This window comes from Rutidosis leptorrhynchoides, chromosome 1 (genome assembly GCF_046630445.1).
Source record: "Rutidosis leptorrhynchoides isolate AG116_Rl617_1_P2 chromosome 1, CSIRO_AGI_Rlap_v1, whole genome shotgun sequence".
NCBI lineage: Eukaryota > Viridiplantae > Streptophyta > Magnoliopsida > Asterales > Asteraceae > Rutidosis > Rutidosis leptorrhynchoides.
Window position 1 is genome coordinate 244219482 of NC_092333.1, and position 72089 is coordinate 244291570.

The window sequence follows — 72089 nt, forward strand, 5'->3', positions numbered from 1 at the left end:
ATAATAACTACTAATTTATATTAAACACATACGAATTTAAATAATAATGAACCAAATTTTGTTCCACATCGTTTTCCCTCTTCTGTAGCTAATTGATTCATGTAGTACCAATCAGATTTTAAACACAGGGATCAAACCAAAAACAGTTAGGGGTCTGCATCACTTTTATCTTTTTATTCTTAACCTTATCTGAACGAATATTAAGTCTATCGACTGAATGATACTATAAACTAATCGAATTACCCAACATTATTCATCCAGATATCCAAACTATCCATACTCATTAGCAATTAAATTCATTACAACTGAGTTGATTAAAATTTAACAGAAAATACATCAAGAACCCATCTTCCTTTTGCTACTAGTCGACTTCCACACTCACAAGTAATTCATTTGAATCGACCACTTAATGATGCCGTTGTTTACTGTTGCTGCTTACTCTTGTTACTCAATCACCACTAGCAAAAAACCATCACCTTTGCTCATTTATTTCTGTTTGTAACCACGGCTATACACCACCTTCAAAATCTTGACAACCACTATCAACCACCTTATAATCATAGTGAGACCACTTCAAACCTATTTAAAATACCAACCACCTTTTCATCAAACCGGTAGCCACCACCTTTCTTGATCAACACCAAACCACGTTACTAATTCCTGTGCTGCTGCTATTATTCGCTACAAACACCACCATCGAACCCTATCACCATTTTGGTAAATTTCTTGCAACCACTATCGAAAAACATGTAGAGCAATCTTCTTCTTCAAACCACCTTTCATTATTTTTGTGTTCGATCCTAAACCATCGGTAACCAGCTGCTAACCAGGAACAATAACATCAACGAACACTCATTCGATCATCAACCCATGTAACCACCATGATCGATCGTTTCAATATTACCGGTCCTTATTCGATTGAACCTACGATCACCTTTTATCACCGGATTAAACCTCCCCACCATCATCAAACCACCACTACAATTACTTCTGCAGCTCATGACAAATGGCTGCTTTTGCGTGCTCTTTTTGTTTCTTTGTGGCTAACATTTACTAAACTAGAAAAGAGTGTAAATGTTGGTTGATTCGTGAAAACACACATCAAGGGGAGAAAGAGCTGTATCACACTCTTGTATAAGGTTTGTCAACTTGAGAACTTAAAATATTAAAAGCACTTTATCAAATTGCAATTTGGAACAAGGTGGGTGATTCATGGCCGACCACATATGGTCCACAAAATGATGTTACGATTTTTTTTTCTTCTTTAAAGTAAATATGATGACAATTAGAGTAACCATAATAATAAAATGATGATAAAGAAAAGAGATTAAAGATAGATGGAATAGATTAGATACATGCACTTGATGATCTGGCAAATCCTACTTGATGTTTAAATAAGGTTTAAATTAAAGTGGAGGGGTACAAGACACCGAATAAGTGGAACCATACATTTCTTTCTTTTTTTTAAAACTGTTTCTGTCGAGCTCCTTGTGGAAAAACCAAACAGCACCAATTTTTGTTACTGCCATGTTCTTTGTGTATGTTGAGAAATGTCCCGTTCATATTGATTATAAACGTTCCATATTAATTGATTTCGTCACGAGGTTTTGACCTCTATATGAGACGTTTTTTAAAGACTGCATTCATTTTTAAAACAACCATAACCTTTATTTTATCGATAAAGGTTTAAAAAACATTACATAGATTATCAAACAATGATAATCTAAAATATACCGTTTACACACGACCATTACATAATGGTTTACATTAAGAATATATTACATCAAAAATAAGTTTCTTGAATGCAGTTTTTACACAATATCATACAAGTATGGACTCCAAATCTTGTCCTTATTTTAGTATGCAATAGCGGAAGCTCTTAATAATCACCTGAGAATAAACATTCTTAAAACGTCAACAAAAATATTGGTGAGTTATAGGTTTAACCTATATATTATCAAATCATAATAATAGACCACAAGATTTCATATTTCAATACATCCCATACATAGAGATAAAAATCATTCATACGGTGAACACCTGGTAACCGACATTAACAAGATGCATATAGAATATCCCCATCATTCCGGGACACCCATCGGACATGATAATTTAGAAGTACTAAAGCATTCCAAATTCCAGAATGGGGCTTGTTGGGCCCGATAGATCTATCTTTAGGATTCGCGTCAATTTGGGGGTCTGTTCCCAAATTCTTAGGCTACCAAGCTAAAAAGGGGCATATTCGTATTCGATCATTCACCCATATAAAGTAGTTTCATTTACTTGTGTCTATTTCGTAAATCATTTATAAATTTGCATGTATTCTCATCCCAAAATATTAGATTTTAAAAGTGGGACTATAACTCACTTTCACATATTTTTACTTCGTCGGGAAGTAAGACTTGGCCACTGGTCGATTCACGAACCTATAACAAATATGTACATATATATCAAAGTATGTTCAAAATATATTTACAACATTTTTAATACGTTTTAATGTTTTAAGTTTATTAAGTCAGCTGTCCTCGTTAGTAACCTACAACTAGTTGTCCATAGTTAGATGTACAGAAATAAATTGATATATATATATTATCTTGACCCAATCCACGACCCAGTGTATACACGTCTCAGGCTAGATCACAACTCAAAGTATATATATTTTTGGAATCAACCTCAACCCTGTATAGCTAACTCCAACATTACTGCATATAGAGTGTCTATGGTTGTTCCAAATAATATATATAGATGGGTCGATATGATATGTCAAAATATTTGCATACGTTTCTATGGTATCCCAAGATTACATAATATATTAGAATATATGTATTAGACAATATAAGTTAGCTAGGATATGATTAATATAGATTTGTTACCAATTTTCACGTAGCTACAACAAGTAAAAATATCCAATCTTGTTTTACCCATAACTTCTTCGTTTTAAATCCGTTTTGAGTGTTTCAAGTTGCTATGGTTTCATATTGAACTTAAGTTTATGAATCTAAATAGAAAAAGTATAAGTTTATAGTTGGAAATATAGGTTACAAGTCGTTTTTGTAAAGGTAGTCATTTCAGTCGAAAGAACGACGTCTAGATGACCATTTTGGAAAACATACTTCCACTTTGAGTTTAACCATAATTTTTGGATATAGTTTCATGTTCATAAGAAAAATCATTTTCCCATAAGAACAACTTTTAAATCAAAGTTTATCATAGTTTTTAATTAACTAACCCAAAACAGCCCGTGGTGTTACTACGACGGCGTATATCCGGTTTTACGGTGTTTTTCATGTTTTCCAGTTTTAAACCATTAAGTTAGCATATCATATAGATATAGAACATGTGCCTAATTGATTTTAAAAGTCAAGTTAGAAGGATTAACTTTTGTTTGCGAACAAGTTTAGAATTAACTAAACTATGTTCTAGTGATTTCAAGTTTAAACCTTCAAATAAGGTAGTTTTATATATATGAATCGAATGATGTTATGAACATCATTACTACCTCAGGTTTTGTGGATAAACCTACTGGAAATAATAAAAATAGATCTAGCTTCAAAGGATCCTTGGATGGCTTGAAAGTTCTTGAAGCAAAATCATGACATGAAAACAAGTTCAAGTAAGATTTCCACTTGAAATAAGATTGTTAAAGTTATAGAAATTGAATCAAAGTTTGAATATGAGTATTACCTTATATTATAAAGATATCTTACTGTAAATAAGAAAGATTTCTTGAGGTTGGATGATCACTCAAAGTGGATTTGTAAGATTGGAAGTAAGCTAGCAAACTTGGAAGTATTCTTGATTTTATGAAACTAGAACTTATAGAATTTATGAAGAACACTTAGAACTTAAAGATAGAACTTGAGAGAGATCAATTAGATGAATAAAATTGAAGAATGAAAGTGTTTTTAGGTGTTTTTGGTCGTTGGTATATGGATTAGATATAAAGGATGTGTAATTTTGTTTACTTGTAAATAAGTCATGAATGATTACTAATATTTTTGTAATTTTATGAGATATTTCATGCTAGTTGTAAAATGATGGTTCCCACATATGTTAGGTGACTCAAAAGAGCTGCTAAGAGCTGATCATTGGAGTGTATATACCAATAGTAAATACATTTAGAAGCTGGGTATTGTGCGAGTACGAATACGAGTGCATACGAGTAGAATTGTTGATGAAAATGAATGAGGATGTAATTGTAAGCATTTTTTTTAAGTAGAAGTACTTTGATAAGTGTCTTGAAGTCTTTCAAAAGTGTATGAATACATATTAAAATACTACATGTATATACATTTTAACTGAGTCGTTAAGTCATCGTTAGACGTTACATGTAAGTGTTGTTTTGAAACCTTTAGGTTAACGATCTTGTTAAATGTTGTTAACTCATTGTTTATTATATCTAAAGAGATGTTAAATTATTACATTATCATGATATTATGATGTATTAATATATCTTAATATGGTATATATACAATTAAATGTCGTTACAACGATAATTGTTACATATATGCCTCGTTTCGAAATCCTTAAGTTAGTAGTCTTGTTTTTACATATGTAGTTCATTGTTAATATACTTAATGATATGTTTACTTATCATAATACCATGTTAACTATATATATATATATATATATATATATATATATATATATATATATATATATATATATATATATATATATATATATATATATATATGACATCATATAGTTTTTACAAATTTTAACATTCGTGAATCACCAGTCAACTTGGGTGGTTAATTGTCTATATGAAACCTATTTCAATTAATCAAGTCTTAACAAGTTTAATTGCTTAACATGTTGGAAACACTTAATCATGTAAATAACAATTTTATTAAATATATTTAAACATGGAAAAGTTCGGGTCACTACATGTTGGGCCGTTACTCTCTATCCTTGTTGGGCCAACATCCAATTCATACTCTTTATTGAATCCATTTGATTAAGGTTAACAAATGATGTGATGAGGTTGTCGATTAGGAAAAAGGATTATGATCATATGTAGGATCAAGGATGGTCATGATAATTAAGTTGAATGATAGACGAGAGGATTGTTAATGATGTATGTTTATGATCGAATGATAATGATATTCGAAGATCTAGATGATGACGTGATGATGTAGTTAGAAGATGGGGATCAAGTTTTGCTTCCTGTTTCCATTTACGTTCAAGAAGTACCAAACCAAATACTAAATTAAGCTATTAAGTGGGCTTAGGAAAGTTAAACAATTGGGCCAAGTTTCTTGTTATGTTAATTGGGTCGAGAAGTGTTATTGGGTCGAGAAATTTCTGTTGGGCCAAAACAAAATATGGGTTATATATTTTATAAAATGAGAATATATCAGAAAGGTACGTAACGGTTGAGTGGTGTAATGCGTTTGTGTTAACCGAGAGGTCTCAGGTTCGATCCCGGTCTAGGGCATTGTTTTTGGAAAAAGCTTTTAAGGTAGTTTTTAATATTATTGTTATTACTATTATTATCTTATTATTATTATTATTATTATTATTATTATTATTATTATTATTATTATTATTATTATTATTATTATTATTATTATTATTATTATTGTTAAGTATTAAGTATTATTATCAAAACCATTATTTTCATTATCATTATTATTAAACATATCATTTAATTAAAAACCACTATTATTATTAAAAGTATCATTTTTATTAAAATTATCATTTTATTATTATTATTATTATTATTATTATTATTATTATTATTATTATTATTATTATTATTATTATTATTATTATTTTGACTACATTATTATTATTATTAATATTAATATGAATGTTATTATTATTATTACAATAGAAATTAGTTATATAAAAATATATTTAACAAGAACTATATTAACGTTCTTATAATAAAAATTAATTACTTATTTAAAAGCAAATAAAATAAATATATTAATTAAGTTATTAAATATATAATTTATTGAGATAACATGTATATCACTAATAATATATAAATTTGTTTGATTACCATTAAATGTTTTAATATATATATACAAATGATACAGGTTCGTGAATCCGAGGTCAACCCTGCATTGTTGAGTTTCGTCGTATGAATATTTTTACTACAAAATATTGTAGAGTGAATTTTTTTTGCTCCCTTTTTAAATGCGTTTGCAATATATACTTTTGAAACTGAGAATACATGCGCTTTTATAACTGTTTTACGAAATAGACACAAGTAATTGAAACTACATTCTATGGCTGGATTATTAAACCTAATATGCCCCTTTTTAGTCTGGTAATCTAAGAATTAGGGAACAGACACCCTAATTGACGCGAATCCTAAAGATAGATCTATTGGGCCCAACAAGCCCCATCCAAAGTACTGGATGCTTTAGTACTTCGAATTTATCATGTCCGAAGGGAGTCCCGGAATGATGGGGATATTCTATATGCATCTTGTTAAGGTCGGTTATCAGGTGTTCACCATATGAATGATTATTTTTGTCTCTATGCATGGGACGTATATTTATGAAAAATGAAAATCTTGTGATCTATTAAAATGATGAAAATGATTGATTATGATAAACTAATGAACTCACCAACCTTTTGGTTGACACTTGAAAGCATGTTTATTCTCAGGTATGAAAGAAATCTTCCGCTGTGCATTTGCTCATTTTAGAGATATTACTTGGATTCGATCATGACATATTTCAAAAGATGTTGCATTCGAGTCGTTGAGTTCATCAAGATTATTATTAAGTCAATTATAGTTGGATATATTATGAAATGGTATGCATGCCGTCAACTTTCGATGAAATGAAAGTTTGTCTTTTAAAAACGAATGCAATGTTTGTAAAATTGTATCATATAGAGGTCAAGTACCTCGCAATGTAACCAAATGTAATGTATTCGTCCTGATGGATTAGGACGGGTCGTTAGAGTTGGTATCAGAGCAGTTGTCTTAGCAAACCAGGTCTTGCATTAGTGTGTCTAACTGATAGTTGTTTAGATACATTAGTGAGTCTGGACTTCGACCGTGTCTGCATGTCAAAAGTTTTGCTTATCATTTCGTGTCGAAAATTACCTGCTTATCATTCCTAGGGAATCACTTACTTATCATTCTTAATCTAGACATATCTTACTGCCTGGATTGCATGAATAGTGTACACACAAAACTTATATCTTAGCGTATCTGTTACTGTTACCTTTGCCTGACAGCTTTCGAAATTTTCTCCGTAATCTGCGAAATCTTTATGCTATATATAAGTATTGTATATAATTAGAATACCATCCGATAGCTGAAAAATCATTTCCTATCGAAAAATCCTTTACTCAATCGTACGAAATGGAACTCGTTACTAGTTCAAGTTCTTCAGAACCCGACAGCTATTTCGACATGAATGTTCACCTAAGCTCCGAAAGCAGCGTCACCAGAATGAATCAACCAATCAGCCCTCCCCAATTCATCTAATAGGTTCGTAGTCGACTTAATCAATGGAGACAAGAAGAAGGTGATCCTTTCCATCAACCGAAATCACCTCTTGGTGAAGAACCTGAAGCACTTACCGGCGAACCTATTCGTAATACCATTTTTCTCTCATTTCCAGAGTATCTCGCCACGACTATATCACAATCCAGATTCTAAACCTTATTCATTTGCGCGTTCCTACCGACAATCATTCCGGAGTAATAAAGTCAACGAGCTTCACGACCGAGTTGTAGCTTTGGAAAATATGGTGCAAAACATACGAGCTTCAGCAACATCACCAGCACCAACATCAATACCAGCACCACCAACAACCCAAGTTTAACATCACACACCTCAACATATCATTATGTACCTCGAGCATAATCATCAATCTGCGAATCGTTCTACATCATTTATCTTCGTTCGACATGACGATTATGTAATCTCTAATATTTTAGAGGTTATATATTCTTGTTCTAACGGTAAATCAAATGAGTATAATAACATATTGACTCATTAATATCCATGATTACATCTGAAGAAAATATATATGTATATATATTTTTTTCATAAAGATTGTAATTAAAAATTCTTTCGTACAAACTGTTAATGGTGAAAATATTTTAATGGGTAGGTAATACCCGAGGAATATTTAGATTTCACATTAATAAGTACACTGTACATTCTTTCAAATCTAATTCAACAGTCATTTACTATCCTATTTACAACCACCAATATACGTATCCGTTCACCGCAGAATAACCCTTTTTATTCAATTTCATTTTTGGATTTTGATCTATCAGAATCCAACAAGTGGCATAATGAAGAAAACATTGGACAAAAATAAAATTTGTTATAAACAAACAAGTTAACCATGAGAAAATTTTGTTAAGAATCCACGCTAACAAAATCCTAGCTAACTGTTCCTAGCTAACTGTTAATTCCTTATTACATTTTATTATTGCAAACTATTTATCGCAGTTTATTTATCGTAATTTATATTCTCGCAATTTTATTTATCGTCATTTAATTTCTGTTATTTATTTTACGCATTTTATTTATCGTCATTTAAATACTGTTATTTACGCATTTTAAATATCGGGACACGAATACAATGTTTTGACATATCATATCGATGCATCTATATATATTATTTGGAATAACCATAGACACTCTATATGCAGTAATGATCGATTTAGCTATACAGGGTTGAGGTTGATTCTAAAATAATATATATACTTTGAGTTGTGATCGAGTCTGAGACATGTGTACGGGTCACGATACTTATTAATTAATTCAAATCTCATATATTAAACTACATATGAATTATTAAATTACTAATTGTGGACTGCTAACTATGGACTGCCAACATTGTACAATTAAAATGAATTAAAATATTGATTATAACATATGAAACTAAATATTTCTTTAAGTTTGCCACTTGGTTTCATCTTAAACTTCATTTGTATCTTGACGATTACAATCTATGTTCAAACCTTTCATGATTCTTGAAAACACCTCAATCGATAGGATGAATCAACCGCACTTCATCTACGGAAGGAAAGATTTATGCATATAGTTATGCACCTGAGAAACTCTCGGCAACTGAGTAAACATTTAACACGTAGCTGTGCTAATTCTTTAGTGTTATTATTACCCAAAATAACTTGGTAATCCCTTTCAAAGTAGCAAATTTTATCACAGCTCCAACAGGTCAACTTCGACTTTTCATTCGAAACAACCTTATTATAACCTTGATATATATGCGTGCTCTTTTATTGTTACCAGGTAACCTTTTATATTCCACCATATTACCAGCAGACGTACCAGCAACCTCGTTGCTTCTTGGCTTAAATCTCTCTGATAAATCATTATATTTATTCATTGAAACCTTATCATACACTCATCCGCATCTTGTAACTAGAACTTCCATACCAATTACCGGGAATCAGCAATCGGTACTTTGAAAACTCACAACATATCTACATCAACAGTTATATGTATGACATTTATCTCTTAGAATTATGATCTTTCATTCTGAAATTCTGAAAAGCACTCAGTCTGCAAATCAATACTATGAATGTTGAAAAAGCTGAATGAAGCAACAGAAACCGTAGACAACCGTAAATGACCTTAATCATCGGAAGTTTGATGATAAAGAATAGTATGTTGGAAAAGCTCAAAAAAGTTGGAACTGGAAAACGGATTGAGCTAACCACGAAGGAGACCAAGGACAAATACAAGGACCATACCCTATATTCAAAGAATTCAGGTAATTCTGAATCCATTGAAATCTTTAGAGAATATCTTGCTCCGAAGTCATGTTAAAATCTTGCGAAAAATTTTTCTTCATCAATCTTCAAACTTGGAAATTCCAAAATATCATCATAATTATCTTCGATATTTCTGAGGATATTTTCATAAATATTCTCGTCCGAAATTATATACCTCTTCGTGCTTCCTGTGTTTCATTATATTGGAAACTTCTGTAAAATCTAAGTTTAATTTATGAATGAATTCTGGAGAAATGTAAAGAAATTGATGCATGAATTAGTATAATATAATGACATTTAATCAACGCCAATGGGGCTTTGCCTCATTGGTCACCATGTTAACATGGTGTTCGAGGAGACCAAGGGTTCGAGTCTCGGGGGGGGGGGGAATTTTCGTGAATTAACTCTAACCACTAACATTGCCTTTCAAAAAAAAAAAAAAAAAAAAAAAAAAAAAAAAAAAAAAAAAAAAAATGACATTTAATCAACGTGATTATATTACAGTAAGTCATGCTGAGTTTCTAATGGAACGTGATGATTCACAGATCATAACGTCATCATGTGTCATGTTACATAACTCTTTCATTCTGCTTAACTTCTGAACATATCAAGAAAGTATATTCTTGATAGTTTTACTCTCAGTGATTCAGGTAATTTGACAAATCAAATCGTACTATTACGTTCTTTCTTGTTTAGAACATTAAGTTCATTCGAAATTCCATACTTACGAATTCTGGACCATTACTCGCTGTACTATAGGTCGAGAAGGGAATAAAAAGGCAAAGAGCTACAAAATATAAGAGAAAATATAAAGCCCAATAACAACGCGGAGGTTATAAACAGTGGATATGAATACAAATAGCAATATTAAGACACGGTAGAATTAAGAATAGTGTCAAGGTAATAGTAGGAGTAAACAGATTTTTCTGGTGGAAGATTGAAAAGAAGGATAACAGAAATGATAATTAGGAAAATATCAAGGATTAGAACTGGATTAAGCATTTTCAAAATCTTTTGGATGTATGAACTAAGAAAGAAAGTATTGGAATGGTGAGAATAATGGAACGGAAGAGTTTAATTTATAATAGAAATGTCAGATGGAGTAATCAAGGCAGATCTCGGTATTTAATTATAGAGATCCTAATTTCCTTAATTACCGAAGAATCAAATCTTTTAGATTTCAAATATTTTCTCTAAATTCCTTGAATTCCGGAAATCCACCGTGACTACATCAAAAGTTAAATCTTTATCTCAATCTTTTGTGACAACTTCACTCGAACGCTCCACATAATCGAATCGTTTTATCTATATTTATCAATAATGATAAAACTCTAATTATCAACTTATATTCGTCATGAAAACATTTTTATTGTTAGCCATGACCACCTCACTCAAATTTCAGGACGAAATTTCTTTAACGGGTAGGTACTGTGACAACCCGAAAATTTCCGACTAAATTTAAACTTAATCTTTATATGATTTCGACACGATAAGCAAAGTCTATTTAATTGAATCTCAAAATTTTTGAACTATTTTATGAAATCATTTGACCTCGACCACTTCCGACGATTCACGAATCTTTAATCGTAAATGGAAATGTATATATATTTATATATATACATATATAGATGTAAATAAATATATTATAAAATAAATACATTAATGAATTATTATGTAAATTAGTTATTAAGTAAGAAAACTTAAACGTATTATTTAAAACTGTTTATTTGAATATAGAGAGTAGATTAAATATACCTAATTTGTCAATGCTAATAAAGTACTAAATGTTATACTCTGAGATTATTGTTTCAATATATATAATTAATATATTTAATTACTTGATATCTAAAACATAATTAATTATGTAGTAGTGGATATATATATATATATATATATATATATATATATATATATATATATATACATACATATACACATGATTGATATACATAACTATTGATTTTATGTACATTATATATATAACATGAATAAATATTAAATATTCAATATATGTTGTTATATATATCATATAATCATTAAATATAACATGATTAATAAATTGAAGTAATAATATATGAAATTACAAGTTAAAAAATAATTATATATTAATATTGTTATTATTACTTTTATCATTAAAATAAATATTAATAGTTATAATAATAATACCAGTATTATGAATGTTATTATTTTAGATATATAACATATAGATATAAAAATTTGATATATATAAATATTATTACTGATATAATTATTATTATTATACCCAGAATATTATTATCATTAATAATCTTATTATTATTATTATTATTATTATTATTATTATTATTATTATTATTATTATTATTATTATTATTATTATTATTATTATTATTATCAATATTTGTATTATTATTAATAATATTACCTATATTATTGTTATTAATAATAACTACTAATTTATATTAAACACATATGAATTTAAACAATAATGAACCAAATTTTGTTCCACATCGTTTTCCCTCTTCTGTAGCTAATTGATTCATGTAGTACCAATCAGATTTTAAACACAGGGATCAAACCAAAAACAGTTAGGGGTCTGCATCACTTTTATCTTTTTATTCTTAACCTTGTCTGATCGAATATTAAGTCTATAGACTGAATGATACTATAACCAATCGAATTACCTAACATTATTCATCCAGACATCCAAACTATCCATACTCATTAGCAATTAAATTTATTACAACTGAGTTGATTAAATTTAACAGAAAATACATCAAGAACCCATCTTCCTTTTGCTACTAGTCGACTTCCACACTCACAAGTAATTCATTTGAATCGACCACTTAATGATGCCATTGTTTACTGTTGCTGCTTACTCTTGTTACTCAATCACCACTCGTAAACAACCATCACCTTTGCTCATTTATTTCTGTTTGTAACCACAACTATACACCACCTTCAAAATCTAGACAACCACTATCAACCACCTTATAATCATAGTGAGACCACTTCAAACCCATTTAAAATACCAACCACCTTTTCATCAAACCGGTAGCCACCACCTTGCTCGATCAACACCAAACCACATTACTAATTCCTGTGCTGCTGCTATTATTCGCTACAAACACCACCATCGAACCCTATCACCATTTTGGTAAATTTCTTGCAACCACTATCGAAAAACATGTAGAGCAATCTTTTTCTTTAAACCACCTTTCATTATTTTTGTGTTCGATCCTAAACCATCGGTAACCAGCTGCTAACCAGGAAAAATAACATCAACGAACACTCATTCGATCATCAACCCATGTAACCACCATGATCGATCCTTTCACTATTACCGGTCATTATTCGATTGAACCCACGATCACCTTTTATCACCGGATTAAACCTCCCCACCATCATCAAACCACCACTACAATTACTTCTGCAGCTCATGACAAACGGCTGCTATTGCGTGCTCTTTTTGTTTCTTTGTGGCTAACATTTACTAAACTAGAAAAGAGTGTAAATGTTGGTTGATTCGTGAAAACACACACCAAGGGGAGAAAGAGCTGTATCACACTCTTGTATAAGGTTTGTCAACTTGAGAACTTAAAATATTAAAAGCACTTTATTAAATTGCAATTTGGAACAAGGTGGGTGATTCATAGCCGACCACATATGGGCTACAAAATGATGTTACGATTTTTTTTTCTTCTTTAAAGTAAATATGATGACAATTAGAGTAACCATAATAATAAAATGATGATAAAGAAAAGAGATTAAAGATAGATGGAATAGATTAGATACATGCACTTGATGATCTGGCAAATCTCACTTGATGTTTAAATAAGGTTTAAATTAAAGTGGAGGGGTACAAGACACCGAATAAGTGGAAGCATACGTTTCTTTCTTTTTTTTTTAAAAAACTGTTTCTGTCGAACTCCTTGTGGAAAAACCAAACAGCACCAATTTGTTTTTACTACCATGTTCTTTGTGTATGTTGGGTCGTTACTCTCTATCCTTGTTGGGCCAACATCCAATTCATACTCTTTATTGAATCCATTTGATTAAGGTTAACAAATGATGTGATGAGGTTGTCGATTAGGAAAAAGGATTATGATCATATATAGGATCAATGATGGTCATGATAATTAATTTGAATGATAGACGAGAGGATTGTTAATGATGTATGTTTATGAACGAATGATAATGATAATCGAAGATCTAGATGATGACGTGATGACGTAGTTAGAAGATGGGGATCAAGTTTTGCTTCCTGTTTCCATTTACGTTCAAGAAGTACCAAACTAAATACTAAATTAAGCTATTAAGTGGGCTTTGGAAAGTTAAACAATTGGGCCGAGTTTCTTGTTATGTTAATTGGGCCGAGAAGTGTTATTGGGTCGAGAAATTTCTGTTGGGCCAAAACAAAATATGGGTTATATATTTTATAAAATGAGAATATATCAGAAAGGTACGTAACAGTTGAGTGGTGTAATGTGTTTGTGTTAACCGGGTTCAATCCCGGTCTGGGGCATTGTTTTTGGAAAAAGCTTTTAAGGTAGTTTTTAATATTATTGTTATTACTATTATTATCTTATTATTTTTATCTTCATCATCATCATCATTATCATCATCATCATCATCATCATCATCATCATCATTATTATTATTATTATTATTATTATTATTATTATTATTATTATTATTATTATTATTATTATTATTATTATTATTATTATTATTATTATCATTATTATTATTATTATTATTATTATTATTATTGTTGTTGTTGTTGTTGTTGTTAAGTATTAAGTATTATTATCAAAACCATTATTTTCATTATCATTATTATTAAACATATCATTTAATTAAAAACCACTATTATTATTAAAAGTATTATTTTTATTAAAATTATCATTTTATTATTATTATTATAATTATCATTATTATTATCTTGACTACATTATTATTATTAATATTAATATGAATGTTATTATTATTATTATTACAATAGAAATTAGTTATATAAAAATATATTTAACAAGAACTATATTAACGTTCATATAATAAAAATTAATTACTTATTTAATAGCAAATAATATAAATATATTAATTAAGTTATTAAATATATAATTTATTGAGATAACATGTATATCACTAATAATATATTAATTTGTTTGATTACCATTATATGTTTTAATATATATATACAAATGATATAGGTTCGTGAATACGAGGTCAACCCTGCATTGTTGAGTTTCGTCGTATGAATATTTTTAATACAAAATATTGTAGAGTGAGTTTCATTTGCTCCCTTTTTAAATGCTTTTGCAATATATACTTTTGGGACTGAGAATACATGCGCTTTTATAACTGTTTTACGAAATAGACACAAGTAATCGAAACTACATTCTATGGTTGGATTATTAAACCGAATATGCCCCTTTTTAGTCTAGTAATCTAAGAATTAGGGAACAGACACCCTAATTGACGCGAATCCTAAAGATAGATCTATTGGGCCCAACAAGCCCCATCCAAAGTACCGGATGCTTTAGTACTTCGAATTTATCATGTCCGAAGGGAGTCCCGGAATGATGGGGATATTCTATATGCATCTTGTTTAGGTCGGTTACCAGTTGTTCACCATATGAATGATTATTTTTGTCTCTATGCATGGGACGTATATTTATGAGAAATGAAAATCTTGTGGTCTATTAAAATGATGAAAATGATTGATTATGATAAACTAATGAACTCACCAACCTTTTGGTTGACACTTGAAAGCATGTTTATTCTCAGGTATGAAAGAAATCTTCCGCTATGCATTTGCTCATTTTAGAGATATTACTTGGAGTCGATCATGACATATTTCAAAAGACGTTGCATTCGAATCGTTGAGTTTATCAAGATTATTATTAAGTCAATTATAGTTGGATATATTATGAAATGGTATGCATGCCATCAACTTTCGATGAAATGAAAGTTTGTCTTTTAAAAACAAATGCAATGTTTGTAAAATTGTATCATATAGAGGTCAAGTACCTCGCAATGTAACCAAATGTAATGTATTCATCCTGATGGATTAGGACGGGTCGTTAGAATTCTGCCGAGATTATGGAATGCTGGCTCATGAATAGGCAGAGGCCTTGTATTTATTACACTGGTCCTAAACGCCACTGTCATAAAACATGTCACTGGGTATTGCGTTAGGCTTGAAGATTCTGAATAGACAGCAACGTCCCTTACCCCCGACGCCCGTGCAGTCTGACTACAGGCATATACGTTCAGACGGCTCATCCAATTGAGCGACTCAGTTGGGTGACGTATTAACATTCCAAAATGGTCTAAACTTTCTTAAGCATAATAGAATACATGGTTTACCATATCCGAGAGACGTGATGTGTTTCAATTCTTTCGTTAATGATTGGTTTTGAAAGATAGTTAGGCCCTTAAAAAGAGTTCAACCATAAAGAACACCATGGCCAAGTCAAGCTGACTTCAATGAACACGTTCGGTTATCCTAACGGTCCAATCCTTTATGTGTCTAAACAAACAGTTCCTTAATTAACTAAGAATCCCTCAAGCGGGGTGCAATGCTTGAGACCGCGTTATGATGCAGTGTACTGGTCAACACTAACCGGGTTCTATGGCCTTACTTAGCAGAGGTACAGCTTACAACAACCGATGTGCTTCAGCGTGTACGTACAAAGTTTATATGCTTGGTGACTACACTAGCATGGTCTAGGACCGACAATGTACTAAGGGTCTAGTCAGATGTTTCACTACGAAAGAGTCCTCAGTCGGAATCCAGAGCTTGATAGACTTACTACAACCGGTGTGCCTCAGTCGATCTTACGTTGTATCTGATAGACTTCTTTTACCAAGGGGTGACACAGATAGTGTACTCTGAATCGGGGTTCGCGACTTCCCAATAACAGAGCCTATAACTACGTTCTATTAGTTGGAAAAGTGATTGAGTTTAAAGCATAATCGGAAAGCATTTCAACATCATGCACAGACTATAATATTATTTCAGCATTATAACTGCTTACATCATAGCATACACTAAAGATTACTACTCGCTAATCATGGCAACAATATCATAAAACATTATATAAGATAAAGGATAGAAGTACCAGTAGATTAAACAAGTTCTGAATACAAAAGTGACAACTTCAAGACTCCAGACCGCTCCTAATACAATCTTCAGCGTTCTTCTCCAGGTACTAGGTTTCCTGCACGGAGTTGAAGGCCTTGAGAGTATGACTAATATTGTACAAGAGAGAGAATGAATTGAATTGAAGTGTGTGTTGGAATGAATGACAAAGACCCTTTAAATAAGTAAAGTTTTTGCCTGCAAACGGCTGGCAAGCCGTATGGCAAGCCATTTGGCAGGTCGTATTTGGCAAGCCGTTTGCTTGGCAGCCCGTTTCTTGGGGCCATTTGCTGGACCGATTGGCAGGCCGTACCCCATACTGGCATGTTGTATGGCAGACCGTTTTTTTGGTGCTGGTCAGCCTTGATTCACTGGATCGTAACTTGATTTCTTGTCTTTCACTGTTTTTGCTCTAGAATCTTCGTTTTATCTCCGATTCTCTTGATTCTTTTTTTTACCGCCTTCGTAATTACTTGTTCTTCAATTCTAACCGACGAAGTGGGTATTTCGCCAACAAAGTTCGAATCTTTCTTGTTTTTGAGGCCTTAATAACGGGGTGAAAACGTGACTTTTTGGTCGATATCAACACTTTTAAGCATGTTTATTCCCAGGTTCCTAGAAGTCTACCGCTGTTTGCTTATACGTTATACAAGCTATGTGCATGGAGTCATACATGCTTTATTCGAGAAAACTTTGCATTCACAAAATCATCACCATGTATCTTATTTGACTGTATTGTCAACGAATGTATTGTTAAAAACTATTATATACTGTGATTGTCTATACGTAGAAATCATCAGACGTCGAAAACCTTGAATTTATATATTCATTTATGGTGTGCCTTTTCAAAAGAATACAATGTTTACAAAACGTATCATATAGAGGTCAAAACCTCACTATGAAATCGATGAATGATGTATTCGTCCAAGTGGATTTGGACGGGTCATCACAGTTGGTATAAGAGCTTGAGGCCATAGGGAACCAGAATTTGCATTAGTGTGTTTAACTGGTAATTGTTAGGATGCATTAGTGAGTCAGGACTATGACCGTATCTGTTTTTACCGAGTTTTGCTTATCATTTCTTGTCAGAAATTACTTGCTTATCATTCTTTAGTCTAGACACGTCTTACTGCAATTATTGCTTAAATGGAAGTATAGACAAATCATATCTTATCATATTTATCTCATCAGACTTTGTCTGACACTTTTCCTAAATTTCCTCCGTAAATTACGAAATCTTTTTGCTATATATACGTATTCAAGAAGTCGAAGATATCATTCAGTATTCAACACCTATCTCATATCGAAAACCCTTTATCCGATCATATAATATGGATTTCTCACTTGATTCCTCGAACTCCTCGAGCTCCGAAAGCAGTGTGATCGGAATGGAGCAACCGATTAGCCATCATCTATTCTAGATGAATTGGGGATGGGTTCGTAGCCTACTTAATCATTGGAGACAAGAAGAAGGTGATCCCTTCCATCCACCACATTCCCCTCTTGGCGAAGAACCTGAAGTACTTACCGGCGAACCTGTTTGTAATACTATTTTCTGTCTCATTTCCAGAGTATCTCATCATGATTATATACTATCTCAAATTCTAGATCTTATTCATTCGCTCGTCCGAACCGACAATCACCCCGGTGTAATAGAAGAAGTCAACGAGCTTCGCGCTCGAGTAGTGGCTTTAGAGAATATGGTGCAAAGGTTACAAGCACCAGCAGCATCACCGGCATCAACGGTACCATCATCATCAACACCAACAGTATCATTACCATCACCAACAATAACATCCGCATCCCACACCTCACAATCTGTACCTCAAACATCAACGTCATACGCACCATAGGTACCAAGGAGTACCAGCAACAATAACCGATGAAGTATTGATTCATAACTTCATTGGAGAAAAATTCTGCGGCGATTATGTAATCTCTAAAGTTTTAGAGATTATCTATTCCAGCCTTAACCATAAATCAAATGAGTGGACCGAAATGATAGAAGGAAGAGTAGAAACCTTGACAAGAATGGTGCGTGATTTACAAGTTACACTTGTTATACAAGCGCCACCTGTAGTACCACCAGCATCACCATTAGTATCACCAACACCAGCAACACCTGTAGCACCACAAGCTACACCAGCTCCATAACCATCAACGATATCGACACCACAATCATCAACTGATACATTATATCAACGAGTTATGAAGTATTAACTCATTTTCTCTGAAGAATTTATATGTATATCTTATATATATATATTTTAAAACCATAATATATCTTTTCATACTAAGCTATTATGTATGAATTGAAAATGGGTAGATACTACTCGGTTAAATTCATATTACTAATATGCTATAATCTTTCGATTAACGACTTAACCATCGTTAACCACAATCTCCGTTTCAACTCAAATTCCATTTCATAATAAACTAAGTATATTATTCAATTATATGTTTGATTTTACACTTTCATCTTCGATGTATTCGAAACTTTCTAGAAAACATCATTCGTACCTTGCGAAGTTCGCAAGAATTCCAAAAACATCAACATCATTCACCAAGGAATATCAATAAATAATGAAGTATTGATTACATTAGTGAAATACTCCGCGAAGATTATGTAATCTCTAATGGTTTAGAGATTATTCATTTCTAATTCCAGCCGAAAATCAAATAAGCTTCATATGATATTAACTCATTAAATCTGTATTACATCTGAAGAAAATATACATACATATATTTTCATAAAGACTGTGATGAAAATTCTTTTATACAAAATATTACTTGTGAAACTTTTAACGGGTAGGTAATACCCGGGAGATATATAAAGTCACAATTAATATGTTCGATTTTGATTCAGCAAATCATCAACTATACTCACTACTTTCACAACGATATACATTCTTTCATTGAAATCAAAACAATCATTCTCACCCAAATTTGATTACATATTCTGATTTTTACAAATCAGAATCCAAGTTAAGATTTAACAGAAGATATCACTCTTAGATTCCTACATCTTTCAAAGCTATACTTTGACTTCAGAATTGTGCTAGGACATCACTTCTATTCATAAAACCCAGAAAAATATTTGTATCATTCAAAATTCTAGAACATCATATGTATCTTGACAATTACAATCTTCATTCAAACCCTTCGAACTCTTGAAAACACCTCGGATTGATAACCGAAGATTCGGTTATGATAACTTTAAATGCTGATGAAGCAGCAAAACTGTAAATGGTCTTAATGGCCAAAAGTTTGATAATAAAGAGCGGTGTGTTGAAAAAGCTCAGATTTGGAACTGGAAAACAGATTGAGCAAACCATGAAGGAGGCTGTGGACAAATCACAAAGACTAAACATGCCTTCAAAGAATCCAAATGATTCAGTATCTGCTAAAGTCATTAACAAATACCTTGCTCCTGACTCTAAACCTTTACGAACAAATCTTCTTTATCATCTTTCGATATTAGAAATTCTAAGATATCATCGTATCTTTCATTATAAATATCCTCGATATTTTTGAAGATATTTTCATAACTATTCTTATCTGAAATCATTTATCTCTTCGCGATATCAGTGTTACATCAGAAAGGAAACTGTTTTAGTTTCTAAATTCTGAAAAGTTTGAACTTAAATTATGAATGTTATTGAAGTAGTGTTGGGAACTAAAGCATGAGTTAGTATAATATAATGACACTTGATCAACGTAATTATATTACAGTAAGTCATGCTGAGTTTCTAATGGAACATGATGATTCACAGATCATAACGTCATCATGTGCCATGTTACACGACTCTTACACTCTATCTAGAATATAAACATATCAAGAACATAATTTCTTGATAGTTCTATCTTTTCTCTTGAATTCTGGTAATTTAATCAATCAAGATCATGCTATTACAATTTCTCTCTTAAAACATTAGCCATGTTCATTCGAAACTCCATACCTACGAATTCTGGACCATTACTTACAAAGAGAAAACAAAAGCATGAAGCTTCGAAATAGAAATGGGAGTATAAATCGCAGCAAATAGGAGAGAGCATTAACTGTAGATGTCATTGATTATAGAAAGACATAAGCAGAGACATCGAAATATAAGGGAAAATATAAAACCCAACAACAACCCAGAAACTTACAAACCGTATATATCGATGCATATAGCAATATAAAGACAGGGGAGAATTAAAAAATAAAACCAAGAGTATAGTAGAAGTAAATAGATTCTTCCGGCGGGAGATGAAAAAGAAGAATGACATATATGAAAGTTAGGAGTATATCAAGAAGCAAGAACTGGATGGAGCATATTGACGAATGCTTTAAAATATGAATTGAGGGAGAAAGAATAGAAGGTATGAGCCGTGGAAAATAAGGAAATGAAGATGGTGGATTTATAGTGAAATATCCGACAGAGCAATCAAAACAGATTATTGCATTTAACCAAAGAAGATCCTATCTCCTTAACTACCGAAGAATAAAATCTTATTACGAAAATTTTCCTCAATAACCTTGAAATCCGGAAATCCACCGTGACTACGTCCAAAGTTAAATCTCTATCTCAACCTTTTATGACAGCTTCACTCGTACACTTCACATAATCGAATCATTTTATCTATATTAGTCAATAATGATAAAACTCTATTTATCTATGACGCCCCGTACAAAACCATCATGTACGGTTCATTAACAACAGGATCATTACAAGGTCAAACACTATATGCTGTTTGAAAACCAATTTTGCATTCATGAAAAGATAGCGTTTTAAAAAAGATGACTAGAAAACATTAACATGAGTACATGGTACAAAGGTCATTACAAAGATATTGTTTTGAAAATAACATAAGTTGCGAATGCAAAGTAAAAGTTCCATGCTTGAGACATCTCTAAGTAATGCAGAGGAAGTCTAACACAGCAAGTCTGTAACAGCAAGTCTATAACACCAAGACATCAAATCTAACAGCGGAAGCAACAACGTCTAAGCACCTGAGGAATACACGCTTAAAAAGTCAACACGAATGTTGGTGAGCTATAGTTTGTTTGTAATCAGTAATGTAATGTAGGCCACAAGATTTCAGTGCTTCAAACCAGCATTTCAAATCAGTATTTCAAATCAGTATGATAAAGTATATGCTTATCCATGGGCACCCGGTAACTAACTTAACGTAATATCACCCCCTAAAATTACACTTGGCGAGTGCGTAAGTTTACGAAGTATTAAACACCCGTTAAATGCTAGCGTGACTAGCCGAGTGGGGATGTCAAACCCTATGGATCTATATCTAAGATTCGCGTTCACCGGTTCAAAAACCAATGACTAAACGTTACCGAGCTAAGGGGAAAGTTTATGCCGTTGTATAACCCACACTGATGTGCGAAGGGTGTATACAAAATAGTTATAATTTTACAAGAAAATACTATTAAATACGATACAATTTTACACAAGATATTTATTTATTTATAGAATGGATATACCTAAACCTTGCTACAACACTTATAGGCAGTGTACCTAATCGTACAGTAGTGTAGTTTTTAGTAAGTCCGGTTCGTTCCACACGGAGACTTAGCCAAGTTTAACGCTATATTTTTAACTTATGATTGTAAAAATACAAAAATATATATAAGTTGTATTATTATTATAAAAGGGGGTTTTTACCGTTTAATGACCAGTTTGTCGATTTTAAAACTTTAGTCGCAGTTAAAACCTAATGTAAAATATTAAAAATAAATATAACTTAAATTTAAAGCGTAAAGTAAATAACGATAATGAAATTGTGATAAATAAAAATGCGATAAATAAAATAACGGTAATTAAAGAGTACGATAATTAAAAGTGCAATTAAATAAATGACAATAAATAAAAGTGCGATAATTAAAAGTGCAATTAAATATGAAATAAAACAAATTATGCTTATTTAAACTTCCGTAATCATGATGTTTAACGTGTTGATTTTAGTTTATTCCCATGGGTTAATTGTCCTTTGTCCTGAATTATTTGATATGTCCATATGGATTTGTCCATAATAGTCCATCAGTCATAATCATAAAATGCGAAAGTCTTCGTCAAATTATTCTTATTCCTGAAGTCAAATATTCCAACTAATTGGGGATTCGAATTGTAACAAGGTCTTAATACTTTGTTTAATTAATACACCAGGTTATCGACTGCGTGTAGTCCAAGGTTTTACTACTTTGTTAACAATTACACCAATTACCCTTGAATGTAATCCACCCCTATTTCAACAAGTCTATTAACTATTAATCTAGTTCCATGTCCGGTAAAATGAACAATTATTGGTATTTATAGATATCCCGCCCACCGTACCCAGTCAAGCGTATGTGATTATATATAAATATGTCAAATTATAAGTCTATATATTAAATTAACGAGGTATCATTTAGTTAATATAAAGCCCATTAATAGCCCATAGTCTAATTTCCACAAGTGTCGTTCTTTTGTCCAAACCCCAATTATGGTATAAAGCCCAATTACCCAATTTTAATATTTAGCCCAACATCATGATTACTTCGGCATTAAATAAGCATAATAATAACTTAGCTACGAGACATTAATTTAAAAAGGTTGAACATAACTTACAATGATTAAAAATAGCGTAGCGTTACACGGACAGAATTTCGACTTACACCCTTACAACATTCGCTAACATACCCTTATTATTAGAATTTAAAATTAAAATTTAAATTTAAATTATAATATATATATATATATATATATATATATATATATATATATATATATATATATATATATATATATATATATATATATATATATATATATATATATATTACGAGTGAGATAGAGAGATAGATGTAAAAGATATATATAAATCGACCAAAACACGCGAAATATATAGGGTGTCAGCTGCTACAGGGGCTCATGCGATCGCATGAGTTTTGCTCCTCCAGGCCATGCGATCGCATGGCCAGCTGGATCCAGCCACATTTGGTTGTTTGCATCTTGCCGACGGTTTTTAATAAATATATATAATATATAAATAATTTTAAGAATTATTTAAATATTATATTATATTTATGTGCATATTTGACTTATAATTTTTGCTCAGTTGCGTCGCGCGTTGAGAGTTGACTCTGGTCCCGGTTCCGAATTTTCGAACGTCCTTTCGTATAATTTAATATCTTGTATTTTGCGTTTTGCGTCTTGTACTCTTATAATTTTGAGACGTTTCTTATCAATAATTTGAACCACTTTGATTGTACTTTGTACTTTTGAGCTTTTTGGTCGTTTGCGTCTTCAGTTCGTCGAATCTGTCTTTTATCTTCACCTTTTATTATTTAAACGAATATCACTTGTAAATAGAACAATTGCAACTAAAAGCTTGTCTTTCTTGAGGGATAATGCTATGAAATATATGTTCGTTTTTAGCATTATCAAATATTCCCACACTTGAACATTGCTTGTCCTCAAGCAATATAGTCTTGAAATAAATATATACTAGAATCACTTCTTTATTCTTCACACTTTGTACATCAGTGATTTCTATACGGCGATATGAACAATGGTAGTAACGATGTGGTTTACAGTCCCATATGACTATGAAAATTTAGATCCTTAAGGAAATTGGATCTTTATGAAAATATTTGATCTTTTGAAAATACAATCTAGTTTTTACCCTAAATAAGTTTTCCGGAATAACCCTTCACCGGTGTTTGCAAATTGTTTTTGTGGGTTTGGCGGGTTTCAGATTTGAAAATTTTAGCTCAAAACTTGCGGTTTTGTGTCACCCACTTGCTAACCTTGTATTGGGAAAGAAACACATCCAGTATACTTGTTCTGTATATTACCTTTCGGTAAACTACCGTCCGGTTGTAAAGGAAAGCGGTGAACAAGCAACTGTTAAGGCAATGTCCCCTGACATGCTTTTAATTATGGTCTATATCATGTCGTATGCAATTACTATCCTTTGTAGGAGCAATAGTAAAGCTCACCCTATAGTTTTTTGGTCTGGCACAAGGTCCTGTCTTCGACCATGCTATGCAACCACCGTTCTTACGGTTGACACCCGATTTGGTTCAGGTGACCTAATGAATTCCAGGTGAATTCCTAGGATTTACGTTCAATGGTAATGAACGCATTAAAAATGGGTTTTCAGAAAACAAATCGGTTTGTAATTTTGATCAAAATATTTTCTCGTTCAAGCTCGAGTTTAGATATCATCGAATTCTATGAGTTTGTAATTCTCAATCTTTAAGGTCAATCTCAAGGATTGAGTAATATCAGTCTTAAAAGCTAATTTTTGATCTTTCAAGGAGATTATCCTTTCCGGGGATCTGATTCATTAGTCTTATCAAGCAAATTTGCACGGTGCCCTCCCCGTTTTACGAGACAGATCCTCTCATGGTTAGGATAAGTCTGACCACTTGGCAACCCTGTTTGATGCTGAGGTCCGTGGATTTCCAGCTGATTTTCGAGAAAACTTTTCATGGTTTTTCGTAGACTCTACAACTGGTCTGGACGACAACTTCCTGACCTAAATCAAGAAGCGCGTGTCTTTTTCGGAAGACTTTACTTCCTTTTAATGATGGAATTGATTCATCGTGTAGATCCATCTTTCTTTCAAATATATTACAATTTTCTGGGTAAAACAGTTAAATTTGTCCAAAACAAAAGTATCTTCAATTATTTGTACACAAATATGTGATATATGTTCAAAATAACTTGGTAAATTTTTCCCACACTTGGCTTTTATTTTCCTTTTTATTGTCCTCTATCCCATTTTAAATGAATTCTAACATTTTGGGTTGTTTCTCAATTTATGTCCTTTCCGAGGTAACAATAATTTCGGTATTAACACCTAGTTTTATCGTTCATAAATATGTATAAACATGATTTTGAGTTCATTTAATTGAAAATGTTGAAAAATTTTACTAGAATTGGGTAGTGAGTATATAAGACTAGGGCTGTTCTTTATTATCAGAGAGCACTAGATTCTAATACAACTACTGCGTTACTAGTATTTTTAATGGTAACCAAGTGTATAAGTTAAAATTTTAAAAATCCGAAAGAATTTAACCCCTTCCCACACTTAAGATCTTGCAATGCCCTCATTTGCAAGAAATCAGTAACAACTTAAATTATTGAGGGTGATTAGCGTAGAAAAATGATTAAATTTTATCAAAGTTTTCAAACATATTGGCGTTTTTTTGTTGAATGATAAATGGTGCACATCATTTGTTCATACTGTCTTGTTGTTACATCACATTTGTTTTTCGTTTTGTCGTCAAAATCAGTAGCTTTTGCTGAACTTAATGCCAGTCTTTGAAAATGAGCTGTTTTACCCTGTTGTGTACAATTGAAAATATACAAACATACAAATATAAACATGCATGGTAATTTGAAATGGGACTTAAAATCCCACTTTCAAATCAAATATGAAACATTAGTACAACATAATAAAAATATTAAACAAAAAGTATCAAAATATTATATGTTTAAACATAAATAAATAAAAATAATAAATAATAAAAATCATAGAAATCACCAACATGAACTATATCAATCTGGATAGGGGTTCCAGTTCATGTCGTCATCCGGGTTCCATGGTTGGTGATAGGTGTACTGATAGGCCTGGTTAGGGTCATAGAGAGTATATGGTGGTCTCATCTAAGGCTGGTGTGGAGGATAGTAAGCAGGTCGGGTCGGTACGTAGTGATCTTGAGGTGACAGCCGGCTCATGATCTGACGCTGATGATAGTCCCATCTATCATGCTATCGTTGCCTGGAATGCTCGTAATCGTTTCGGGCTTGTCACTGCTCCATCCGACCAAATCTATCCACGTTTGTCATTTCCACCTCATCTACACGCTGGTAGACGTCAGTCATAGCCTCCCTAATGACATCCCTAATGTCATTCGCTTCCTCCATTTCCTCATCTGAACCTCTCTCTACCTGAGGATGACTACCAACATAGGGTATTGCCTAATTGCGTCTGCTTTTTAATACCTTGGCAACCTGATAGACCCTCAATCCTAAAGGCTCAACCTGTTCCCTACATACCATAAGTGGACCACCTTGATCCCTATCTACCCCCAAATACTCTCCAATGAGAGTAACAAAAATACCTCCTCCTATTATGTCCCCTTCCTGTATTCCTTCCACCATCTTAGATAAATAAAAACCAACACAGTAAGGGATATTAACAAAGCCTCTTGGGTCTCGAATACACTTTAGGTAAAATAAATCATGTAAGGTCATTTTCTCCTTATTGTAACCTCTCTGTGTAATCGAGTTAGCCAAAAATCTATGAATTATACGAAGCTCGGCTTTGTTAATATGTAAGTAGGAGTGTTTTCCTCCCAGCGTAAAAACATTATAATCTGACATACGCCTCCAGACGGCGTTCGCGTCAAAATTCCTATCTACCCTTTCACCACGATAAATCAAATTCATACAATCGGGTAGTAGTAATTCACCAGGACTATATATTTGCAAAGCCCTGGCCATGTCCAGCATGGACATCCTGTACATCCTACGGCCAAGTATAAATCTAAGAAAACTTTTATCATCTAATCTATCTACATCTGCATTTAACGCTATAGTACTCATAAGCTCAATACACCATTCCTTATATACAGGTCTACGAATGGTGAATAAACGTTCCCAATCGAAAAAAGAAGAACTGCCATACCTTTGGATCAGATGCTCCCTAACTGAGTTAACTAGTTGGACCCTTTCTAAAGGCTCCCAATCGATTACCCTCAGCACTTCTACATTTTTCGGTATCAGTTTGAATTTGTTACTTTGATATGTCGGGTAATCTCTCCAGCTTCTATCGAATCTCAGATTAGGATGCAACGTGTGTTCAGGAATCATTGGGTATTCTACTGGCGGATGCATCGGAAATGCTATAAAGGCATCAACAAATTGTAGCGGATCATAATAAGGTACGTGTTGATCAGGTTGTTGTTGTGGTTCCTGTTGTTGTTCCGGTTCAGGTTCATATTGCATTTCTGGTTCAGGTTCTGGAGCAGGTTGTCTAGATGATGATGATGCACCATTAGTATTAGTAAATCTCTGCAAAACACATTAAACACAAAATTTGTGCATCCAAATATGCATTCGTGTTAGCAAAATAACAAATTAACACAATTACAATAACATGTTAAATCAAAATTAAACTTATACGCATTTTCATAATTTTTACAATTCTACACTTTTTCAAATAAGCATATATGAAAATGTTTACAAAGTTCATAAGCATTCAACTCAAATAACATGTTAAAACAACCATTACTAGTAATTAAACAAGTTTCAAATGGCATTTACATCAATTTAATCAAGTTCATGAATTTTATACCTAAAAAGTCCATTTTAATTCTCAAAAATCATGTTTAGGATCAAAGTTTGGATCATTTAGCTACCTAAACATGTTACATTACTTAATTTAGCAATAATTCATGACAAAAATCGGCCATAACCTGTTTATATCAAAAAGCCCCACATTGCTCAAGAACACAAACCCTAGATTTCTAAAATTTTTGAAGTTTTTGGCTTCAAATCATGTTAAATAGCATCAATCTAGGTTATACATACATAATATACTAACAATTTAACTCTAATTACACTAGAAATTAACAAAATCAAATTAGGTAAAATATAGCTCAAGAACACTAAAAATCAAATTTAAAGAGGTTTAGGGGTGAAATTGTTACTCTTCTTGATAAACTTCTTATCAAATTAATGTTTAGAGCGGATTGTAGCGAGAAATTTGGTGAAATTTGATGAAAAAATGATGATTTTAGGGTGATATGTGTGTATGTGTTCGTGTGTTTGTGTATGTGTGGAGTGGAGATAGAAGCAGAACTAGCTGAAGCTTTTGATCCTGGCCTGAATTCCAGCCTCATGCAATCGCATGAGGTTACAGGGTAAATCTCATGCAATCGCATGAGGTCCCTTTTTTTTTTTTTATAAAAACCTTATAACTTTTAAAACATAAATTAATAAAATTTTAAAAATTTGTTTCTTTTTAGGAGTGAGGGTGTTTCAAATCGTTGTCCTAGTCCGTCCCTCGACAAAATTTTAAAATTTGTCAATTCAAAGCGTTGTTTTAAAAGCAAAGAATTTTAGTGTTTTTAAATATTTTTGACATACTTTAATTCAATAAGATTAAAAATAATGATAATAAAAGTTCTCGTCTCTCCCTTAGGTAGAGCAATTTCGGTTCAATGACCTAGTTTTCAACTCACGACGAATTTTAAAAATCAAATTTTTAACTTAGTGAAATAAAGTAAATTTTTGTTTTTAAATTCACACCAAACTTAAATTTAAAATGCATAAAATTAAAAATTCATATTATTAAAATTTTTATACATACAAACTTTATATTAAAAATATTAATTTTTCAAATATTTACAAACTTAAATATATTGATTTAAAAAGTTTACAATAATAATTTAATATTAATATATTAATTTTAAAAACAAAGTAAAAATAAAAATTAAAAATCTTTTTGGTCTTTTATTCCACTTTAATCAATCAAATATTATCAAAAATATACGCCCCTCTTTTCGGTAAAGTAATTTCGGCTATATTACCTAGTTTTGCTCCTGATGAATTTCTGAAATATTTTGAGTTGATTGATTAAAGATATTTATACCTTAAGAATAAACGGTAAATTTCGCAGTGATGTAATAAATTTTTGTATGATATCAATAATTTCGGTTACGCATACCTAATTTTATTGAATACCAATTTAATATTTTATAGCGAACGATTTAGCGTTTATTATCAAAAGGTTAAAAGCAATAAAATAAAAAATAAAAACTGTACAAACTTACCTGTGAGAAAGAATTCTCAGTGACCTGCTTTAGCCCACTCATAAGATAGTCGGACTAATTGGTTTTCCATAGCTACATAGGCATAACCTCGAGCATTCAACGATTTTTCTTCAAAATATATTAACGGTCCTTCTCTACATAAAGTAACGAACTCGGTATTGGAATATGTCTGATTCGTCGAGCATTTTCCTTCGTGTGACCATTTTCCGCATTTGTGACATCTTTCAAGGTGTCGTGCTCTTCTTTTCGCTGTGGATTTTGATTTTCCTTTACCAAAATGTAACTTATTATGATCGTTTCTGAGTTCTTTTCTTACTCCATCCAATTTGGCTCTTATTACTGATACCAGGTCACTCGGGAGTGTGTCATTATTACGTTTAGTGATCATAGCGTGTAGCATTAGACCATGGTTCAGATCTAAGGAATTCTTCATCTCGTAAAACCTAAAAAACTAAAAATTCAGAATGGGGGGAGAAGACTAGTTCTTTAGGGTCTGCTAGGGAAAGACCATTCGGATTCCATTCTCGAGAACTACACAAAAACAGAATATCTAACTCTAACAGAAATACATATTACCCTAAAAAGATTCAAATCTCCCCACACTTAGTTAGATGTGGTGTTGAAATTATGATTAACGTTATTTTCAATTGGATCATCAACAACTTGTATATCTCTGTTTTTTGCTTCAATCCATTTGTTGATTTCCTCCGTAACTTTCACAAATTCAACTAATATTGCCTTTTCTTTTGGCGATAAATTGGATACTAATTGGTTACATAACTTAAAGTTTCCCTTAATCTTAGCATCGTGAATCCTTTTATAAAGTTTCTTCGTTGAACTGTTAAAAACGGGTTCATCTAATTTCGTATCATCAACGGGGTTCTTTGTGATCGGATTATCATTAAGTGTTTCTTCATCTTCCCCACACTTATGCGTTTTTATTGGTTTAACAGTTTTGGTTGGTGGAGATCTAAACTTTCGGTTCACAAAGGTGACCGATTTGTCACCATCCCTAAGTGTCATTCTACCTTCTCTTACATCAATGAATGCCTCGGTGGTTGCTAAAAATGGGCGACCTAAAATTAGAGGAATATCAAGGTTTTCCTCCATATTAATCACTATGAAGTTTGCAACAAAGGTCAAACTTCCCACGTTAACAAGTAAATTATTTGCTATTCCAACCGGGTGTTTAATGGTTAGGTAAAATGATTGAACACCTATTTTGGTTGGTTTTAATATACCCATACCTAATCTTTTGTATAAGGAAAGAGGCATAATATTTGCACTTACTCCTAAATCTGCGAGTCCATTATATACATCACCATCATTAAGCAAGCAAGAAATGATAAATTCACCCGGGTCTCCTGCTTTAGTAAGTCGAGTTGGTTTGTAAACCTTTTTCGAGTGTTCTTTTCTTGGTTCTTTCACTTCTATTTGAACTTCTTGTTCACATTTTTCTTCGTTTCTTGGAATGGGAGGTTTGTATAAGAATTCTTCTTCATCACTCCAATTTGAATCCTCCCTATTTTCCAATTTTGATTTTTCATATGTTGTTGATAACATATTTATGTTTTCATTTTGAAGGTTTTCTTGGGTGGTGAAATTATGATTGACTTCATTGTCAACTTCCATCGGACCATGTATGTAATGTTTAACTCTGTGACCATTAACTTTAAATTCAATCCCATTTGAATTTATTAACACTATTGTTCTGTATGGGAAAACTCTTTTGACGATAAATGGTCCAGACCATCTTGATTTCAATTTTCCAGGAAATAGCTTGAATCTTGAATTGAAAAGAAGAACTTTGTCTCCTTCTTTAAATTCTTTTGAACTTCTGATTCTTTTATCATGCCATTTCTCCGTTCTTTCTTTATAGATTAACGAATTTTCGTATGCTTCATGTCTTAATTCTTCTAATTCGTTTAGTTCACTTAATCGTAGACGTCCGAATTCATGTAAATCAAGATTACATGTCTTCAAAGCCCAAAATGCTTTGTGTTCAATTTCTACTGGAAGATGACATGCTTTTCCGTAAATGAGTCTAAAAGGTGTGGTTTCAATTGGAGTTTTGTAGGCTGTTCTAAAAGCCGAGAGTGCATCCTCCAATTTTATGGACCATTCCTTCGGATTTGATCCTACGGTTTTCTCTAGAATACGTTTTAAAGCTCGGTTGGTATTTTCAACTTGTCCACTTGTTTGTGGATGATAAGCGGTTGAGATTTTATGAGTTACTCCATATCTTTTGAGAACTTTCTCAAGTTAATTATTACAAAAAGGAGTACCCCGATCACTTATTAAAGCTTTCGGTGTTCCAAACCTTGCAAAAATACGTTTTAAAAAGTTGACTACAACTCCTGCATCGTTAGTTGGGAGAGCTTATGCTTCTGCCCATTTAGATACATAATCAATGGCAACGAGAATTTAGAGATTATTATGAGATTTTGGAAATGGACCCATAAAGTCAATACCCCAAATGTCAAATACTTCACATACTTGAATGACATTTTGTGGCATTTCATCACGTTGACTTATTTTTCCGGCCCTTTGACAAGCATCACAGGATTTGCAAAGAAGGTGTGCGTCTTTGAAAATTGTAGGCCAATAGAATCCAGCATCGTAAACTTTTCTTGCGGTGAGTTGAGGCCCATAATGCCCTCATGTTGGTCCTGTGTGACAATAGTTTAAGATTTGACTAGCTTCATTCCCGAATACACATCGACGTATTATTCCATCGGGACAACTTTTAAACAAATGTGGATCTTCCAAGAAATAGTGTTTTATATCACTAAAGAATTTCTTTCGTTTTTGGTACGACAACCCTTTTTCAAGGAATCCACATACTAAGTAGTTTGCATAGTCTGCAAACCATGAAATTTCATTATAATCTATCTTCAATAGATATTCATCAGGAAAGTTGTCTTGTTTGGCTAATTCATTTAGAACTTCTAATTCAGGATTTTCAAGAAGAGAAAGATGATCAGCGGCGAGATTTTCTGCTCCCTTTTTATCTCGGATCTCAATATCGAACTCTTGTAAGAGTAAGATCCAATGGATTAATCTTGGTTTAGCATCTTGTTTCGAAAATAGGTATCTAAGAGCAGAATGGTCGGTATAGACCACCGTTTTAGCTAGAACGAGATATGAACGAAATTTGTCAAAAGCAAAGACAATAGCAAGGAGTTCTTTTTCAGTAGTTGTGTAATTCGTTTGTGCTCCTTGTAACGTCTTACTAGCATAATATATAGGTTGAAATCGTTTTTCAATCCTTTGTCCTAAAACGGCTCCCATTGCAAAATCACTCGCATCGCACATGAGTTCAAACGGTAGATTCCAATTTGGAGTTATCATGATCGGCGCATTAGTGAGTTTTTCTTTAAGAATATTAAAATATTTGATGCATTCATCTGAAAAGATGAATGGAGCATCCTTTTCTAGGAGTTTATTCATAGGAGTGGCAATTTTAGAAAAATCTTTTATGAAACGTCGATAAAAACCGGCATGCCCTAGAAAACTCCTAACTCCTCTAATATTGGTGGGATGTGGAAGTTTAGCAATTACATCTACTTTAGCTCTATCCACTTCAATTCCTTCCTTTGAAATTTTATGACCAAGAACGATGCCTTCTTTAACCATGAAATGACATTTCTCCCAATTAAGTACTAGATTTGATTGTTCGCATCTAATAAGCATTCATTCAAGATTAACTAGACATGATTCAAATGTATCACCGAAGACTGAAAAGTCATCCATGAAAACTTCCATGCATTCCTCTATCATGTCGTGAAAAATTGCCATCATGCACCTTTGAAAGGTTGCAGGGGCGTTGCAAAGTCCAAATGGCATGCGTTTGTAAGCAAAAGTACCATAAGGGCACGTGAACGTGGTTTTCTCTTGGTCCTCAGGTGCTATTGGAATTTGAAAATATCCGGAAAAACCATCAAGAAAACAATAGTAACTATTTCCGGCTAATCTTTCTAACATTTGATCAATGAAAGGTAAGGGAAAGTGATCTTTTCTGGTGGTGTCATTTAATTTTCTATAATCAATAAAAACACACCATCCTGTTACAGTCCTAGTAGGAATAAGCTCATTTTTTTCATTTGTGATGACAGTCATGCCACCCTTCTTAGGTACGCATTGAACTCGGCTTACCCATGGACTATAAGAGATTGGATAAATTAAACCTGCATCAAGCAGTTTAATAATTTCTTTCTTAACAACATCTTGCATATTCGGATTTAGTCTTCTTTGGCGTTGTACATACGTTTTATGACTTTCTTCCATAAGGATTTTATGTGTGCAATACGAAGGACTTATTCCTTTAATATCATGAATCTTCCATGCAATAACTGGTTTATGAGCTTTTAGCACATAAATGAGTTAAGATTTTTCATTTTTAGTAAGAGAAGACGATATTATTACAGGTAATTCAGATTCACCATGTAAATAAGCATATTCCAAATGGTTTGGAAGTGGCTTTACATCTAATGTCGGTGGTTCTTCTATCGATGATTTATATCGATATCTGTCTTCTTCTTTTAGCATTTGAAGTTCTTCTGTTGTTGGTGCATATCCATTAGCCATAAGTGTAGCTAACATTTCAGCTTCATCAATTGGTTCAGTTCCTTCTCCTAAAGAACATTCCCCTTTTCCTTGTAATTCTGGAAATTCTTCTAACAATTCTGCATGTGAATCTATGGTTTGAATATAATAACATGTATCATCTGCAGATTGCGGTTGTTGCATTGCTCTATCAACAGAAAAGGTAACACTCTCGTCCTCTATACTTAGGGTCAGTTTCTTACCAAACACGTCTATTATTGCTTTAGCCGTGTTTAAGAATGGTCTTCCTAATATGAGAGGAACTCGAGAATCTTCTTCCATGTCTAGAATAACAAAATCTACTGGAAATACTAAAGTACCAACTTTAACTAGCATGTTCTCCATTATCCCTCTAGGATATTTTACTGATCGATCGGCTAGTTGTATACTTATTCGTGTTGGTTTCAATACTCCAAGGTCTAGTTTAGCGTATAGTGAATACGGCATTAGATTTATACTAGCACCTAAGTCTGCCAATGTTTCTATTGAACTAAAACTACCCAGAAAACATGGAATTGTGAAACTTCCTGGATCAGATAGTTTTTCTGGTATCTTATTCAACATCACTGCAGAACAATTGGCATTCATAGTAAGAGCCGAGAGTTCTTCCATTTTCTTTCTATTTGTGATTAAATCTTTCAAGAATTTAGCATATCTTGGCATTCCTGAAATCACATCAATGAAAGGAAGATTTACATTTATTTGTTTAAACATATCCAAAAATTTGGATTGCTCGGCTTCAAGTCTCTCTTTTCTCATTTTACTAGGGTAAGGAAGTGGTGGTTGGTATGGTTTAACATAAGGTTTAGCCTTAACTGTGTTATCTTCATTAACCTTTTCAACTACCGGTTCTGTTTCCTCATCTTGCTCAGGCTGTGGTTCTTGTGGAGTAGGAATAGCTTCATCAGAAATTACAGGCATTTCAGGTGGTTTAAGTGTAATACCACTTCTTGTGGTAATGGCTTTAGCTGTTTCATTCCAGGGGTTAGCATTTGTATCACTAGGTAGACTTCTCGGTTTTCTTTCACCTATCAACCTTGCTAGGTTGCTCACTTCTTGTTCCAGATTTTGAATAGAAGCTTGTTGATTTCTAAATGCTTGAGCATTTTGGTCATTGGTTTGTTTATGAGATGTGAAAAATTGAGTTTGAGATTCAACTAGCTTCGACATCATATCTTCTAAATTTGGCTTTTTATCATCGGTTTGTGGTGGTTTATTTTGAAAAATAGGTCTTTGCTGATTGTACGTATTATTGGATACTTGTTGATTGCTGGGACCTTGTTGATTGTTGTATGGAAAATTTCGGTTATAATTCTGGTATTGATTGTAGATCGGTCTTGGCGGTTGATAATTATTCTGATAATTATTTCCAGGCCTTTGGTTTAGATATGAAACATTCTCTCTTTGTTCCATTGTTAGTTCAATACTGAGACAATCTTTTGTCGAATGTGGTCCTCCACACTGCTCACAACTAATTCGTATTGAGTGGATATCTTTAGTCAACTTTTCCATTCGTCTCTCGACATCATCTATCTTTGCAGAAATGGAATCAAAGTCATGGCTAGAATCGGCTCTACCGCTTTAGATGATCTAACGATATCTTTTTCTTGATGCCACTCATGTGAGTGAGAAGCTGTGTTATAAATAATTTTGTAAGCGTCAGTTGTGGTTTTCTTCATAATGGAACCACCAGCTGCTATATCGATGTCTTTCCTTGTAGTGATGTCGCATCCTTGGTAGAATATTTGTACTATTTGACAAGTGTCTAAACCATGTTGCGTACATCCTCTCAATAACTTTCCAAATCTTGTCCATGCTTCATATAAAGTTTCATTTGGCTTTTGTGTGAACGTAACAATTTCTCCTTGAAGTCTTACGGCTTTAGATGCCGGAAAGATTTGTTTAAGAAATTTTTCAACTAAAACATCTGATAGTGCTAAAAACGAACATATATTTCATAGCATTATTCCTCAAGAAAGACAAGATTTTAGTTGCAATTGTTCTATTTACAAGTGATATTCGTTTAAATAATAAAAGGTGAAGACAAAAGACAGATTCGACGAATTGAAGACGCAAACGACCAAAAAGCTCAAAAGTACAAAATACAATCAAAGAGGTTCCAATTATTGATAAGAAACGTCTCGAAATTACAAAAGTACAAGATTCAAAACGCAAAGTACAAGATATTAAATTGTACGTAAGGACGTTCGAAAATCCGGAACCGGGACCAGAGTCAACTCTCAACGCTCGACGCAACGGACTAAAAATTACAAGTTAACTATGTATATAAATATAATATAATATATAATTAATTATATATATTATATATATATTATAATTATATAATAATTCGTCGGCAAGAAAGGATCCAAAATGGAGTGAGCTGTAAAATCGAACTCAGCGAGTTGCGGAGTTTGAAGAAGGAAAGGGCCGCGAGTCGCGGAGCCCCTAATTTTGAAAATCCCTATAAAAGCCAGCGCAATTCGACGAGTTTTAATATCATATAATCTATCTCTCTCTCAATATATACGTAAATATATATATATATATATATATATAATTTATATTTTAATTTTAATTTTAAATCCTAATAATAAGGGTATGTTAGCGAATGTTGTTAGGGTGTATGTCGAAATTCTGTCCGTGTAACGCTACGCTATTTTTAATCATTGTAAGTTATGTTTATATTATTTTCATTAATGTCTTGTAGCTAAGTTATTATTATGCTTATTTAAATCGAAGTAATCATGATGTTGGGCTAATTACTAAAATTGGGTAATTGGTCTTTGTACCATAATTGGGGTTTGGATAAAAGAACGACACTTGTGGAAATTAGACTATGGGCTATTAATGGGTTTTATATTAACTAAACAATACCTTGTTAATTTAATATACAAACTTATAATTTGACATATTTATATATAACCACATACGCTTGACTGGGTACGGTGGGCGGGATATCTATAAATACCAATAATTATTCATTTTACCGGACACGGAACTGGATTAATAGTTAATAGACTTGTTGAAACAGGGGTGAATTACATTCAAGGGTAATTGGTGTAATTGTTAACAAAGTAGTAAAACCTTGGTTTACACGCAGTCGATAACCTGGTGTATTCATTAAACAAAGTATTAAAACCTTGTTACAATTCGAATCCCCAATTAGTTGGAATATTTGACTTCGGGAATAAGAATAATTTGACGAAGGCTTTCGCTCTTTATATTTATGACTGATTGACTATTATGGACAAATCCGTATGGACATATTAAATAATCCAGGATAAAGAACAATTAACCCATGAGCATAAAACTAAAATCAACACGTCAAACATCATGATTACGAAAGTTTAAGTAAGCATAATTCTTTTATTTCATATTTAATTTCCTTTATTTTATATTTAATTGCACTTCTAATTATCGTACTTTTATTTATTGTTATTGTATTTAATTGCACTTTTAATTATCGTACTTTTTAATTATCGCAATTTTATTTTATCGCACTTTTATTTATCGCAATTTCTTTATCGTTATTTACTTTACGCTTTAAATTAAGTCTTGTATTTATTTTTAATATTTTACATTAGGTTTTAACTGCGACTAAAGTTTTAAAAATTGACAAATCGGTCATTAAACGGTAAAAACCCCCCTTTATAATAATAATATTACTTATATATATTTTTGTATTTTTATAAAATAAAACTAATATAGCGTTAAGCTTTGTTAAAAGATTCCCTGTGGAACGAACCGGACTTACTAAAAACTACACTACTGTACGATTAGGTGCACTGCCTATAAGTGTTGTAGCAAGGTTTAAGTATATCCATTCTATAAATAAATAAATATCTTGTGTAAAATTGTATTATATTTAATAGTATTTCGTTGTAAAATTTAATAGTATTTTATACCCCCTAGCTTTAACATCAACATCCCATGTATCAATTGCCCCTTCAGGTAACGATTCTAACCAATCTTTGGCTTCTCCCTTTAAAGTCCAGGGAAATAACATGAGATATATCTATTCATCCTCCACTTCTCGAATTTTAAATAGTGTACAGATCCTATTAAAGGTACGAAGATGTTCATTTGGATCTTCCTTCGGTGCACCACTAAATTGGCATTGATTAGTTACCATGTGTAGAATTTGTCCTTTGATTTCATAATCTGGCGCATTAATGTCAGGTTGAGTAATTGCGTGACCTTGACCAGTGCGTTTAGCTCTCATTCGGTCTTCCATACTTAGAGGTTCCAGATTTTCCATGATTGAGTTTGTTGAATCTGAATCACTAAGGGATTCTGATTTAATGGGTTGTTCCTCGACAATTTCTGTTTGAATGATTGGTGGTTCCGGAGGAAAGATTAATGGTTCAGGATCTCTGAATTGTCCCTGAATATCCTCCGGATTCTCAATTGTGAGGTCGGGTTCAAAAAATGGATTATTGGAAATTTGAATTGGAGTACTTGGTCAACTGGATGACGATTCTAAAGAAAATCAACGGCGACAATATTGGCTAGATGTCTTGATCTGGTTACAGGTGGTGAACGTTTTGCTCGGTGCATTCACTGAATATCCTATTAGTTATAAAATATAAAAAATTATATAAGTTATCAAAATAATAGACTTTTCTGCTTTTGCCCACGTTTCGAATAGCCAATAGATGCAGCAGGGAGCCAGAACCCTTTAAATCGGAAGCTCATAACTCAGCCACTAACAAATCCAACTATTGCTACGAAACAGAAAATTTGGATGTCTATCAATTTAACCACTTAAAATAATTTTTCGTTGAAATTTAAAGAAATTTTAGAAAAGAAATAGAAAATTCTAATTCTAAAAACTAGAGCGTCGAGAAATAAGAAAGAAAAAGAGCGCGTCGAAAAACGTCGAAAGATAAAAGGTTGAAAAATAAAAATAAGAAAGTAGCGCGTCGAAACTTAAAAGTCTAAAAACTAAGAATTAAAAGTTGCGTCTAAAGGTATTAAAGCTTAAAAAGAAATACTATATCCAAAACGGTAATAACTTAAAAAGGTACTAAAATTTATAAAACGGCGTCGCAAAATTCTAAAGCACCTAAATCTTAGTCTAAAGAAAAAGTACTTAAGGGATTTTACGGCAAAGGCTAAGAATCTAGAAATAAAAATAACTATGTGTAAGACCCAAATCTTCATTGTACAGCAGAGTATATAGAGTACATAAAATTGTGGGAATGATTGTGCAGTTAAACAGAAGTCAGAGAGCAATCTGAGCTTAGTGCACGCCGCGCACACCAAAGGGAGCGCGCCGCGCACACCAAAGGGAGCGTGCCGCGCACTCCCTACTGTAGCCGGGCTTTTGCTGTTTTAATGAGATATTTTGATGAGCTTTTTGGTAATTTCACTTGTGGACGAGTTAAAGGCCAGTTGGTCAGTTTGTGGAGTATCATTAGCTCCATTTTCAACTACCATATCCATATCACTTTAATTTTAGAGAGAGAGTGTGTGATTCTTGAGAGAGAAAGCTTAAATCCAAGAGGAAGAAGTTGTTCTCGGACCAAAGTGCGGGTATTAAAGTTGTTCATCTCCTCTCTAGTTCCGTTGTGGTTGTAGTGGTATGTTCTAACTTTAATTTTCTTACTTTGATTTTGTGTAAGGGTTAGGGTTTGGGTAAATGAAGAACATAAAACCCATATTTGGTGATTTTGGGTGTTCTTGGGTAAGATGGAGTCATGAAGACTCAATGGTAACTAACCTAGGGTTTCAAAATGTTAAGTGATGTTTATGAGTTCTAATTGGTTAGTTAATCACTAGCACACCTAGTTAATTAGTAAATGGGTGTTAGATGGGTTAGTAGATAACCCGAAATGGGTGTGTTGACTTTAAATTAGTCAAGGGGCTAATGATTGACCTAATTGGGAAATATGGGCATGAAATACCCTAGTTGTGTAATGGTTAGTGTTGTTGGACCTTAATCACTAGCTTTTAAGTGATTAATGATGGTCTTGACCCTTAAAGGGCGGTTTTGGTGAAAATGGGGCATTTAATGCATTTAAGTCATTAAATGCACATGAGTGAAGTGTTGGTATTTAGTCCAACAAGTTTGTTTGTTGATCGAGTACTTATTATATTAGGTACCTTGCTTTGAAGCTTGTGGAGGTGTAAATCGTCACCAAATCGTTAAGGTGAGTGGAATGATTATATGCATATGTATGTAATGTATTTATTTATATGCTATGGTATGAACCAAAGAGCCGGTAGTGCCATAGTATGTGCGAGCGTGCTATGATGTGAACCAAAGAGCCGGTAGCGTCATAGTACGTGTGTTATAGTGTGAACCAAAGAGCCGGTAGCGCTATAGCACGATTTGTTAGGGTGTAAACCAAAGAGCAGGTAGCACCTTAGCGTTGTTAGAGTGTGAACCATAGAGCCGGTAGCACTCTAGCGTGTGTATGACTCGAGTTGTGATGTGAAGCAAAGAGCAGGTAGCATCATGACAAATGCGTATGGTGTGAACCAAAGAGCCGGTAGCACCATGACGCTAGAATGGTTAACCATGGTTGTGTATTGTTTTGTAGCATATTATATTATGTCGATTATATGTTATTAATTACGCTAGTAGCGGTTTGTGGGAGATTATTAGCTTTGTACTTGAGATGGTATGCTAATTGTATTGCTAGCGTGTATGCGGTATATGTGTAAGTGATTGCAAGTAGGTATATTATATATATATGGGTATAATTATTGCATTCACTAAGCGTTGCTTACCCTCTCGTTGTTTATCTTTTTATAGGTTCCGGCGTTGATAAGGGTAAGGGCCTTCGATTAGATTAGAGATCCCGCTTGTTATTTAGGAGACGCATTTGGGATGTGATAGCTTTGGAGTTTGACCGAGATTTGGGTAGTTTAACCCCAAACACCATGCTCATAGTGTCGTTTAGAATTTAAACTAGTGCGGTCGAATCTCGAACTTTTGTATGAAACTCATAAAACGGCCGATGTGGGCCCCGTTTTGTAAAACTCATTTTATTATTGAATCGTGTGAGTTTTAACCATTATAACATATTGTGAAAAGCGTTTCGTCTAAATATGTCGGGAAGTGGGAGATCTTTAATTGAAAATTGACGAAATCGGACAGAACTGAATGTGGGCCTGTGCGCGCCGCGCACCCTGAGGTGTGCGCGTGGCGCACTCCACTGTAAAATAATAAAAAAAATTTATTACACGTGTTCGATTGTATATTGGGTTGGGTTGTTACACTATGGCAAAAATTATGACTTAAAACTAAATACGAGCGAAAAATATAAAAATATTGCGCTAAAACAAATAAAAAGTTATAAAATATAAAAATAAACTTAAAGTTGTAAAAAGTATAATTTTTATAATAATATTATTTTTATATTATTTATTTTATAAAACTATTAATTTTATATATTAATAAAACTAATTAAACTAAAAATACAAATTAAATAAATAACTAAACTAAATAATTAAAAACTAAACCCTAATTAGGGTTTTAATAATAATAATAATAATATACACCATATTTAATGTTGTTACCAGTTAACTCTGGCGTGTCAGACAGGGCCATGCGATTGCATGATCTTCACGTTATATATCCATGCGGTCGTATAGAGTAGGGTTTCGGGCCAGATCTGGGCTGCTACAGTACCAGGCCGATTGTTTTTTTTTTTTTTTTTTTTTTCTGTTTTGTGATTTAAATTTATACAAAATATATATAAAAATTAAATAAAAACTTAATTTTTTTAATAAAAATAAAAACTTTATAATTTTATAATTTTAACAAACTATTAAAAATATATAATTTTTGTTTTTCTTTTCTTTTTATATTTTTGTATCTTTAATTTTTAAAATGTTTTTTTACAAAAGCGTAATTTTACAAAAGTAAACTATTTTTTTTTTTATATATAGCATTGCGCTTTCGGCGTTTAACTTTCCCCGGCAGCGGCGCCAAAAATACTTGATGTGTGAGGTGGTGTATACAAAATAGTTATATTTTTACAAGAAAATACTATTAAATACGATATAATTTTACACAAGATATTTATTTATTTATAGAATGGATATACCTAAACCTTGCTACAACACTTATAGGCAGTGTACCTAATCGTACAGTAGTGTAGTTTTTAGTAAGTCTGGTTCGTTCCACAGGGAGACTTAGCCAAGTTTAACGCTATATTTTTAACTTATGATTGTAAAAATACAAAAATATATAAAAGTAGTAGTATTATTATAAAAAGGGGGGGTTTTTACCGTTTAATGGTCGGTTTGTCGATTTAAAAACTTTAGTCGCAGTTAAAACCTAATGTAAAATATTAAAAATAATTATAACTTAAATTTAAAGCGTAAAGTAAATAACGATAATGAAATTGCGATAAATAAAAATGCGATAAATAAAATAACGGTAATTAAAGAGTACGATAATAAAAAGTGCAATTAAATAAAATGACAATAAATAAAAGTGCGATAATTAAAAGTGCAATTAAATATGAAATAAAATAAATTATGCTTATTTAAACTTCCGTAATCATGATGTTTGACGTGTTGATTTTAGCTTATTCACATGGGTTAATTGTCCTTTGTCCTGGATTATTTGATATGTCCATACGGATTTGTCCATAATAGTCCATCAGTCATAATCATAAAATGCAGAAGTCTTCGTCAAATTATTCTTATTCCCGAAGTCAAATATTCCAACTAATTGGGGATTCGAATTGTAATAAGGTCTTAATACTTTGTTTAATGAATACACCAGGTTATCGACTGCGTGTAGTCCAAGGTTTTACTACTTTTTTAACAATTACACCAATTACCCTTGAATGTAATCCACCCCTGTTTCAACAAGTCTATTAACTATTAATCCAGTTCCGTGTCCGGTAAAATGAACAATTATTGGTATTTATAGATATCCCGCCCACCGTACCCAGTCAAGCGTATGTGGTTATATATAAATACGTCAAATTATAAGTCTATATATTAAATTAACGAGGTATCATTTAGTTAATATAAAGCCCATTAATAGCCCATAGTCTAATTTCCACAAGTGTCGTTCTTTTGTCCAAACCCCAATTATGGTATAAAGCCCAATTACCCAATTTTAATATTTAGCCCAACATCATGATTACTTCGGCATTAAATAAGCATAATAATAAGTTAGCTACGAGACATTAATTTAAAAAGGTTGAACATAACTTACAATGATTAAAAATAGCGTAGCGTTACACGGACAGAATTTCGACTAACACGCTTACAACATTCGCTAACATACCCTTATTATTAGAATTTAAAATTAAAATTAAAATTAAAATTATAATATATATATATATATATATATATATATATATATATATATATATATATATATATATATATATATATATATATATATATATATATATATATATATATATATATATATATATATATATATATATATATATATATATATATATATATATATATATATATATATATATATATATATATATATATATTATACGAGTGAGATAGAGAGATAGATGTAAAAGATATATATAAATTGACCAAAACACGCATAATTTATAGGGTGTCAGCTGCTACAGGGGCTCATGCGATCGCATGAGTTTTGCTCCTCCAGGCCATGCGATCGCATGGCCAGCTGGATCCAGCCACATTTGGTTGTTTGCATCTTGCCGGCGGTTTTTAATAAATATATATAATATATAAATAATTTTAAGAATTATTTAAATATTATATTATACTTATGTGCATAGTTGACTTGTAATTTTTGCTCTGTTGCGTCGCGCGTTGAGAGTTGACTCTGGTCCCGGTTTCGGATTTTCGAACGTCCTTACGTACAATTTAATATCCTGTATTTTGCATTTTGCGTCTTGTACTCTTGTAATTTTGAGACGTTTCTTATCAATAATTTGAACCACTTTGATTGTACTTTGTACATTTGAGCTTTTTGGTCGTTTGCATCTTCAATTCGTCGAATCTGTCTTTTGTCTTCACCTTTTATTATTTAAACGAATATCACTTGTAAATAGAACAATTGCAACTAAAAGCTTGTCTTTCTTGAGGGATAATGCTATGAAATATATGTTCATTTTTAGCATTATCACACACATATATAAAGTTTAAGTACTCTTGCCTAGTATGTAAAACGTAAAAAGCGCATGTATTCTCAGTCCCAAAATAATTAAAGTAAAAAGGGATGCTATAACTCACAGTGTATAAGCAGTAAAAGTCGTCACGAAAGTGTGCAAGTAGTAAGTCGGTCTGAAAGGTCGTCAACCTAAGTCAAAGGTTACTAGGTCAGTAGGTTGTCCTCATAAGTTCTAATAGCGCATAAAATAAGTTTAAGTGTCATCATCATCATCATAATTCATCATCGAAAAGCTAAGTAAGTTTAACAAGTATAGAGGTCGAAACAATAGGCTGACTTTGATCAGCTGCCACGGCCTCTATGTAAATAGGCTATGGCTCCGTATGGGAGTCCTCTACTTGCTGACCAATTTCTAGGACCAAACTCGTCTTCGTTTGACCGTGGCGACCCTGTTTGATGCTGAGGTCCGTGGATTTCCTGCTGATTTTAGTGATGACTTTTCTAGATTTTTCGTCAACCTACAGCTAGTCTGGACGACAACTTCATGACCTAAATCAAGAAGCGCGTGTCTTTTTTGGAAGACTTTACTTCCTTTTAATGATGGAATTGATTCATCGTGTAGATCCATCTTTCTTTCAAATATATTACAGTAAATCGGGTAAAACTGATTAGTTTAGTCTAAAGCAAAAGTATTTTCAGTTATTTGTACAAAAATATGTGATATATGTTTTAAAATAACTTGGTAAATTTTCCCACACTTGTTTTTTATTTTCTTTTATTTGCCTTCTTGTTCTCCTCTATTCCATTCTTAAATGAATTCTAACATTTTGGGTTGTTTCTCAATTTATGTCCTTTTCGAGGTAGCAATAATTTCGGTGTTAACACCTAGTTTTATCGTTCATAAATATGTATAAACATAATTTTAAGTTCATTGAATTGAAAATTTTGAAAAATTTTACTAGAATTGGGTAGTCAGTATATAAGACTAGGGCTGTTCTTTATTATCAGAGAGCACTAGATTCTAATACAACTACTACTTTACTAGTATTTCTAATGGTAACCAAGTGTATAAAGTAAAAAATTTTAAAATCCGAAAGAATTTAACCCCTTCCCATACTTAAGATCTTGCAATGCCCTCATTTGCAAGAAATCAGTAACAATTTAAATTATTGAGGGTGATTAGCGTAAAAATGATTAAATTTTACCAAAGTTTCAAAACATATTGGCGTTTGTTTGCTGAATGATAAATGGTGCATATCATTTGTTCATTCCGTCTGTTGTTACATCACATTTATTTGTCATCTTGTCGTCAAAATTAGTAGTTTTTGCTGAACTTAATGCCAGTCTTTGAAAATGCGCTGTTTTACCCTGTTTTGTACAATTTACAATATACATACATACAAATATAAACATGCATGGCAATTTGAAATGGGACTTAATATCCCACTTTCAAATCCTAAATGTGAAATATTAGTACACAATAATAATAAAAATGATAAAGATTACATAAGTATATTCAATAACATAAGTTTAAACATGAATAAGTAAAAAGATAAAAACATAAAAATCATATAAATAACCAAATGGAACTAAATCAGTCTGGATATGGGTTCCAGTTCATCTCGTCAGGTGGGTTCCATTGTTGGTTATAGGTGTTCTGATAGGCTTGGTTATAGTCATACCGGTTAAAGGGTGGTCGGATATCGGGGCTGTGTGGCGGAAAATGAGCAGGTCGAGTAGGTACATAGTTATTTGGTACCTGATATGATAGCTGGCTCATGATTTGGTGCTGATGAACTAACCAGCTATCGTGTTGGCGTCGCCTATAATCCTCGTATACTCGCTCGGAGTTCCACTGCTCATACATACTATGTCTGGCCGCGTTCGTCATTGCTTCCTCATCTATACGAACGTGGACGTCAAGAATAGCATCTCGAAAGACATTCCTAATGTCTTCCGCCTCCTCCATTTCCTCATCTGAGCCTCTCTCTACCTGAGGATGAGATCCCTCATAGGGTACTGCCTGGTTACGTCTACTTTTCAATACCTTAGCACCCACATAAACTTTCAATCCTAAGGGCTCAACCTGTTCTCTACAAAGCTATAATGGACCTCCTTGGTTCCTATCAACACCTAAATACTCTCCAATGAGAGTAACAAAAATACCTCCTCCTATTATACTCCCGTCCTGCATTCCCTCTACCATTTTAGATAAATAAAAAGCAACACAGTAAGGGATATTGACAAAGCTTCTAGGATCCCGAATACACTTTAGGTAGAATAAATCATGTAAGTTAATTTTTTCTTTATTGTGACCTCTCTGTGTAATCGAGTTAGCCAAAAATCTATGAATAATACGAAGCTCGACTCTGTCAATATGTGTATAGGAGTGTCCTCCTGCTCGTGTAAAAACATCAAAATGTGACATACGCCTCCAAATGGCGTCAACGTCAAAGTTGCTATCTACCCTTTCACCATAATGAATCAAGTTTGTACAATCGGGTAGTAGCAACTCACCAGGAGTATATATCTGTAAAGCCCTGGCCATGTCCAGCATGGACATTCTGTACATCCTACCGCCAAGGATAAACCTAAGAAATCTTCTATCATCTATTCTAACTATATTTGTATCAAGTGATACAGTACTCATCAACTCAACACACCATTCCTTATATACAGGTCTACGAATGGTGAAAAGACGTTCCCAATCTGTAAAAGAAGAACTGCCATACCTTTAAACTAAAAGCTATCTAACACGGTCTGCTAGATGGACCGTTTCTAAAGGGGCCCAATCGATTACCCTTGGCACCTCTACATTTTTTGTTACCAATTTGAATTTGTTCCTTTGATATGTCTCGTAATCTCTCCATCTCCTATCAAATCTCAGATTAGGATGCAGAGTGTGCTCAGGAATCGTTGAGAATTCTACTGGCGGCCTCATTGGGAATACTATGAATTCATCAACAAACTGTACCGGATCATAATAAGGTATGTGCTGATCAGGCTGTTGTTGTGGTTCTTGTTCGTGTTGCATTTCTGGTTCTGGTTCTGGTGCTGGTCGTCTAGATGATGATGCTCCTGAACCTCCTGTATCGGCTTTCTGCAAAACACATTAAACACAAAATTTGTGTATCCAAATATGCATTAATGTTAGCAAAATAACAACTTAAAACAATCACTATAACATGTTAAATCAAAATTAAACTTATACACATTTTCACAATTTTTCACAATTCTACACTTTTCAAATAAGCACATATGAAAATGTATACAAAGTTCATAAGCATTTAACTCAAATAACATGTTAAAATAGTCATTACTAATAATTAAACAAGTCTCAAATGGCAAATATATCAAATTAATCAAGTTCATGAATTTTGGACTTAAAAAGTCCACTTTAATCTCTAAATATCATGTTTAAGATCAATGTTTGGATCATTTAACTATCTAAACATGTTACACTACTCAATTTAGCAATAATTCATGACAAAAATTGGCCATAACCTGTTTATATCAAAAATCCCCAAATTGCTCAAGAACACAAACCCTAGATTTCTAAAATTTTTAAAGTTTTTGGCTTCAAATCATGTTAAATATCATCAATCTAGGTTATACATGCATAAAATACTAACAATTTAACACTAATTACACAAGAAATTAACAAAATTGCATTAGGTAAAAAAAATTGGTAATTATCACAAAAACTAGGAATTTATAGAGTTTAGGGGTGTAATTTTTACCATTTTGCTGAAGAATGAGAATCTAGGCATGATTAGAGCAAGAAAAATGACGAATTACGATGGAAAAATGATGAAATTTGGTGAGGTTTTGAGTGTTTTTCTATATGTGTGTGTGTTTATGTGGAGAAGACAGAACAGCGAGCTGTATGTATCAGGCCTGGAATTTGCCTCCTTGCGATCGCATGGAGGGATAGTGAGAATCCCATGCGATCGCATGGGTACCCGGCTACAGTGATTTCATTTTTTTTTTAAACAACCTTATACTTTATAAAACATATAATTAATTAAATTCTAAAAATTTTGTTTTCCTTTAGGAGCGAGGGTGTTTCGGATCGATGTCCTAGTCTGTCCCTCGACAAAATTTTAAAATTTGTCAAATTAAAGCGCGATTTTAAAAGCAAAGATTTTTGGGGTTTTTTTTGGCATACTTTAGTTCAATAAGATTAAAAATAATGATAATAAAATTTCTCGTCCCTCCCTCGGGTAAAGCAATTTCGGTTCAATGACCTAGTCTTCAACTTACGACGAATTTTAAAAATCATATTTTTAACTTAGCAAAATAAAGTAAATTTTTGTTTTTAAATTCACACCAAACTTATATTTAAAATGCATAAAATTAAAAATTCACACCAAACTTAATTAAAAATTCATATTATAAATTTACAGCAAACTTATATTATATTTTTGTTTTTATACATACAAACTTATATTAAAAAGATTAATTTTTTCAAATATTTACAATTTTAAATAAGTTTACAATATTAAATTAATAATTATATATTAATTGTAAAAACATGGTAAAAATAAAATTAAAAATCTTTTTGGCTTTTATCCCACCTTAATCAATCAAATATTATCAAAAATATTCGCCCCTCTTTTCGGTAAAGTAATTTCGGTTCCATGACCTAATTTAACTCATGACGAATTTTTGAAATATTTTGTGTTGATTGATTAAAGATATTTATATCTTAAGAATAAACGTTAAATTTCGCAGTGATGTAATAAATTTTTTGAATGATATCAATAATTTCGGTCGCCAAACCTAATTTCATCGAATACCAATTTAATACTTTATAGCGAACAAATTAGCGTTTATTATCAAAAGGTTAAAAATAAAAATAAAAAAAATAAAAACTGTACAGACTTACTTGTGAGATAGTATTCTTAGTGATACGATCTATCCCACTCATAAGATAGTCGGTTTAATTGGTTTTTCATAGCTACATAGGCGTAACCTCGAGCATTCAGTGTTTTTTCTTCTAAACATATGAACGGTCCGTCTCTGCATAAAGTAACAAATTCGGTGTTTGAATAGGTTTGATTATTTGAACATTTACCTCCATGTGACCATTTTCCGCATTTGTGACATCTTTCTAGGTGTCGTGCTCTTCTTTTCGTTGCAGATTTTGATTTTTCTTTACCAAATTGTAATTTATTATCTTCGCATCTGGATTCTTTTCTTACTCCGTCCAATATTTCTCTGATTACTGATACTATTTCACTCGAAAGTGTGTCATTATTACGTTTAGTGATCAAAGCGTGTAGCATTAGACCATGGTTTAATTCACAGGAAGTCTTCATTTCCTAAAAAAAATAAAAATTCAGAATGGGGGGAGAAGACTAGTTCTTTAGGGTCTGCTAGGGAAAGACCATTCTAGTTCCATTTTCGAGAACTACACGAAAACAGACAATCTAACTCTAACAGAAATACATAAAATCCTTAAAAGGCTTGATTCTCCCCACACTTAGTTAGCTGTGGTATCGAAATTGTGATTAACTTCGTTGTCGACTTCCATCGTACTATCTATGTAATGTTTAACTCTGTGACCATTAACTTTAAATTCAATCCCATTTGAATTTATTAATTCTACTGTTCAGTATGGGAAAACTCTTTTGACTATGAATGGTCCAGACCATCTTGATTTCAATTTTCCAGGAAATAGCTTGAATCGTGAATTGAAAAGAAGAACTCTGTCTCCTTCTTTAAATTCTTTTGAACTTCTGATTCTTTTATCATGCCATTTCTTCGTTCTTTCCTTATAGATTAAAGAATTTTCGTATGCTTCTTGTCTTAATTCTTCTAATTCATTTAATTGATTTAACCGTAGATGTCCAGCTTCATGTAAGTCGAGATTACATGTCTTCAAAGCCCAAAATGCTTTGTGTTCAATTTCTACTGGAAGATGACATGCTTTTCCATAAATAAGTCTAAAAGGTGTGGTTCCAATTGGAGTTTTGTAGGCTGTTCTAAAAGCCCAGAGTGCATCCTCCAAGTTAATGGACCATTCCTTCGGATTTGATCCTACGGTTTTCTCTAGAATACGTTTTAAAGCTCGGTTGGTATTTTCAACTTGTCCACTTGTTTGTGGATGATATGCAGTGGAGATTTTATGAGTTACTCCATATCTTTTGAGAACTTTCTCAAGTTGATTATTACAGAAATGAGTTCCCCGATCACTTATTAAAGCTTTCGGTGTTCCAAACCTTGCAAAAAGACGTTTTAAAAAGTTGACTACAACTCGTGCATCGTTAGTTGGGAGAGCTTGTGCTTTCGCCCATTTAGATACATAATCAATGGCTACGAGAATATAGAGATTATTATGAGATTTTGGAAATGGACCCATAAAGTCAATACCCCAAATGTCAAATACTTCACATACTTGAATGACATTTTGTGGCATTTCATCTCGTTGACTTATTTTTCCAGCCCTTTGACAAGCATCACAGGATTTGCAAAGAAGGTGTGCGTCTTTGTAAATTGTAGGCCAATAGAATCCAGCATCATAAACTTTTCTTGCTGTTAGTTGAGGCCCATAATGCCCTCATGTTGGTCCTGTGTGACAATGGTTTAAAATTTTACTAGCTTCATCTCCGAATACACATCGGCGTATTATTCCATCTGGACAACTTTTAAACAGATGTGGATCTTCTCAGAAATAGTGTTTTATATCACTGAAGAATTTCTTTCATTTTTGGTACGATAATCCTTTTTCAAGGAATCCACATACTAAGTAGTTTGCATAGTCTGCAAACCATGGAATTTCATTATAATCTATCTTCAATAGATATTCATCCGGAAAGTTGTCTTGTATGGCCGATTCATTTAGAACTTCTAATTCGGGATTTTCAAGACGAGGAAGATGATCAGCGGCGAGATTTTCTGCTCCTCTTTTATCTCGGATTTCAATATCAAACTCTTGTAAGAGTAAGATCCAACGGATTAATCTTAGTTTAGCATCTTGTTTCGAAAATAGGTATCTAAGAGCAGAATGGTCGGTATAGACCACCGTTTTAGCTAGAACGAGATATGATCGAAATTTGTCAAAAGCAAAGACAATAGCAAGGAGTTCTTTTTCAGTAATTGTATAGTTCGTTTGTGCTCCTTGTAATGTCTTACTAGCATAATATATAGGTTGAAATCATTTTTCAATCCTTTGTCCTAAAACGGCTCCCATTGCAAAATCACTTGCATCGCACATAAGTTCAAACGGTAGATTTCAATTTGGAGTTATCATGATCAGCGCATTAGTGAGTTTCTCTTTAAGAATATTAAAAGATTTGATGCATTCATCTGAAAAGATGAATGGAGCATCCTTTTCTAGGAGTTTATTCATAGGAGTGGCAATTTTAGAAAAATCTTTTATAAAACGTCGGTAAAAACCGGCATGCCCTAGAAAACTCCTAACTCCTCTAACATTGGTGGGATGTGGAAGTTTAGCAATTACATCTACTTTAGCTCTATCCACTTCAATTCCTTCCTTTGAGATTTTATGTCCAAGAACGATGCCTTCTTTAACCTTGAAATGGCATTTCTCCCAATTAAGAACTAGATTTGATTGTTCGCATCTAATAAGCATTCGTTCAAGATTAGCTAGACATGATTCAAATGTATCACCGAAGACTGAAAAGTCATCCATGAAAACTTCCATGAATTCTTCTATCATGTCGTGAAAAATCGCCATCATGCACCTTTGAAAGGTTGCAGGGGCGTTGCAAAGTCCAAATGGCATGCGTTTGTAAGCAAAAGTACCATAAGGGCACGTGAATGTGGTTTTCTCTTGGTCCTCGGGTGCTATTGGAATTTGAAAATATCCGGAAAATCCATCAAGAAAGCAATAGTAACTATTTCCGGCTAATCTTTCCAACATTTGATCAATGAAAGGTAAGGGAAAGTGATCTTTTCTGGTGGCGTCATTTAATTTTCTATAATCAATACAAACACGCCATCCTGTTACAGTCCTAGTAGGAATAAGCTCATTTTTCTCATTTGTAATGACAGTCATGCCACCCTTCTTAGGCACGCATTGAACTGGGCTTACCCATGGACTATCAGAAATTGGATAAATTAAACCTGCATCTAGCAGTTTAATAATTTCCTTCTTAACAACATCTTGCATATTAGGATTTAGTCTTCGTTGGCGTTGCACATACGATTTATGACCTTCTTCCATAAGGATTTTATGCGTGCAATACGAAGGACTTATTCCTTTTATATCATGAATCTTTCATGCAATGGCTGGTTTACGAACTTTCAACACAGAAATGAGTTGTGATTTCTCATTTTCAGTAAGAGAAGACGATATTATTACAGGTAATTCAGATTCACCATGTAAATAAGCATATTCCAAATGGTTTGGAAGTGGCTTTAACTCTAATGTCGGAAGTTCTTCTATCGATGATTTGTATCGATATCTGTCTTCTTCTTTTAGCATTTGAATTTCTTCCGTTGTTGGTTCATATCCATTAGCTATTAGTGTAGCTAACATTTCAGCTTCATCAATTGGTTCATTACCTTCTCCTAAAGAACATTCTCCTGTTCCTTGTAATTCTGGAAATTCTTCTAACAATTCTGCATGTGAATCTATAGTTTGAATATGATAACATGTATCATCTGCAGATTGCGGTTGTTGCATAGCTCTATCAACTGAAAAGGTAACACTCTTGTCCTCTATACTTAGGGTCAGTTTCTTACCAAACACGTCTATCATTGCTTTAGCCGTGTTTAAGAATGGTCTTCCTAATATGAGAGGAACTTGAGAATCTTCTTCCATATCCAGAACAATAAAATCTACTGGAAATACTAAAGTACCAACTTTGACTAGCATGTTCTCCATTATCCCTCTAGGATATTTTATTGATCGATCGACTAGTTGTATACTTATTCTTGTTAGTTTCAATTCTCCAAGGTCTAGTTTAGCGTATAGTGAATACGGCATTAAATTTATACTAGCACCTAAGTCTGCTAATGCTTCTATTGAACTAAGACTACCCAGAAAACATGGAATTGTGAAACTTCCTGGATCAGATAATTTTTCTGGTATCTTATTCAACAGCACTGCTGAACAATTAGCATTCATAGTAACTGCCGAGAGTTCTTCCATTTTCTTTCTATTCGTGATTAGATCTTTCAAGAATTTAGCATATCTAGGCATTCCTGAAATCACATCAATGAAAGGAAGATTTACATTTATCTGTTTAAACATATCCAAGAATTTGGATTGCTCGGCTTCAAGTTTCTCTTTTTTTATTTTACTCGGGTAAGGAAGTGGTGGTTGGTATGGTTTAACATAAGGTTTAGCCTTAACTGTGTTATCTTCATTAACCTTTTCAACTACCGGTTCTTTTTCCTTGTCTTGATCAGGTTGTGGTTCTTGTGGAGTAGGAATAGTTTCATCAGAAGTTACAGGTATTTCAGGTGGTTTAAGTGTTGTACCACTTCTTGTGGTAATGGCTTTAGCTGTTTCATTCCGGGGGTTAACATTTGTATCACTAGGTAGACTTCCCAGTTTTCTTTCACCTATTAACCTTGCTAGGTTACTTACTTCTTGTTCCAAGTTTTGAATAGAAGCTTGTTGATTTTTAAATGCTTGAGCATTTTGTTCATTCGTTTGTTTCTGAGATGTGAAAAACTGCGTTTGAGTTTCAACTAGCTTCGTCATCATATCTTCCAAATTCGGCTTTTTATCATCGGTTTGTGGTGGTTTGTTTTGAAAATTAGGTCTTTGCTGGTTGTAAGTATTGTTGGATACTTGTTAATTGCTAGGACCTTGTTGGTTGTTGTATGGAACATTTCGGTTATAATTCTGGTTTTGATTGTAAATTGGTCTTGGTGGTTGATAATTATTCTGATAATTATTTCCAGGACTTTGGTTTAGATATGAAACATTCTCTCTTTGTTCCATTGTTAGTTCAATACTGAGACAATCTTTTGTCAAATGTGGTCCTCCACACTGCTCACAACTAATTAGTATTGAGTAAAAATCTTTAGTCATCTTTTCCATTCGTCTCTCGACAGCATCTATCTTTGCGGAAATGGAATCTAAGTCATGGCTAGAATCGGCTCTAGCTGCTTTAGATGATCTAACGATATCTTTTTCTTGGTGCCACTCATGTGAGTGGGAAGCAGTGTTATCAATAATTTTATAAGCATCAGTTTCGGTTTTCTTCATAATAGAACCACCAGCTGCTATGTCGATGTCTTTCCTTGTAGTGATGTCGCATCCTTGGTAGAATATTTGTACAATTTGACAGGTGTCTAAACCATGTTGCGGACATCCTCTTAATAACTTTCCAAATCTAGTCCACGCCTCATATAGAGTTTCATTCGGTTTCTGTGTGAACGTAACAATTTCTCCTTGAAGTCTTACGGCTTTAGATGCCGGAAAGAATTGTTTAAGAAATTTTTCAACAAAAACGTCCCATGTATCAATCGCTCCTTCAGGTAACGATTCCAACCAATCTTTGGCTTCTCCCTTTAAAGTCCAGGGAAATAATATGAGATATATCTGTTCATCCTCAACTTCTCTTATTTTAAATAGTGTGCAGATCCTATTAAAGGTATGAAGATGTTCGTTTGGATCTTCCTTCGGCTCACCACTAAATTGGCATTGATTAGTCACCATGTGTAGAATTTGTCCTTTGATTTCATAATCTGGCACATTAATGTCAGGATGAGTAATTGCGTGACCTTGGCCAGTGCGTTTAGCTCTCATTCGGTCTTCCATACTTAAAGGTTCCAGATTTTCCAAAATTGAGTTTGTTGAATCTGAATCACTAGAGGATTCTGATTTAATGGTTCGTTCCTCAACAATCTCTGTTTGAATGATTGGTGGTTCCGGAGGAAAATTTAATGGTTCAGGATCAACGAATTGTCCCTGGATATTCTCCGGATTCTCAATTGTGAGGTCGGTTTCAAAAAATGGATTATCGGAAATTTGAATTGGAGTACTTGGTCAACTGGATGACGATTCTAAAGAAAAATCAACTGCGGTAATATTAGCTAGATGTCTTGATCTAGTTACAGGTGGTGAACGTACAAAAGGTGGTGAACGTCTTGCTCGGTGCATTCACTGAATATCCTATTAGTTTTTAAAAGGAAAGAAAAATTATATAAGTTATCCAATTAATAGACTTTTCTGATTTTGCCCACGTTTTGAATAGCCAAAAGATGCAGCAGAGGGACAGGATTCGTTTGGTCTCAATATAATTGAGTACTGTTTGGCTCCCCTAACCCGGTCCACGTACAAATCCAACTATTACTACGAACCAGAAAATTTTGATGTCTATCAATTTAACCACTTAAAATAAATTTTCTTAATTTTAAGAAATTTAGATAAGAAGTAGAATAAAAATCTATGTCCTAAAACTAGAATGGCGAGAAATAAGAAAGAAAAAGAGCGCGTCGAGAAATAAGGAAGAAAAAGAAAAGAGTTGAAAAATAAAAGGCGTCGAAAAATAAGAAAGAAAAAGAGTGACTTATAAAACTTTAAAACACTCGACTAACCCAACCTTATTACTACCACTAACTTAAAATTATAATCGCAAATTGAGATTACTAATTGGAATGATAATTGATACATAGGTAAAATGTGTCTAAAAATATTAAAGCTTACAAGTAAAACTATATCCCAAATGGAAATAACTTAAAAAGGTACTAAAACTTAAAAAGACGTCGCAAAATTCTAAAGAACTTTAATCTTAGTCTAAAGAAAAAGCACTTAAGAGATTTTACGGCAAAGCCTAAAAATCTAAATAAAAAAAAATAACTATGGCAAAAACTATGAATTAATAACTAAATACGAGCGAAAAATACAAATTTTACGCTAAAACAATTAAAAAGGGACAAAAAATAAAAATATACTAAAACTTGTAAAAATTACAATTTTTATAAAAATATTATTTTTATATTTTTTATTTAATAAAACAATTAATTTTACAATTTAAATAAACTAATTAAACTAAAAATACAAATTAAATAAATAACACTAAATTAAATTATATAATATATAACCCTAATTAGGGTTTAAATATAATAATAATAATTATAATCCGTAATTAATGCAGGCTGCAGTCAACTGTGGCGTGTCAGACGGGCTCATGCGATCGCATGAGTCCTAAGCTACCCGGCCATGCGATCGCATGGGCTAGGGTTTCGGGCCACAGAGTGGGCTGCTACAGTACCGGACTCGAGTTTTAATATATATATTTTTTTATTTTCTGTTTTTGCTGTAAAATATATTTATAAAATATATTTATAAATTAAATAAAACTTATATTTTTACAAACTAAAACAATAGAAATAAAGAAACTTTATAAAACTTAAATATTTACCAAACTCTTAAAAATATTTATATTTTTGTTTTTCTTTTTATATTTTTGAATATTTAAAACGTATTTTTACAAAAGCGTATTTTTTTTATAAAAGTAAACTAAAAAGAAAAATCTTTTTTTTTAATATATATTAGCGTTGCGCTTCCGGCTTTTAAGCTAGATTGTCCCCGGCAGCGGCGCCAAAATTACTTGATGTTAAAGCTAAGGGGTATAAAATATTATTAATTTTACTAGGAAATACTATTAAATATGATACAATTTTACACAAGATATTTATTTATTTATAGAATGGATATACTTAAACCTTGCTACAACACTTATAGGCAGTGTACCTAATCGTACAGTAGTGTAGTTTTTAGTAAGTCCGGTTCGTTCCACAGGGAAACTCTTTAAACAAAGCTTAACGCTATATTAGTTTAAATTTATAAAAATACAAATATATATATAAGTAATATTATTATTATAAAGGGGGGTTTTTACCGTTTAATGACCGGTTTGTCGATTTTAAAACTTTAGTCGAAGTTATAACCAAAATTAAAAATAAATACAAGACTTAATGTAAATTAAATAACGATAATGAAATTGCGATAAATAAAAGTGCGATAAAATAAACTTGCGATAATTAAAAAGTACAATAATTAAAAGTGCAATTAAATATAATAACAATAAATAAAAGTGCGATAATTAGAAGTGCAATTAAATATAAAAGAAAGGAAATTAAATATGAAATAAAAGAATTATGCTTATTTAAACTTCCGAAATCATGATGTTTGACGTGTTGATTTTAGTTTTATGCCCATGGGTTAATTGTCCTTTGTCCTGGATTATTTAATATGTCCGTCTAGTTTTTGTCCATAACAGTCCATCAGTCATAAATATAAAGTGCAAGTGTCCTCGTCAAATTATGCTTATACCCGAAGTTAAAAATTCCAACTAATTGGGGACTTAAACTGTAACAAGGTTTTAATACTTTGTTTAATAATTACACCAGAATGTCGACTGCGTGTAACCCAAGGTTTTAATACTTTGTTATCAATTATGCCAAGTGTCCTTGTACATAATTTCACCCCTGTTTTAATAATTCTAGTGGTTATTAATCCATTCCCGTGTCTGGTTAAATGAACGATTATTCGTACATATAAATACCCTGCCCATCGTATCCGATCGAGTGTATATGGTTATTTATAGGGACGTCCAATTGTAAATCTTTATATTAACATTAACAAATTATCATTTAGTTAAACAAATATAAAGCCCATTAATAGCCCATAGTCTAATTTCCACAAGTGTCGTTCTTTTGTCCAAACCCCAATTATGGTACAAAGCCCAATTACCCAATTTTAATAATTAGCCCAACATCATGATTACTTCGGATTAAATAAGCATAATAATAACTTAGCTACGAGACATTAATGTAAAAAGGTTGAACATAACTTACAATGATTAAAAATAGCGTAGCGTTACACGGACAAAATTTCGACTTACACCCTTACAACATTCGCTAACATACCCTTATTATTAAGATTTAAAATTAAAATTAAAATTAAAATATAAATATAAATATAAATATTACGTATAGATATATTGAGAGATAGAAAAAGATGTGTTTTGTGTTACACCAAAGCTCGATTTTTATAGGCCCGTGATCTGGAAAAGATGCTCATGCGATCGCATGAGCTTTACCCTTCAAGGCCATGCGATCACACGGCCAGCTGGGGAGAGCCAAATTTGGTTGTTTTCTTCTGCCGACGTTTATTTAAATATAATATATTATATATATTAATTTTAAGAATTAATTATATATTATATTACATTCATATGCATAGTTGACTTGTAATTTTTAGTCCGTTGCGTCGAGCGTTGAGAGTTGACTCTGGTCCCGGTTCCGGATTTTCGAACGTCCTTGCGTACAATTTAATATCTTGTACTTTGCGTTTTGAATCTTGTACTCTTGTAATTTTGAGACGTTTCTTATCAATAATTGGAACCTCTTTGATTGTATTTTGTTCTTTTGAGCTTTTTGGTCGTTTGCATCTTTAATTCGTCGAATCTGTCTTTTGTCTTCACCTTTTATTATTTAAACGAATGTCACTTGTAAATAGAACAATTGTAACTAAAAGCTTGTCTTTCTTGAGGGATAATGCTATGAAATATATGTTCGTTTTTAGCATTATCACATCTGAATATATACCACAAAAGGAAAGATGATGTTTTTAGCCTTACAGGCATCTTCAGTAGGTTGGATGCGTGAAATGCATCATGAATGTTACCAAAACCATCTAAAACATCGTGCGCTTATGTCGCAATACCAAGCTGACAGGTAGAATGGAAAACATGGTGATCACAACCATGCAATTTGATGTCTGGATAGTGTTAGTCACGGATTTTACTAACCCCTAGATTTCGGAAGGAGACCATAGGCATAAAGAACCCGATAGTTAAGAACGTTTCATTTGATTAAATGAATTGAAATTTTAGCTGAAAGTGAGTAATCGGACTTATTTGCAATGCAAGCCATAATTATCTATAGTGTCTTTAGGACGGTCTGAACGAACAATGAGGGATATCACCTTAGTTTACCATACTGCAGGTGAACTTATCCTTAGATGGAATGAAAGCACAGTTCCATAATGTAACTTTATGCTTTAAGTTACATGTTGAGGTTAGGGTTAACATTAACTAGAACAACATATAGTTGCAACCAACAAAGGAAGGAATGTGTAGAGTAACCATTTCCATGTTACAGACGTTTTAAGCAGTCCCTACCAAGAGGATAACAAGATTCATAGATTCTTAAAGTATTTTATACTACATTTTTGAAAGAAAATCGCACGAAAGGTGTGATCTTTGAACGAGAGTGAACTCTTCGAGCGGTTTGTTCTGAATTTATCCTTATCCTTAAGGGGATGCGTGGATGAGAAGATACGTGAACCCTTGATCGTAAAGGATGGTTTATTCCCAGTGAAAAGAATCTCAAAAAAGATTCCTTGTACCTCAACCTCCTGATTCATCATCCCGCATTTTTGCCATGTCTAACCTTAAAAGGAACATTTTACGAGCGCAAAGACTTTCTAACAAATTTTATAAATCTGCCACCCAAAGTGGCTCAAGCGTTTTTAACAAAGATTTTAATAGTAAGCTTCATTCCTAATGGAGGGCAAGAAGAAGTGTGATCCCTACATGGTGTAGTCTAATACAAAAACCTTTAATAAAATCAACCGAGGAAGTTTTGAAAAACCTTTAAACGTTTAATGCGACAACATAAATGGAACGAAGTTCTTGGTAAATTTAGAAGTATGTATAACGAGTACCATTTTGCACAAAATTATTTGACTTAAAACAACTCAATAAAGGAGCGATTTTTAATTATCTTGAAGGTATAACTTAGTATGTACTAACCCAAAATAAGTAAGGGTAAATTTATACATATATGATTTTATAAATCGCGTAAGTGATAGAAAAGTTTTTAGTACTTTCATTTGTCCATAAATCTCGTGAGGACCGCACAAATAAGAAACGTGTAAAATCAACGTGTAAAAATTTTGATAAACATAGTTTTTTTCGTATTTCAGAGGTTACGAGTTGAAAAAGGTCGAGTGAAAAATCATTGAATCATCGGTTGACATGTTACTAGGTAATGAAAACTAATGAATTAAATGTAGTTTTGATGATTATCAGGGACTTAAGTCTTTGGCCTAAAAATATTCACCTGCGAAGCCATTGCTAAAAAGTGAGGTATGAAGGATAGAGCATGGGGATGAGACGTTAATCGCTTCTTGATTTTTCAAAATGCCAAACAGGTTATGACTAATACTAAAGTCGGAATACTGATGGTGTTAATATCGCTAGATGAGAATCCCTTGGAATAGGTCAGGACTTAGAGTTATGTAAGAAAGAGCATCGTTCCAACAGGTGTGGCAAATAAGATCCTTAGGGTAACGCAATAATTTTGGATGGTGTAAGTGTTAGTGGATGCCCGAAGGCTCTGCATGACGTGGTAGTAAGTGCTTTCATCACATACACACATACATGAATCTTTCGATTTCGACGGTTGTAAAGTCTTAAGGATGACTTGGATACGAATAAGCAACGAAAATTTTATAGAAATTGTTTAAGGTGACAATGTAAGAAAAGAAACGAAATTCTTAGTAAACTAGGGTTATGTACAACATGTACCATTCAAAGTAAAATATCTTTTGAATAAAGATTGAATTTGTGAAAGTGAAAGTAAAATTTCATATGTACTAGTCAAAAATAAGTAGTTATTTACTTTATTTTATATAGCATATACGATTTCAAAAGTTTGCACGAATGGCAAATATAGTAAATTTATAAAACTTTGAGAGGATCGCACAGTAAAATAGTGTGTGTAAAATTTTCGGCATACAAAGTTTTCATATTTCGAAGGTTACAACTTGGAAAAAGATTGAGTAAAAGATTTTTGAAAATTTTGGGTGACATTTGAGCATCAATGTCACGAGGTAGTGAAAACTGTTGGATTTAAATGTGGTTGATGACTATTAGTAGGGCATAAGTCCTTCGATAAAAAATGCTTAAGTGTAAAGTTGTTGCTTACAAGTGAGATACGAAAGGGAGAGTATGAGGATGAGAATTAACCTCCCATTGATTCGGGAATATTTTGAACTGGTATGACTAATATCAAAGTAAGAAGGATGATGGTGTGATTATCATCGAACGAGGAATCTCTCGGAATAAGTTAGGATTCAGAGTCGTGTAAGAATGAGTAAATAAGATTCTTGGGTGGTCCTTAATATAGAATCCGAATCGCTAAAGTGACGGGATACAATTTCCTTTATGTATCGTTGTGCAAGTTTGTCCATTGCATCAGCTTCTTTCATGGCTAGGAAGTGAGCAGATGTGGTGAGGCGGTCAACAATAACCTAGATAGTGTCCTAACCGCCTACTGTTTTTGGTAGCTTCATGATGAAATCCATTGTTATTCCTTCCCATTTCCATTGTGGGATTTTGGGTTGTTGAAGTAACCCAGATGGCTTTTGGCTCACCATTCTCACGTGGTATACAAAAAATCTTCTCACTATAAATAACTTTCGCTTTCATCCTTGGAAGCCAGTCCGTTCCAACTATTTCATCAAAGCTTCCTAACTTGATGAGTGTCAGGTTAATCTTAAGGTTCATTCCAACCAAATCTTATTATACTACCGTGAAAAATTCTATCAATCTTCTCAGATAACATCTGCCTGTGCGTAAGTAACTAATCCTTTCCACTACTACTTTAAAACTTCCAAGTTTTGTTGGCATGAGGTCATCTCCAAATGACCCACCTGTTAATTTTAAGGTACTACCTTAAATTAGTCCTCTATCTCTGCCAGCTTACCATTAGCTTATCCTATAGAATACTTAACTCTCATGGTTGTTAATGGCTTATTAGTCATCACACTAAGGTTCTTATATATAAGGTTTCTATCGCTCTAGTATTAAACAATTCCGAGATGATAAATCGTTGTGAAGAAATGTACCCTAACTAAAATCAGGATCCATGCGAGTCTCCATAGCTGAGATATCGATTGCTCTACCGTAAGTGAGCCCAAAGTTTTCCCTATTTGAGAAATTTTTCCTTAAGTGTCTAGGGTGTCTATATCTATAACAAATTTTCGGGTTGCCAATTCTGCAATCAAAGCCCTCCTTGTACAGTATCTGGGATACGTGGTTATTATACCTCTAACAGACCATAATGCGTATACTCAAGTGGTTCCTACCAAAATTTCCTTTGAATCACTTCATATTCCTTATATAGTAACATTGGGACTTCTGCATGATTTACTTCAATATAATTACGCTGGCCTGGCGTCATTATATTGTACTAAATTGTACGTTCATTCCAATATCACTCCATATGGTCAATGTAACGTGACCACTTCTAGTTTTACTCAATTTCATCCAATGGTGCTTTATTTATGCTGTCTCAAATCAAAATCTACATAATTAATCTCACGGTTCCTCGGTGTGGGTGCGTAGGTTCCGTAGGTCATGCATCAATGCCTAAATGTCCCGAAATTTCTTCAAAATGTTCGGGTTCAGGAAATGTCGTTAGGTTCCTTTCCAGAAATTCAATCCGGGTCTCGCGTCGAGTTATACATGTAGCAAGTAATAATACGATATGTCTTGAGGCGACTCCTAAGTCTTTGGGTATGGCTGAGCATCAGTAGGAGACACTATGACCTTGTGAAAGGAGATGCCTTCCCGACTTCTCCAATGCCTAAGAGTGTTAGGGACCTAAGTCCAGAAGTGTCATTAGATCGTCGAGTAGTGGTGTAGAATGAAGGAGATAAGCGACGATCATGAAAGCGTACGGGATACGAGTCAACTTGCGAAAACTAAACAACCTTCTGATGTTCATACGTTGTACATAGCTAATTAGAGTGAGCTCGGGGTGCGGTTACTCCGACAAGTTCTCGCATATCTCCTCCTCCGAGGATCAGCCTTAGTGGGCGTGTAGAGGGGTACTCCTCCTAGATTGCGTGAAGTAATGTTTCGATCTCTAGAACGGTGGAACGGTAGTAATAGGTGGATTACATTTCTAGTCCTTAGGGTTAGGCGAGTGGGAAAGGGGTTCAGAAAAACATCTGAACTAGGAAAGATAAGTTCTCCAAGTCGGTACATCGAATAGCAGGCATGTAGCAAGAACGTAATCGGGCATAATAACTACAGCAGCCTAGATCGTCTACAGCAGTACGTAGCATGGCAATAGTAACAGTATCATACCGAAGTAACTTGCTAAGAGCAGATAGTAGCATGCAGTAGTGAGAATAAGCAAAAGCATACAGCAAGTTCACATAGCATTAAGAGTAAGCAGTAGCATGCAGTAAGATCATATGGCAGTATAAGTATGCAGTGGTAGTAAGCAGTAATATGCAATAATATAATACGGTAGCATGCAGCAGTTCGCAGAAACAAGTAAACAAGCAAGTTGTAGATTAGTCCTATTAGTGAATCCTACTCGACCTGGTCTAGACTCAGTAATGCAACCTAATTCCCTACAACCAATGCTCTGATACCAAATGTGACGCCCCGTACAAAACCACCGTGTACGGTTCATCAACAACAGGATCATTACAAGGTCAAACACTATATGTAGTTTGAAAACCAATTTTGCATTCATGAAAAGATAGCATTTTAAAAAATATGACTCGAAAACATTAACATGAGTACATGGTACAAAGGTCATTACAAAGATATTGTTTTGAAAATAACATAAGTTGCGAATGCAAAGTAAAAGTTCCATGCTTGAGACATCTCTAAGTAATGCAGCGGAAGTCTAACACAGCAAGTCTGTAACAGCAAGTCTATAACACCAAGACATCAAGTCTAACAGCGGAAGCAACAACGTCTAAGCACCTGAGGAATACACGCTTAAAAAGTCAACACGAATGTTGGTGAGCTATAGTTTGTTTGTAATCAGTAATGTAATGTAGGCCACGAGATTTCAGTGCTTCAAACCAGCGTTTCAAATCAGTATTTCAAATCAGTATGATAAAGTATATGCTTATCCGTGGGCACCCGGTAACTAACTTAACGTAATATCACCTCCTAAAAGTACACTTGGCGAGTGCGTAAGTTTACGAAGTATTAAACACCCATTAAATGCTAGCGCGACTAGCCCGAGTGGGGATGTCAAACCCTATGGATCCATATCTAAGATTCGCGTTCACCGGTTCAAAAACCAATGACTAAATGTTACCGAGCTAAGGGGAAAGTTTATGCCATTGTATAACCCACACATATATAAAGTTTAAGTACTCGTGCCTAGTATGTAAAATGTAAAAAGTGCATGTATTCTCAGTCCCAAAATAATTAAAGTAAAAAGGGATGCTATAACTCACAGTGTATAAGCAGTAAAAGTTATCACGAAGTGTGCAAGTAGTAAGTCGGTTCGAAAGGTCGTCAACCTAAGTCAAAGGTTACTAGGTCAGTAGGTTGTCCTCATATGTTCTAATAGTGCATAAAATAAGTTTAAGTGTCATCATCATCATCATTCATCATCGTAAAAGCTAAGTAAGTATAACAAGTATAGAGGTCGAAACAATAGGCTGACTTTGATCAGCTTCCACGGCCTCTATGTAAATCGAAAAGATGCGAAATTAGTGGCTATGGCTCCGTATGGGAGTCCTCTACTTGCTGACCAATTTATAGGACCAAACACGTCTTCGTTTGACCGTGGAGATAGTTTAAGTGCAAGTAGGTCAGAAATTTTAGCCAACGTTACAAGGGCGTAGTGACTTTCAGAGGGCTATAAATCCTAAACCGTACGTCGGATTAAGTCGAGGCCTAAATGAAAATCATGTACTCGAAATGAACTAACTGAAAATTAATTTTCCAGAAGTCCAGGAATCTGATCAGATCCCAAAAAACAGTAACAAGTGCTCCGGTGGGGTTCTTGGTGCTTGATGCTCATCACGGTTCTCATCCTTGATGCTTGTAGCTTCAAGTGTACAACTCATTGATGGGTTAGCATCACCTTGACCAAGATTCTACCATCAACACACAATATGTTAAGACCAAGTAAGAATACAACTCATTTAAGAGTCTTAGATGGATGATGAACCAAGGTTACATCATATCCTTAGTCTTAACACAATTATAAGTTCTTTTTACAACTAAAGCTAAAAACTTTACTTCAATCAAACAATTATGAACATAATCTAAATCAAATAAGGTGATGGAACCCTAAGCTTGAGAGCTTGGATCCTTTTCACACAAGTTATAAGATTACAAAGCTAGAAAGCTTGAACCTTTGGTGTTCTTGAAGATCTTGAAGCATAAAGCTTAGATCTTTAAGTTACATGAAGATCATAAACAAAAGTTTTAATCTTTATAACAAAGTAATGAGATCGTAAGTTAGAAAACTTAGATCCAACAAAAGATATGAAGATTCAAGCTAGAAAGCTTGCATCTTGGTTGTTCTTGAAGATCTTGAAGCATAAAGCTTAGATCTTTAAGTTACATGAAGATTACAAACACAAGTTTGAATCTTTATAACAAAAAAACAAGATTAAAGCTAAAAGATTTAGATCTATAAAGTAGGTGAAGATTCAAAGCTAGAAAGCTTGAATCTTCCATGTTCTTGAAGGATTCAAATCCATGTTTGAATCTACAAGATGTAATCAAGGTCAAAGCTAAAAAGCTAGAACCTTAGATGATGATGATGATTTCGTGAAAGGGAAGTGAAGAAGAAGAAGAAAAATCAATTACTTACACTTTTTAGAGAGAGAAAGACTAGAGAAAGAATTAGAGAGTAAGTGTGTGTGAAATGCAAGTGAGAGCAAGTGTAAAATGGATGAATCAAGGCTTGTATTTATAGTGTGGTGATGGTGGTGGTGGTCTTCCAAAACTGTGGGCATGGGGGGGGACAAAAGGGGAGACAACTTTTGCTTTTTGGTTAATGGTTGTCTAAAGTTGGTGCTTATGTTGGGATCCCATGCAACATTAAGGATAATACTTGACAAAAATACTAGCATGTTCCCTCTAATAAATGGCATTTGTCTTACTTATTAATGGGTCATTAGTTACTTATAATTGGGCTAATTAAATAGTCCACTAACTAGTGTAGGGTGAGCTAAAGTCCAACAAGGTAGAAAGTCCAACAAGACTAACTAGTAAGCATAAGTAAATTACTAAGCGTAATTAAGCATCCAAAAACCCAAGTAATTATTATTATAAAATAATAATTAACATTTCGTAGTTATAATATTCCGAATATGACCAAAGTTAAACGTGTACCAAGTACATAGCTCGTTTCAAACGTCAAGTGACACCAACAGTCGTAAAAGCATTCGGGGATCAAGTTAAGTGATTACACACTTAATAGCACATTGTATGATATTAATGAAAGTAATTAATCATTAAATTAGATCCCAGAGCATAAACTAGCTCAGTACGCACAGATACGCAGTTTCGTGAAAGTACAAAGCACAAAAGCAAGTCGAAAAAGCTGGGTCGTTACATTATCCACTCATATTCGTCATGAAAACATTTTTATTGTTAGCCATGACAACCTCGATCAAATTTCGGGAAGAAATTTATTTAACGGGTAGGTACTGTGATGACCTGGAAATTTCTGACCAAATTTAAACTTAATCTTTATATGATTTCGACAAGATAAGCTAAGTCTGTAATATTGATTCTCAAAATTTTTGAACTAATGTTATATATTCAGTTAACCTTTGACTGTTGACCGACGATTCACGAACATCTATTTGTAAATATATATATATATATATATATATATATATATATATATATATATATATATATATATATACACAATAAGTTGGAATATTAATTATTAAAATTAATTATTAAAATTAATTATAAATAACTTGCAATGTATATTTAAAATCTGATTTATGTATATTAAATAAAAATATATACATATATATAATTTCAAGTTATTTAGTAAAGGATAGTAACATTCATTTATTGATTCGATTGATATAAGTTAACTAAAACATTTAAGATGAACAAGTAAAATACTAATTTGCTACAGTATTTTCGAATTGCTACATTACCCGAAAAGCTACAGTATTTTCGAAAACCACTATTTACTACAGTAAAAAACATTTTGCTACAGTAAAACACTATTTCAAAATGAAAATGTATGTATATTTTACAAATGTTATAAAATATAATATTAACTTAGATATAAAACGTTTTGATTTAAAAGAATATTATTATATAATAAGACGTTAATTTATAGACGCAAATGACCAAAACACTCGAACGTACAAGATACACTTTGGGTAATATAGTTATTGGTAATGTAAGTCTATATTTTGACAAAGGTACTCATCGCGAAACGTAAAGTACAAGTTATTAAAGCATACGAAGTAACGTTCGAAAATTCAGAACCGGGACATAAGTCAAGTGACAACGTATAAGTAATCGGAACCAAAATTACAAGTTAACTAGGCACGAGAATATATTATAATATATAATTAATTAATATAAATTATATATATTATATATATATTTAATCATGTCGACAAGCAAAACAACAAACGATTGTGAGCTGGCTGAGGGACTCATGCGATCACATGAGAATCCCATACAAACCTCATACGATCGCATCAGGTGCTGGGACAGAAATGTTCCTATAAATTCGTTCGATTGCAGGCGAGTTCAAACATATATCCTTCTCTATCTATCTTACTCTCTGTATACATATATATATATTTATATTTATATTATTGTTATTATTATTATTATTATTATTATTATAATTAAGATTAATATTATTATTAATCTTATAGTTAGGAATATTATTATTATAAGTATTATACATAAAATACTACGACGAAGTTCTGCTCAAATGATTTCAAACCGAGTTTTCAAATAAGTCAAATCTAAGGAAATTATGGGTTATAGCTATGGAGGTTATGTGTAATGTTTGTGGGTATTGTTCGCAAGTCAAACTTAGTGTTTATCATCTCCGTTGCGTCTATGTACTTTCCTGCAATATTGATTCACAATATTGATACGTGAGCATTCATATCTTACCTTTTATATATTAATAGTGTATCCTTGTCTAGTGCTCGAGTATATATGTTTATGCATGCTTATATGCTAAATTTCGTCATTAGATAGTTTATGATGAATCACGAATTTGATACATATGCTACTGATATAAAGTATATGATATGCATGTCATTGGAAAGCTATAAATTAATAACTTTCCATTTAGAAATCGCGTGATTTCGATGAATGGATTAAAAGATATAGTCAACTGAATTATGTTTGACGTTAATTAAAATTGTGTTTGAAACTGCAAATTAATATTTAAACAACTTGTCTATGAGATTGATAAATTGGATTTTTAGATATTACTAATCGAGTAAATGTATTTATATATAAGACACGTCTCGTTTTGTTGAACAATTGTCAAAGTTGACTGTCTTATCATGTTTTAAAGTTTTATAAACACTATAATCTGATTTTACAAGTATTGGAAAACTATGTGAAATAATAAAACATTTTCGGTTGCCGTGATAATTCAAATATAATATAACTCCTAAAATAAATAATATTTTGAGTTTGATAAACTATAAACTTGTAAAGATCCGTCCTAATTCTCTTGGATGAAGTCTTCAGCATTTGGTTCCATTGCGAGGTACTGACTTAAATATGCCATAAAAGACTCCATGTAATATGAGCAAATGCACAGCGGAAGATTTCTTTCATACCTAATGTATTTTGTAGTAAAAATACATATAACTATATTGAACAATGCAGGGTTGACCTCGGATTCACGAACCTTCAAAAAGGGTTTCTAAAAAGAAAAGCCTCAGACGGGGCTCGAACCCAAACCAAACATCACCACACCATCCCACTATCACCTAGTATCTGTTTTAATTTTCCCACGAATATATATACAACCCGTAATATTTACAATTTTTATTTTCCATCTTTCTTTTTGGCCCAACTAATAGTCTAACCCCAATTAATAACAATCGGCCCAAATATCAATTTCACAAGCCCGAATTTAGCTAACCCATTTATTGATCAAGTGGAATCCACGAGCCCAACACGTAAACATAAAAGGGTTTCATTCGTTTTTTTTATCGATCCAAAATATCATCGAGCTATTACAGTGAACATCACTATCGTACGTATCTCATCATTCTATCATCGAAATTGTAACGGAATAAGAAACAAAAAATGTTGTATATGTTGAGCTGTTTGGAACAAGAGAAAAAAAAACTGCGATGGTATTGATGGAGTTTAAGAGAGATATAAATAGAAAGAGAGAAGGGATAAGAAAGGTGGCGGTTTTGGTCTCATAGTAGTATGGGTGTGGTGTTGGTAACTAGAAAAGAAAACAAGAACATTGGATTGATTTGAACCGGATATAGAAACAATAGAATAGCAGTAAGTTTTCATAGCAATTGTAGTTCAAAAAGAACCATATCATAACAAGATGGTTCGGGTTTTCCTGGGTTAAACCCGAACAGCAGGTAGTCTTCGAGTATTTGTATCATCCAAGTGGTTTTGGTCTCGGTGACGTAACAGAAATATAAAGCAGCGTAATTTAATAAGTATAGTAGCAACAATATTGGTTCGGTTTGCAGATTGGGGGTTCGAATGAGACTGGATAAATTTGCAGGTGGGTTTACAATGGTGAATCAAGATGGTGGCGGTTGGAGTTGGAGTATAAACAGGAAAAAATATGGTGGATGTGATGGGTGTTTGCAGTGGTGGTTGGTCGTGTTATGGTGGTGACATGGATGGCGGTGTAGGGTGGTGGTGTATGGTGATAGGTGATAGAGCTCGTTGGTTGTAGTAGTCAAGGGTGATGGTTGTATGAGTGTTAGATCAATATGAAGGGATGGTTCAAGCATATATATATATTAGTCTTGTACAGATGAAATGGAATCAAAACTCATAGTACGCCAAGTGTAACACACTAACATAATAATAATTATATAATATAACATCATACTAATAATTCATATGAATTATATGTTAAACAGTAACAAATTTTATGATTGATAATCAACAATAGTAACCAATTAAATATCTGAATGTGTAATAATCAGCCGCCGGGGTTTCTTGTCCTATTTTTCATCCTCGGAGTATTATATCGTGTCCATTGCTAAACAGTTATATATAAAAGTGTTCCTAAAAATCCTAAATTTTTAGATTAAATATATTTAATTATTTCACTCATTAACTGTTTGAAACCTGATCGAAAAGGTTCAGTAATTATTTATTTTCTGTTCCAATTTATATTTACGGAGTGCTAACATTTGATCTTAAAAAGGTAAAAATATTTTTGACAAATCTAAAATCTTCGAAATCAGTTTACAGTCCAACTTTTATTTCAATCCTTCATGAACATGTACAATATCTATATTAAAACTAACAAAACATCAAACAAGTGTTACTGACGTTTACTAATTAAGCTCGAAATCAGTCATTTTCCATTTACTCTCCCTCTAAATATAATCAGTTTTAAATAACAAGTTTTTATCACATAAATATATATTATATATTTTTAAACAAATAGATTTAATATTATTTTTATATATTTACAAGTAGTATTTATATACATATATATATATATATATATATATATATATATATATATATATATATATATATATATATATATATATATATATATATATATATATATATATATATATATATTCATGTATCTATTTACAATTAGTTGTTCGTGAATCGTCGAGAACAGTCGAGGGTCAATTGAATATATAAACAGTTTAAACTTTTTGAGACTTCAACATTACATACTTTGCTTATCGTGTCGAAATCATATGAAGATTAACCTTAAATTTGATCGAAAATTTCCGGGTCGTCACAGTACCTACCCGTTAAAGAAATTTCGTCCCGAAATTTGAGTGAGGTTGTCATGGTTAACAATAAAAATGTTTTCATGAATAATATGAGTTGATAACTAAGGTTTTATCATTATTGATTAATACAGATAAAATTATTTGGCTACTTGAAGCGTACGAGTGAAGATTGAGATAGAGATTTAGCTTTTGACGGAGTCACATTTGAATTGCAAAATTCAAGGGATTTAAAAGAAAGTCTTCTAAATTTATAAGATCTGATTCTTCAAGATTTAAGGAAATTAGGATCTCTTTAATTAAATGTGAAAATCTGCCTTGATTGCTTTGTCTGGTATTTTCAATATAAATCAACTACTTCCGTTCCATTACTTTTCACCACTTCTATACCCAATTCCCAATTTCAAAAGATGGTGAAAATGCTTAATCCAGTTCTGATTCTTGTTCTTATTCTTACTATCACAATAATCATTCTCCTTTTCTAATTACCACCGGAGGAATCCGTTTTCTTCTACTTCGCCCTTGGGGTTATGACATTTTTAATTCTCCCGTGTCTTTATGTTGCGATAATCATTGATATACACGGTTTGTAATTTATGTGTTGTTATTGAGCTTTATATTTTCCTTTAATTTTTTGGAGCTCCATGCTCTTGTTTTCTCTTCCCGACTCCAAGTCAAGCGAATAATGGTCCAGTATTAATAGATATAGAGTTTTGAATGATTATAATGTTCTAAGCAGAAGGGAACGTGATAGCACGATTTGATTTTCAAATTTATCAGAATCACTGAGAATAGAACTATCAAGAATATATTTTCTTGATATGTTCAGAGGTTAATTAGAATGTAAGAGTTATGTAACATGACACATGATGATGGTATAATCTACTGTGAACCATCATCACGTTTCATTAGAAACTCAGCATGACTTACTGTAATATAATCACGTTGGCCAAGCATCATTATATTATACTAACTCATGCTTCAATTCCCTACACTTCTCCACAATTCATTCATAGTTTATACTTAGATT